Genomic DNA, 72,089 nt, shown 5'->3' on the forward strand with positions numbered 1-72,089 from the left:
GCGAAGGAAAGGAAGAAGAAAGGAAAAAAAAAAAACCCAAAACAACTGATGCAAGGGTAACTCACCATCTACCACAAGTAGACTGATGCTCAGCCAGTCTCCGAGCAATAGCTACCTTCCCCCAAAATAACCCTCCCTTCAACTTCTATTGCTGAGCATGACGTCATATGGTATGGAATATCCCTTTGGTCAGTTGGGGTCAGCTGTCCTGGCTGTGTTCCCTCCTAGTTTCTTGCCCATCCCCAACCTACTTGCTGCAGGGGGTAGAATGGGAAAAAGACAAAGCCTTCACGTTGTGCAAGCACTGCTCAGCAATAGTCGAAACACTGGTGTATTATCAATGCTGTTTTAGCCACAAATCTAAAACACAGCACTATACAGGCTGCTATAAAGAAAATTAACTCCATACCAGCCAGACCCAATACACCTCACAGAGGCTACCCCTGCAGTACCACCCCCACCCGCTATCAAAACCTTTCCATATACACCCAATACAGTTACGTCAAGTTATGTCATAGGATGCCTTCTCAATATTGAGAATTGCATCTGAACTTTGAAGACTTGCCATACCACAGGAGTATTGCTACAAGACTTTGTCATATTAAACTTTTTTAAAGTAATCTTTAAAAATTACTACAAAACACAGTATAATTTGGTAGGTCTTCCTTTGGCATCAGCAAAAGTTATCTAAAATAATACTCAGCATAGTAAAGGTAGTAGGGACAACTATTATCCAAAAGGGAATTTTGAGCAAGTAGGACTCCACTTATATTTAAATAGTAGTTTTTTATAACTGAAAAACAAAGAAATGATTCCTTGTGTTGGAAGATCATCTGGATAATCTTTCACAAATCAGTTACAGAAATGTTAGGAAAGACTTTGTGCATATCTGCTTTCACCAGAATTTTGCAGATAGTCTGGGCCAGATTCTCTGCTAAGAATAGAGAGAACAGCTCCTTTTACAAAAATGAAGCCATACACATTTTCTCAGCTAAGTGGTCTTTTGAGTTGTCTGAGAAAATAATCAACTTGAACTAAAATAGATCTTTGTAGCAGTTGTTGCAATCTGAACACCAAAGCAGACTGTGCTGTAAACATTGTTAGGCTTTCCAGTCTAATTAATTGAGTATTGTCTACTTATATTAGACTTTGAACATCTTTGTTTTCTGAAGCCACCATTTTCAAAAACTTGGGGCCTGCCTTTAAGCTATTAATGTGATAACTTGATTCCTAAACACATGATCTCATTTTTCAAATGAGACTAGTTCCTTTGGTCTTTTCTTCTTTACATGAAAGAATATCTGCAAGAGTATGTAGTATGCACAGTATCCTGGCATGGTGCTAAAGATGCCTTGTCACTGCAGTGTTTTTACATCAAAATGGCACATCTGCATGTGTTATTCAATGTTAAAAGCACATGGCTTTTTTTTTTTTTTTTGAGTAGTGAATACAAGTCTTGTGAACTTTCTCAGTGCTACTCTGCACTTCGGGTATGAGACCTACAGAAGACCAATATTATACAGTTGAGGGCCCAAGGCTGGACATTGGACAGAGTATTTATAATTTCAGTATTGTTACTGTCATGACCAGTGTCTTATATTATTTGCAGCATAGATGTAATTAAGAAGGAACTTAATATTAACTTATACAGAAGCACTGTGAATTAGATTTATTTTTGTCTTCAAAGCAATTAAAAAATAAATTGGATATCTTCATTGCCAAATTGTGATGACATACCTTATTCTCTAAATTTAATTAGTAGTAAATAGCTAATGACATTTTAGTGCTGTTCTTTGTTATGCAGTAACTGAAAAGAAGGAAGGAGGGGGAGGGAAAGAAAGTAGATACATCACATCCACAAAACTCATAAAAATGCTTCTTTCTGTAAGATTTCTGAAAGTGAAGTGATTTTATTACAAATCACTTTTGTGACTGTGCTGGTTTTGGCTGGGATAGAGTTAATTTTCTTTATAGTAGCTAGTATGGGGCTATGTTTTGCATTTGTGCTGAAAACAGTGTTGATAATACAGAGATGTTTTGGTTACTGCTGAGCAGTGCTTACACAGAGCCAAGGCCTTTTCTGCTTCTCACACCACCCCACCAGTGAGTAGGCTGGGGGTGCAGAAGAAGTTGGGAGGAGACACAGCCAGGACAGCTGACCCCAACTAACCAAAGGGATATTCCATACCGTATGACATCATGCTCAGTATATAAAGCTGGTGGAAGAAGAAGGAAGGGGGGACGTTGGGAGTTATGGTGTTTTGTCTTCCCAAGTCACCATTACACATGATGGAGCCCTGCTTTCCTGGAGATGGCTGAACACCTGCTTGCCAGTGGGAAGTAGTGAATGAATTCCTTGTTTTGCTTTTCTTGCGTGTGCGGCTTTTGCTTTACCTATTAAACTGTCTTTATCTCAGCCCATGAGTTTTCCCACTTTTACCCTTCTGATTCTCTCCCCCATCCCACTGTGAGGGAGGTGAGTGAGCGGCTGCGTGGTGCTCAGTTGCTGGCTGGGGTTAAACCACGACAGTGACATGACCCTTTCACCCAATAATAAAATCCAAGTACAAATTGTGACACTTATTTGGTACAGTTTTGTATTGGGTTTCCATGGCAAGGTTTTGGTAGTGGGGGGGTGGGCTGCAGGCGTGGCCTCTGTGAGAAGAGACCTGACCCCATGCCAGACACAGCCAGTTCCAAAACAGGTCCACCGCTGACCAAAGCTGAGGCAATCAGCGACGGTGGTTGCGCCTCTGTGATAACATACTTAAGAAAGGGGAAAAAGAACTACACAACAGCAGCTGGGAAAGAAGAGTGAGAATATGTGAGTGAAAGAACTATGCAGACACCAAGGTCAGTGAAGAAGGAGGGGGAGGTGGTGCTCCAGGCGCCAGAGCAGAGATTCCCTGTAGCCCATGGAGAAGCCCATGGTGAGGCAGGCTGTCCCCCTGCAGCCCATGGAGGACCACGGTGGAGCAGATATCCATACTGCAGCCCATGGAGGACCTCATACCAGCGCAGGTGGATATGCCCTGAAGGAAGCTGCAGCCTGTGGAGAGCCCATGCAGGAAGAGACTCCTGGCAGGAGCTGTGGCCTGTGGAGAGGAGCCCACACAGGAGCAGGTTCTTTGGAAGGAACTACAGCTTGTGGGGGACCCATGATGGAGCAGTCTGTTCCTGATAGACTGTATTCCATGGAAAAGGACCCATGTTGGAGCAGTTTGTGAAGGACTTTATACCGTGGGAGGGACCCTATGCTGGAGCAGGGGAAAAGTGTGAGGATGCATTGGGTTTGCGTGGCAAGGTTTTGGTAGCAGGGGGTGGCTTCTGTGAGAAGCTGCTAGAAGCTTCCCCTATGCCCCATGGAGCCAATGCCAGCCGGCTCCAAGACGGATCCGCCGCTGGCCAAGGCCAAGACAATCAGCGACAGGGGTAGTGCCTCTGTGATAACATATTTAAGAAGGGAAAAAAAGTTGCTGCAGCACAGAAAGTGCAGCTGGAGAGAGGAGTGAGAACATGTAAGAGAAACAACTCTGCAGATACCAAGGTCAGTGAAGAAGGAGGGGGAGGAGGTGCTCTAGGCCCTGGAGCAGAGATTCTGCTGTAGCCTGTGGTGAAGACCATGGTGAGGCAGGCTGTCCCCCTGCAGCCCACGGAGGTCCACAGTGGAGCAGATATCCACCTGCAGCCCATGGAGTCTGTGACCCCATGGGAAGCCCGCACTGGAGCAGGCTCCTGGCAGGACCTGGGACCCGTGGAGAGAGAAGCCCACGTTGGAGCAGGTTTTCTGGCAGGACTTGTGACCCCGTGGAAGGGACCCATGCTGGAGCAGTCTGTTCCTGAAGGACTTTATACTGCGGAAAGGACCCACATTGGAGAAGTTCATGGAGGACTGCCTCCTGTGGGAGGGACTAAATGCTGGAGCAGGGGAAGAGCGTGAGGAGTGCTTACTCTGAAGAGGATGGAGCAGCAGACGTGTGATGAACTGACCATTACCCCCATTCCCCGTCCCCCTGTGCTGCTAGGGGGGGTAGGTAGAGAATTCGGGAGTGAAGCTGTGCCCGGGAAGAAGGGAAGGGTGGGGGAAAGGTGTTTTAAGATTTGGTTTTATTTCTCATTACCCTACTCTGGTTTGATTGGCAATAAATTAAGTTAATTTTCCCCAAGTCAAGTCTGTTTTGCCTGTGACGGTAATTGCTGAGTGATCTCTCCCTGTCCTTATCTCAAACCATGAGCCTTTTGTTATATTTTCTCTCCCCTATCCAGTTGAGGAGGGGGAGTGATAGAGCAGCTTTGGTGGGCACCTGGCATCCAGCCAGGGTCAACCCACCACAGAGGAGGAAGAATGTCAAAGTGTTGTGAACTGACCGCAACCCCCATTCTCCATCCCGTTGTGCTGTTCAGTGGTAGAGGTAGATTTGGGAATGAAGAAGTGAAGGGTAGGGGGTGGGGGGAAGGTATTTTTTATTTTGTCTTTGTTTCCCACCATCCTACTCTGTTATTAATTGGCAATAAATTAAATGAATCCTCCTCCTCAAGTCAAGTCTGTTCTGCTGGTGATGGTAATTAGTAAGTGATCTTCCTGTCTTTATCTCGACCCACAAGCTTTTTCCTCTTATTTTCTTGCCCTGTCCTGCTGAGGAGGGGGAGTGATAGAGCAGCTGGATGAGCACCTGGCAGCCAGCCAAGGTTAACCCACCACAAGTTTATTACATCTGTTTATCAGGACTATTCATGTAAAATGGTTTTATGCTCATCTAGGCATGAGTTAGTTTTTCCTAACTATTGTTGGGTTACTTTTTGCCATTAATCTAGCTTCTCTACATTGTTGTTATGAATGTGATGAGTAAAGAAAAAAGCTCATAATGGTACATACAGCATGAAAGACAATACCCAAATACAGAATCTTTTCTTGCTCCTAACAGGCTGATGAAACTCCCCTTGATGTTAAAGGAGTGATTTCCACAGACAGTGGTGGGCACTTGTGGCAGTACATCCCGCCCCCCCCCCCCCCCCATCCTGCCAGCAGGAAACAAAACTTCTCCAGGAAGGGAGAAGGGGAAGGAAACCCTGGAGGCTGCAGGTTGAAATTTGAACTGGCCAATTGAGACGCGCCAGGTACACCGAGGTGACCCTCCTAGCCAATAGAATTAAATGACCACAGGTCATCTTCGACAGGGGTATAAACGGGGTCCCGCCGGAGGACATGTTGGCAGTCCTCCTCAGAGCAGCGGGTCTGCAGTCGGGGACTCCCCCTCGGGCCGGGGCACCGCCCGAGGTAACTCCTCGAGGGAGAGAGCCCTCAGCTTTTAGGTGAGTGATATGCGTGTTTTGAGACACCACTTTAAATCTTGGGGATTCTTAAGTCGGCCATGTAGTATTAATTCTCTTTACATCATTGAGCCTGTGGTTTCATAAAATGTTACCAGACTTCTAACTAACTTTTGCTGAAGAATAAATCTGAGTTTTAACACCTGTTGGATTTGGTTAGTCGTGCATCCGTAACAGCACTGGGTAACATCCTGTGTGCATCTTTGCCTTAAGGCAGCTTTTGTGTATAATCCTGTCTTGGCTAATAATGGATTTTTCCAGAAAAGTTACTGGCTAGTGTAGGTGGATCGAATTATAAAACTTCTAGGTAACATGACCCTGTTTTCCTGGATTAGATTACATTTGGCAGTCCCTGAGCATATGTTCACCAGTTACTGTGTCTACTCCTTAATAATAAAGAGTAGCATGGGTAGTAATTTTTAAAATATACAGAAGATGATTTCTTATTCTTGGTGCTTTAATTATTGATATTTGACACTGAGGACTGCGGAGGATATTAGTAATTTCAGAAATATTGTAATTGAGAATAGTTATGTAATTTGCAAATGGAATGATAAACCAAATTAAACCAAGAAATTTACACTTTGGAATATGTTTTTTTCTGTTAAATCCAAATCTTGTTAACTGTGCTCTGGTAATTGGTGAAACCTTGAGCTGACACCTTTACTTGGTAGAAGAAACATTTGTATATAATCTAAATATATTATTTGACCCTACCTCACAAGAGCTGTATTAAACATTTTAGACAGGTTCCCTGAATTGGAATCTTGGAGTCCAGATACCCTTATATACACTGCATTACAAGCATCTGAATTTTTTCCCATTCTTCACTAGTAGTTATTTTGAATAGTTAAGCTTTCTGTGTTTTTTTTCTTGTGAAAATACATTAACATATTCAGATAGTATCGAACCTATGGGTTCCTCAGACTATCTCCCCATTTTCCCTCTTGTTGAGACAATGCTAAGTAAATATTACGGGACATGCAGTCTAATGTAGAGGAAAACCCCTCCACCCTCATTACAGAGATTTCTTATGGCTTGACACAGCCCCACAGCCCCAGTGAGGTTTGGTCCTGTATGTGATATGTTACTTACCTCATGAGATAGAGTTAGTATGTGGAGAGCTATGCCCCAGCACGCATGCACGTGCACACACACACACACAAAAGAGTGAGAACAAATTAGAGAAGTGCTCATGGATCCATGACTACCTGCCCTGTGTATTCAGATGCATTATGCAGAAGTGTATTGAAGACTGCTGTAGTACTATTTGTGTACTGCCTCTGAAATCTGGAAAGGAGTTCCAGCAGAGATTCTTGTTTTGAAGCAGATGTAATTAAGCTCTGTGTCAAGACAAATATTTGGATGAAAGAAGCCTGTAATAGTACACCCTGACTGGGTGCAGCAAGAATAGTCCTTTCTATTTAGTAATGTGTCTAGCATATAGAGTAGACTACATATCTTTCTCATATCTATTTTCATTTACCAGTGCTTTGGTCTAATAAGCTTTCTAGTTACATGTTTCCTTAGGGGTCAGTCCTAACTCCCATGTTACATTTATTCTTTTGACTCATTTCTATGATAATTTTAGGATATTAAATGAGCTGCTTCCACTGCCTGTTCTATGAAAACTTACCTGTGGCTTAGTAATGTACTATTCATTAAGGAAAGGAAATCTATTCCTTACCACAGTTTCTTAACATAGCATGGGGATTAATCTTCCCTCCTACTTGCATTCTGGGGCCTTAGCTAAGATTAACAAAATTAATAAAATGCTAAATGTAACTGACTTTAAGGGAGGAACTTACTCATGTTTGCTTTGAAGTATTGATTTTCTTACACTGGAAGGTCATTTGAATGTCTTCTAAGAATTACTGAAATGTTTATTGATTTGGGGGGTTTTAAATTATTTTTTATTATACCTACTCCTTCTGCTTTCTCTTTTGCCTTCTGTTCTATTAAGAGATAACAGACTCTCCATGGCTCTGTTATATAAATAAATATGGGGCACAGAGACAGACAAGAATACAAATATTGAGGAAGATGGTGACATTTAGGAGTATACCATGATTTTTTTTTTTAAAAAGTGACAACTGTATTTAAAAAAAGATAAATACATGTGGAGAAGTTGGCAGGAAATGAAAAGCATGCTTAATTCTTTCATAATCATCTGTGGGAAGTCAGAAAGCCCTCCTTGCTTTGTACATTTAGAAGAAAATTGGACAAACCCTTGTAAATGGACTGGAGGGAGAAATTCTGCTGCTGCAGGGAGATGGACTGTATGACATAATAGATTTTAGAGATGGAAAATACCTATGATTTTGACTCTTAGCTTTATGGAATCACAGCTGACAAGCTATTAAAGTGAGATAAAAGCATCAAGGTTACCAGAGAAAACATTCTAATGCATCTCTCTAGTACACAAGTGCAAGGTGGTCATTTAGCTCAAACCTGCTGGTTTATAGGAACCAAATTTCCACTCACAAATATTTCCTATGTGGTTCTACTGGCATTTGTTTTCATCATTTTAAGTTTTTGCCCATATGTTTGTCATTGTTTAACCCCAACCAGCAACTAAGCACCACACAGCCGCTCGCTCACTTCCCCCAACACACCCAGTGGGATGGGGGAGAAAATCAGGAAAAGAAGTAAAACTCATGGGTTGAGATAAGAACGGTTTAATAGAACAGAAAAGAAGAAACTAATAATGATAATGATAACACTAATAAAATGACAGCAGTAATAATAAAAGGATTGGAATATACAAATGATGCACAGTGCAATTGCTCACCACCCGCCGATCAACACCCAGTTAGTCCCCGAGCGGCGATCCCCCACCCCCACTCCCCCCAGTTTATACACTAGATGTGGCGTCACATGGTATGGAATACCCCATTGGCCACTTTGGGTCAGCCACCCTGGCTCTGTCCCATCCCAACTTCTTGTGCCCCTCCAGCCTTCTTGCTGGCTGGGCATGAGAAGCTGAAAAATCCTTGACTTTAGACTAAACACTACTGAGCAACAACTGAAAACATCAGTGTAATCAACATTCTTCTCATACTGAACTCAAAATATAGCACTGTACCAGCTACTAGGAAGACAATTAACTCTATCCCAGCTGAAACCAGGACAATGTTTAAGTAGGTTTAGAGGTTACAAAACATGACAAGATTTGAGCACTTCAGAAAAATGATACACCATTTCCTCTACCAGAGCCAAAATGCTCCATTCTCCTTTGGCTTTAGTGGCAGATAGAATCATAGAATCATTTAGGTTGGAAAAGACCTTCAATATCATCGAGTCCAACCATCATCCATGCCCACTAAACCATGTTCTGGAGTACCCCGTCTACGCGCTTTTTGAATACCTCCAGGGATGGTGACTCAACCACTTCCCTGGGCAGCCTATTCCAATGCTTGGCAACCCTCTCAGTAAAGAAATTTTTCCTAATATCTAACCTAAATCTCCCTTGCAGCAACTTGAGGCCATTTCCTCTCATCCTATCTCCAGCCACCTGACAGAAGAGACCAGCACCCACCTCACTACAACCCCCCTTCAGGTAGTTGTAGAGAGCGATAAGGTCTCCCCTCAGCCTCCTCTTCTCTAGACTAAACAGCCCCAGCTCCCTCAGCCGCTCCTGATAAGACTTGTGCTCCAGGCCCCTCACCAGCTTTGTTGCCCTTCTCTGGACATGTTCCAGCACCTCAATGTCTTTCTTGTAGTGAGGGGCCCAAAACTGAACACAGTACTCAAGGTGCGGCCTCACCAGTGCCGAATACAGGGGAACAATCACCTCCCTGCTCCTGCTGGCCACACTGTTTCTGATGCAGGCCAGGATGCTGTTGGCCTTCCTGGCCACCTGGGCACACTGCTGGCTCATATTCAGCCGGCTGTCAACCAGCACCCCCAGGTCTTTCTCTGCCGGGCAGCTTTCCAGCCACTCTTCTCCAAGCCTGTAGCGCTGCATGGGGTTGCTGTGACTGAAGTGCAGGACCCGGCACTTGGCCTTGTTGAACTTCATATGATTGGCCTCAGCCCATCAATCCAGCCTGTCCGGATCCCTCTGTAGAGCCTCCCTACCCTCAAGGAGATCGACCCTGCCTCCCAACTTGGTGTCATCTACAAACTTGCTGAGGGTGCACTCAATCCCCTCATCCAAATCATCAATAAAGATATTAAACAGAACAGGGCCCAACACCGAGCCCTGGGGAACACCACTTGTGACCCTCCGCCAACTGGATTTCACCCCATTCACCACTACCCTCTGGGCTCGTCCATCCAGCCAGTTTTTTTACCCAGTGAAGAGTACACTTGTCCAAGCCATGAGACGCCAGCTTCTCAAGGAGTATGCCATGAGAGACAGTGGCAAAGGCCTTGCTGAAGTCAAGGAAGATAACATCCACAGCCTTTCCCTCATCCACTAGGCAGGTCACCTGGTCATAGAAGGAGATCAGGTTGGTCAAGCAGGACCTGCCTTTCATAAACCCATGCTGACTGGGCCCAATCCCCCTCTTATCCTGGACTTGCCATGTGAGTGCTCTCAGGATGAAATGTTCCATAATCTTCCCCGGTACCGAGGTCAGGCTGACAGGCCTGTAGTTCCCCGGATCCTCCCTCCGACCCTTCTTATAAATGGGAGTCACATTGGCAAGCCTCCAGTCCTCTGGGACCTCCCCTGTTGACCAGGATCGCTGATAGATGATGGAGAGTGGCTTGGCAAGGACCTCCGCCAGTTCCCTCAGTACTCTTGGATGGATCCCATCGGGTCCCGTAGATTTGTAAGTGTCCAGATGGCGTAGTAGGTTACTAACTATTTCCTCCTGGATTAAGGGGGGTATATTCTGCTCTTCATCCTCACCTTCCAGCTCAGGGGGCGGAGTACCCTGAGGATAACTGGTCTCCCTATTAAAGACCGAGGCAAAGAAGGCATTAAGTACCTCGGCCTTTTCCTCATCTCTGGTGGCAACGTTCCCTTCTGTATCCATTAAAGGATAGATATTCTCCTTGGGATTCTTTTTACTGTTAACATATTTGTAAAAACATTTTTTGTTGTCCCTTACGATAGTGGCCAGATTTAGTTCTAGCTGAGTTTTTGCCTTTCTAATTTTCTCTCTGTATGATCTAACAAGATCCCTGTACTCCTCCTGAGTTGCCTGCCCTTTCTTCCAGAGATGATAAACTCTTTTTTTCCTTGACTCCTAGCAAAAGCTCCCTGTTCAGCCAGGCTGGTCGTCTTCCTCGGCGGTTCGACTTGCGGCACATGGGAATAGCCTGGTCCTGAGCCATTAAGATTTCCTTCTTAAAGAATGTCCATCCCTCCTGGACCCCTTTGCCCTTCAGGACCATCTCCCAAGGGACTCTCTCAACCAGTGTCCTGAAGAGGCCAAAGTTAGCCCTCCAGAAGTCCATAGTGGTGGTTTTGCTGGCCACTTTCCTTGCCTCACCAAGAATTGAGAATTCTATTATTTCATGGTCGCTAAGCCCAGGATGGCCTCCAACCATCACACCTCCCACCAGTCCTTCCCTGTTCGTAAACAATAGATCTAGCAAGGCTCCTCCCCTGGTTGGCTCACCTACCAGCTGTGTCAGGAAGTTATCTTCAACACACTCCAGGAACCTCCTAGATTGTTTACTCACTGCTGTGTTGTATTTCCAGCAGACATCTGGAAAGTTGAAGTCCCCCACGAGGACAAGGGCACACGATTCTGAGACTACTGCCAGCCGCTTGTAGAATGATTCATCTGCCTCTTCAACCTGGTTGGATGGTCTATAACAGACTCCCAGCACAATGTCTGCCTTATTGGCCTTCCCTCTCATCCTCACCCATAAGCACTCCACCTTGTCATCAGAATTGTGTAGCTCTGTACAGTCAAAACATTCCCTAACATAAAGAGCCACCCCACCACCTCTTCTACCTTGCCTGTCCCTTCTGAAGAGCTTGTAGCCATCCATTGCAACACTCCAGTCATGGGAGTTGTCCCACCATGTTTCCGTGATGGTGACTAAGTCATATCTGTCCTGCTGCACGATGGCTTCCAGCTCCTCCTGTTTATTGCCCATGCTGCGTGCATTGGCATAGATGCATTTGAGCTGGGTTATCAAATCCACCCCTAACATCGGCATGCTGCCCCCAGGCTCATCTCTGGTGCACCTAGTTTTATCCCTTACCCCCTTCAAACCTAGTTTAAAGCCCTCTCTATGAGCCCCGCCATCTCACGAGCAAGGATTCTTTTACCCCTTTGAGATACCTGGATACCATCTGTCACCAGCAGGCCCAGTGCCGTGTAAACCTCCCCATGATCAAAAAATCCAAAATTCCACCAATGGCACCAGCCTCTGAGCCACGTATTAACCAGGTGTGTTTTCCTGTTCCTTTCAGTGTATTTCCCTGCCACTGAAGGGATTGAGGAAAACACTACCTGTGCTCCTGATCCTTCCACTAATCGCCCCAGTGCCCTCAAGTCCCTTTTGATTGCCTTTGGATTTCTCTCTGCAATCTCATCACTGCCAACCTGCACAACCAGCAATGGGTAATAATCAGAGGTCTGAACCAGACCAGGGAGTTTCCTGGTAATGTCTTTTACACAGGCCCCAGGGAGGCAGCAGACTTCCCTGTGGGATGGGTCAGGTCTGCATATTGGGCCCTCTGTCCCCCACAGAAGGGAGTCACCTACAACAATTACCCTCCTTTTTCTTTTTTCAGAGGCTGTGAGAATGCATAGGGGTGCCCGACTGAGCCTAGGCACCTCCCTGGATAGGGCTTCATCTACACCCTGATCCTCAAGTTCCAGAGCCCCACACCTGTTGCGTAGGGGCAACTGGGAAGGTGAGGGAGACCGGGAGCGGATTCGCCTGCCTCCCCAAGCAGGGACCTGTATCCATTCCCCTCCATCTCTTAGGTCCCCTCCTGCCTGGTGGCAAGAGGGCAGGGGAACCTCCGCTTCTTGCGGAGCCTCCATCTGCTGCCCCTGCCTCAGGGATGGTAGGGTGTGGGCCCACCAATCTATCTCCCTCTCACACTCCCTGATACTCCTCAACCTTTCCACTTCCTCCTTCAGCTCTACCACCAGGCTGAGCAGATCATCCACCTGGTCACACCTCACACAAGAGGTGTCCCCGCTGACGTCCATCATTTCTGATAGACTCAGGCACTCCCTGCAGCCAGAGACCTGGACAGCTGCATGTTTACATAGGGGTTCTGTCTGCGTTGCCACATTTTTCCTAACAATGGCTTTCACCCGAGTGGCAACCATACCTGGGTCTCCCTCTGGGCAGATGCCCACCGCTTGAGTAGCCTTCTCAAGCTGGGAAGAGGGGGGGCTGCGCCCTACCAGCACGCCCTGCCTGCGCAAACTGCCACACCACACCCTGGTCGCCGCGCTCCTCAGGGCCGTTTAAATCTCCCGCGGTTGCCCCTGGCAACGCCCACGCCGCGTCAGCCTCTCTCGCGAGAGCCGTCGGCTCTGGCCGGGTCCCTCCGCTCTTCCCTGGGGCTCCTGGGCCTCGGGAACCTCCCAGTCCGCCTCAATCTAGCGCTTAGCCGCCGATTTACCGCTGCCTCTGCTGGCCTCGCCGCTGACTGAATGATATTCTCTGAATGTATACTTCCCTATGTGAGAGCAATCCACACAGGGACTGATAGAAGAGAATCTCTGGAAATTTTTGTGCCTGTTTCAGACACATGCTTACAAACAGGATGGTTATGGAGGCAATTCAGTATGCAGCTGTAGGGCTCCGAAGCAAAAGAGCATTGCTTTAACCTTTTTCAAGGCATGTGATTTCCTGAAGGGCGTTGTCTCCCTGCTGTCTTCTTGAAGATCGGACTACCTCCATTTACTTGTATTTGCTTATCAATCACAATGTAACACTGCACAGATTTTGTTGGGGACTGTCCTTGAATAAGACCCCAAGAAATAATAGAGGATGGTTGAAGGAACCAGTGTGGGTGCTGTTTGTCAGATGTTGCCCTCCCATAGCCTACCCTGCAGAAAACTAGTGATTAATGGCTTGTTCTTAGGTCATCTTAATCCTGTTTTCCTATGAGGAAATTCAGTTCCTGCAGTTTGGAGTGGGCCTGAGTACTATCATCTTAAACAGTTCAGCGACACGGGCCTTGATGTATGAACACAATGCAGTTGAACAGACAGTAGTAACGTTTCATCACATTGGTAAGCCTAGTTAATGCAAACAAACCCAGGGTTGATTTACAGGGGCAGGAAGCATTAGACATTGTTAAGATTATTCCTGCCTGATAAAAGAGTTTCTGCATATAAATCCTCCTTCCCACCATCATCCCTCCTCGCTTCCCCTGCCCGGGCTGGGGTGTTGCATCACACCACCCCTAACCCACCAATGGATGGCCATGGCTGGCTGCAGCGAGTGCCACAGAGCCCGGTGCGGCCTGTCAGGGATTGGAGTTGCCAGCGGGCATGTCCCAATGGTGGGCTGGGCTGAGCAGCCTGGGGAGCCCTACGGGGCCAGCACCAACAAAACGTTTTCACTGCAGACAAATGGGAAGTGTCTGCACAGACTTTCCTGTGTTTAATTTTATTACTCTAAAAATGGGGGGGCTGTTGTTTCTTTCATGTTTCATTTCAAACAATTTTAATTATACATTTTTGCTATATCAGAGGCTTTGGAACACAGTGATTCAACCTATTGTGTCTGAGGCAAAACCAGAGTAACCTTCTGGAAACACAAATATATTCCAGTGCTGTAAATATAGCTGACATGCTGAAGAATTTTAAACAGTAAGAAAGGTCCTTGACACCATACATGAAGTACTACAGAGCAAAAGATGAGAAAAACATTGCTTCCCCCCAATAGCTTTTTCAGGTGTTTGTTTTTATTTGAAGGGAGTAAGACTAAAATATATTTTTCCAGGCTACTAAATTTGCATAGATCATAAAAATAAACTTGATTCTGATTGTCTATGTATCAATTTTTAGCTTAATACTTTTATGTATCCAAAGTCTGGTTTTGACCCTGACTGAAAGAGTAGTTTATGTTTTATCCCTTAGACCGTGTTGTATGAAATGTATGAAATTCTACAGTTGCCTAATCATAATGGCACCTTAAAAGGATATGGGAAATAATTTTCCTATATGCTACTGAGAATTTTTAAGGAAACCCATTCTTCCAATGTACCTCAGCTAACACAACTTCAAATACTTCTCTGCTGTTAAGAACCCTGAGAAATTAAGCTGCTGGTTACATGCTTACTTTATGTTGGTGCAGCATAGAGAGATAGTTCTGGTGCAAAATTAGAAATCACACTGGTAAGACAAAACAAGCAGACAGGCTAGAAATATTTTGTCACAATGCCATTATTATATCCATTGTAGAAAAGCTAGAGCAAGAACAAAGAAAGTGTAAAGAAAAAACAAGTCACAGGGCTGCAATTTAGTGTCTAATGCAATGCCTCTTATAAATTTGAAACAGTTGCACAACATGACTTCCTTCAGATAGCAAAATAGTTGTTTATTTTGGTGTATGTTCTAAAGAGATGGCTGATTCAAGAATATTACCACATATTTTTCTGCAGTAGTTAATGAATTAAAAGGGTAGTTGTTAACTAGCTGTCGTGGTTTGACCCCAGCCGGTAACTAAGCACCACGCAGCCGCTCACTCACTCCCCACCACCCAGTGGGATGGGGGACACAATTGGAAAAAAAAAAAAGTAAAATTCATGGCTTGAGATAAGAACAGTTTAATAGGACAGAAAGGAAGAAACTAGTAATGATGATAACAACAATAAAAAAATGACAATAATAATAATAAAAGGATTGGAATATACAAAACAAGTGATGCACAATGCAGTTGCTCACCACCCGCCTACCAATGCCCAGTTAGTTCCTGAGCAGTGATCCCTCCCAGGCCAACTCCCCCCAGTTTATATACTGGGCATGACATCACATGGTATGGAATACCCCATTGGCCACATTGGGTCAGGTGCCCTGGCTGTGTCCCCTCCCAACTTCTTGTGCCCCTCCAGCCTTCTTGCTGGCTGGGCATGAGAAGCTGAAAAATCCTTGACTTTAGTCTAAACATTACTTAGCAACAACTGAAAACATCTGTGTGTTATCAACATTCTTCTCATACTGAACCCATAACATAACATTATACCAGCTACTAAGAAGAAAATTAACTCTATCCCAGTCGAAACCAGGACACTAGCCCATAAACATGATGATAAATTACCTCTGTGAAGGAGTGTTTGAGGGGAGCCTGAAAACATTTGAATGAACTGCCCTTCTCCATTTATTTTATTTTTATTTAAGTCATACTTACCATGTATACATTTTACACTGATATTTTGAATAAACCAAAATTCTAAGTCGGCCCTAGGTGGGTAGATATATTTACATTTTAACAGAAGACTTAATTAGAAAAGCAAGTAAATCACAATATATTTTTTAAAAGTAGTACTCTTTCTAAATATCTGTGTTTTGATTCCTCTTAGCTTTACTATATGGTTACAATTTCAACTGTAATCCCTCTCTTTCCACAGAGAAAAAGGTAAGGGAAATAATACATATTTATATCTCTCTCTGCTAAACAAAAAACTTACAACACATATGTGCATGTGTTTTTGTCGTGGTTTAACCCTAGCCAGCAACTAAGCACCACGCAGCCGCTCACTCACTCCCCCAACACACCCAGTGGGATGGGGGAGAAAATCGGGAAAAGAAGTAAAACTCGTGGGTTGAGATAAGAACGGTTTAATGGAAAAGAAAAGAAGAAACTAATAATGATAATGATAACACTAATGAAATGACAACAGCAATAATAAAAGCATTGGAATGTACAAGTAATGCACAGTGCAATTGCTCACCACCTGCCGATCGACACCCAGCTAGTCCCCGAGCGGCGATCCCCCCCACCCCCACTCCCCCCAGTTTATATACTGGGCATGATGTCACATGGTATGGAATACCCCATTGGCCACTTTGGGTCAGCTGCCCTGGCTGTGTCCTGTGCCAACTTCTTGTGCCCCTCCAGCTTTCTCGCTGGCTGGGCTTGAGAAGCTGAAAAATCCTTGACTTTGGACTAAAGATTACTTAGCAACAACTGAAAACATCAGTGTTATCAACATTCTTCTCATACTGAACTCAAAACATAGCACTGTACCAGCTACTAGGAAGACAGTTAACTCTATCCCAGATGAAACCAGGACAGTATCCACCCCTTATTCTAGACCATTGACATCATGCTCAGTTCCCATACCTTTAGTTACATCCTGGTCTATCATCATCACCTTTCCGTCCCTCTGAGACATATAAACAATTAAATATATATATATATGTATATATGTATACACACACAGAGATATCATTCCTTTAGTTCATGGGTCATGTTCATAAAATGTTCATCGAGTTCATTTAGTTCCCGACTCTGGGCTCCATGTGTCATACCAGTCTTTCTGGGCAGGAGGGATGGTGCAAAGTCCTCTCAGTCAGTAGAGCAGGATTGGGCTTCAGTGCAGTGTGACAAGCAGGTGACATTGGACGCAGCAGGAGGATGGTGTGCACCGTTGGATTGTTGCATGCTGGAGTCAGTTCTTGCCACACTTTCTCCACTGCGACAATCTAGGGAAAACGACACATCGCCAGGGACTCGCCCTGGGGAGAAAACGGACCAACACAGATACTGTGGATCAAACGGTTTCTCCGTTTATTAACTGCACAACACTCGGTTATATATATTTCTAATATCTACTCACACATAAGCCATTTGTTGATTGGTTAACATGTGCCGTTCACGCGCTTAAACAATAGTCTAATTGGATAAAGTCTTCTGATCACGCGAATAGTTCCTCCACCTGCATGCTGTCTTGCACCCTGTCTTCGGTCACATTGCCCTCCTGTTATCAGTCACGTATGCCCGACCTTGTTCTACTTTTTGTGCTTACTTCAACAAACTTATAACAAAGAACAGTAGTGTCTTGTGCTAGCAAAGAGAGAATAACAGTTGTGCCTTACGCAGTTTCCCTCGTTCTCCCACAATTCTCCCACAATTCCCCCTCCCTAAGCTCATCTAAACAGTTTTGCTTGCAATAGGTGAGTACAATACATAAGCGTGCATAGTTTGTTTAACTATTCTATCTAACATACTTTTCCAAAGCGCCAAAGCACAGGGAATGATCATACAGACAATGGCCAAAACACACAGACCTCCAATGATGGAGAAACCCCATTTTTTCAACCAGCCAAACCAATCCTCAAGAATACCTGAAATCCCTACCACTTTACGGCATCTTGGAGTTGTCGAATAATCTCGGCTTGTTGCCTGATGGTTTTCAGCGTCTCGGTGTTGTTTGTAAAGTCTAAACAACAAAATTCTGGAAAAAGGGTGTTGTTTTGTTTGCATCCTACCTCAAATTGAGCCAGTAGAAAATCTATGGGTGGAAGTAATGCTTGTAATTGATTTGTTGTCGTTTCCTGAAGCGCTGTTAATGCGTCGATGGCACGAGCAGTGGCATTTCCTTGTTTTAAAACCAAACAGGCTAAAGCTTGAATATTCATTCTGTTTCTCCAAGGTCCTACTGGAGTAACCGATGAGAGTGTCAAGTATAAAAAATCAGTGGGTAAATGGACGTTGGGGTCACAAGAGCTGTCCAATTTCTTTTTTCTCGACGTGTCACGTTGATTAATTGTGCTTCTGTAGGTGCCCAGGCTCTCAATCGTCCTATGGACCAGAGTCCTCCTCGCAGTTTTTGGGGGTATCACTTTGTAGGCTGTTAATCCTTATTGGTTCCTTGTACATCTGGTCGGATCCGTTTGGCCGGTACGCATCTGGGTCCTGAGTCTGTTTGGACACAGGCGTATCCTCGCCCCCATTGTAAAATGGGTACCGGCCCTTGCCATTCCATCGTGATTGGATCTCGATACCTTACTGGTGCTCCCAGCGTACGGTCAGATAGCAATGCGGTAGAAAAATGTCGCTGTGCCGCGGTGTGATGCTGAGATGGATCTGAGTCGCCTCGTGGCATATGATTTATTACCACACAGGCCTTGGCTAACAGTTCATTTTGATAGCTTACGGGTACCTTCTCCCCCTCCCTAAGATGGTCTAACTGCGTCTTTAGGGTTTGATGGGCTCGTTCAACGATTGCTTGTCCTGTAGAATTGTAGGGTATTCCGGTTATATGTGAGATGCCCCACTTATTTAAAAATTCGCGAACTCGAGAACTAACATAATTGGGGCCATTATCGGTTTTTATTTCTTGTGGAACCCCTAATATACTGATGGCGTGACAAAAATGTTGTATGGTGGCGGTGGCGTTACTTTTAGTTTCGGCAGTAGGGCAGATATAGCTGCTGCATGTATCTATAGTAACATGTAAATACTTCCGGGGTTTGAAAGGTTCATAGACTGTGATGTCTGTTTGCCAAATTTGATTCGGTCGTAGACCGCGGGGGTTAATTCCCCATGTCCAAGAGTTAGTTTGACGACAGTGTGGGCAAGAAGCGACCACTGCTCGAGCATCAGACAGGGGTAGTCGGAATTGTCTTGCTAGTGCTTTAGCTCCCTGATGAAAAAATTCATGAGAAAGTTTGGCTTGTTGTAAAATGGGAACACCTACTGTCTGAATGAGGGTTCCTGCTGCTTTGTCTGCATGAGCATTTCCCCCCGTTAAAGCGCCCGGTATTTGTGTATGACTGTTAACATGTGCAAAAAATACAAGTTCTTGTCTTTTCTCTAATATTGATAACAGCTCTCGAGCTGGTTCAGTCCCTCCCGGTAAACTTTGTTTACATCGTTGTGTTAAGTTATACACATATTCGCTATCTGTTACAATATTTAGAGGGATGGTAGGCCAAGTCGTTAAAGCAGTTAACACAGCATGTAATTCTAAAGTTTGAACAGATCCTTGGCTTTTCCAAGCTCTGGTATGCCATTGATTGTCCAAAAACCAGGCTATAGCTGCCTGTTGAGTCGTTCCAGAGGCATCTGTAAACACAGTGAGGCCTTGGAGGGGTTTCTCTGAAATGGGTGTTTGTGGTTTGAAGGTTGATGATAATAGACTCTTAATGAGAGGGTCACCCCTAGCCGGGATAATTTGCCCCATAAAATCTGCTAAGGCTGCTTGTAAACACATATCAAACATTAGTAATTGTTCAAAATTACGGGGACTAACAGATGTTCAAATAAATTTAGGATCTTTTCCTGATAACTGCTGCGTTCGTCGTCGTCCTCGAGAGATTGCATCTGCCAATGCTACTAAAAATTGTGGTGCGGCTTGTTTGGGATAACTGGTATACAGCCATAACAAAGGACATACCCGTGAATCAATGAATTGATATATTAGTCTGTTTGCTCCTTCTCGTTGCATAGTTATATGCAATTCTAATGGGATTTCTGGGGTATAACGGTTGAGACTCCTGTGAGCTGGTTTAGTAGTTATCTGTTGTAACACAGCCTTTTGTGTGTCTGTCAATGTGCGAGGAGCTGCGACATCTGGGGTTCCTGCTAAATCTGCTAACAAGGGTTGTAACTCCTTGTGTGTTATGGGAATGAATTGTCTTAACCACTGTAGGTTACCAACCAACACCTGTAGGTCGTGTAAGGTCGACACTTGGTGTTCAATTTGTAGTTTTTGAGGCTGGACTGCCTGTTTCTGAATGAGTGTTCCCAAATATTTCACTGGAACAGTTATTTGTACTTTTTCAGGTGCTATTTCCAGACCATGTTCTTTAAGAGTTTGAACTAAGTGTTTTAAAGTTGTGTTAATGTCTCCCTCCCCGCATAGCAAAATATCATCCATATAATGACAGAGAACCCAATTTTGATGTGTATCCCGAAACCGACGCAACGCGCGAGAAACAAACCACTGACACAGAGTTGGGGAATTTTTCATCCCCTGTGGTAACACCGTCCAATGGTAACGTTGCACTGGTTCTTGATTGTTGATCGTCGGGATCGTCATCGCGAATTTGGGTTGATCGTCCGGAGTGGAATAGAAAAGAAACAGTCTTTTATATCAATCACTACAACAGGCCAGTTTTGGGGTAACATGGATGGCCAAGGTAAACCTGGTTGTAAAGGTCCCATGTCCTCAAGAACGGCATTGACCGCTCTGAGATCATGTAGAAGATGCCAGGCACCTGACTTCTTTTGGATGACAAACACAGGGCAATTCCACGGACTGGTGGTTGGGACTAAATGTCCCTTTTCTACTTCACGCTGTACTAATAGCTGTAGCTGAGACAGTTTTTCTTGGGGAAGGGGCCACTGGTCAACCCACACCGGTTGTTGAGTTTTCCACTTCATGGCTAGGGCCGGTGGGCATTGGCCAGCGGCCCCTATAAAAATGTGGATCTGTGTGCAACTGTGAGTCGGAAACTATGCGCAGCGACAAGCCTTGCATAGCGTCTCTCCCTAACAGGGGTAAAGGAAGTCCTTTTAAGATAAAAGTTTTGATAACAGTCAATTGGTTCTCTCCTTTTATTTGAATTTGAATTGGCAAAAGGCTTTTTTGGGTACCTCGACTTCCTCCAACCCCTGTTACTGAGATGCTGGTCTCTTCCAGAGGCCATGACACTGGCCAAACTTCTTGTGGGATTACTGTAACATCGGCCCCAGAGTCTAAAAGGGCTCTGATTTGACATATGGTCTGTCCCCATCGCTCACACACTGGTTGCATTGTACATTCAATAGTAGGTCGCCTTGACATATCTAACACCAAATGGGCCATAGGGGTATCTTCAGGAATATACATTGGTATTTCAGTGAGGGGAACTATAGTGGCTTGTATAGCATCGTTTGTTTCAGTGCACATTCCCGGAATAATATCGACTCCCCATTTGTGAGCCCCATCACCCACTAAAATTCCACCCGTACTCTTTCCCGATCCTCCTCTCTTCAAGGTTACCGTTGTTGGTTGCTCTACCCACACTCCTGTGGTAGTCTTTAAAGCCCATCGGTGGTCACCTTCCAGGGCAGGGGCTCGTCCTTTTGCTGTCCAATCGTCGGTGATTCTCGGCATTCTACGGGATATACTTGACAGGACGGATTGTTCTCCGGCAGCCCCGCCCACCCCGTGCTGGGACCGCCCCTGTAGTTTCCCTAATGTTCCCCAGCCCGTGTCATGCGACATTGCTTTGCAAGATGCCCTAACTTCCCACAGCGGAAACAACTCCCTTTTTGGTCTGAATTTGGTGTCCTGCCCAGATTGGCTCTAGACACTGAAGGACACTGGCTTCTAACGTGACCGCTTCCCCCACAACCAAAGCAAGAAATGTTTTTCCTCGGGTTGTTATTTGTGCAATTGTGAAGTACAGCTGTAACTGCTGCAACCACAGGTGCTGCTGCGGTTTGAGCTTCTGCTTCTAACACTTGTTTAATCATATCTGCTACTGAAGCTTTTGCTGGCAATTGCGATAAAATTTGCCTTGTCTGGTCATTTGCTTGTGTACGAGCTAATTCTTTCGCAAGAACTGGCTTAACCTCATCCGGTATGTCTGCTACCTCCACCACCTTTTGCAAACGCTCTAAGAAATCCTGATATGGTTCATTAAGTCTCTGAATAACCTTTGTATATGGGACTCTTCTTTTCAAACTTACTGACCTTCATAAATGCATTTCTAGCACACTTTGAAGAAGCCGCTATCACCCGACCTCGCAAACCGGCCTGATTTTGAGGGGATGCATGATCTCCGGTCCCCGTTAACTGCGCCATAGAGACCCCTACTAAATCGTGTCCTGGAGTAAGAGCGTCCAAAACAACCGCTTCTGCTTCCTCTTTAAACGCCTGCTCCCAGAGGCACATCAAAGGTGCCGTAAGTGCTGCACGCGCCAGCTGTCTCGAATCAAAGGGCAGTAACGGCTGAGCATAAATCACATCTAACAGAGCTCACGTCCTTGGGCCTTGCAGTCCATCATCTCTACAGCTCGTTTGCCATTCCTTCACTAATTTGTAATCTAGTGGTTGCCATCTAGGTCCATCTTGAGTGATTAACAACGGACACGCTAATACTCCCCCTTCATCTGAAGGTTTGAAATCCACACCCTCTAGAACACAATTTTTTGCTATTAACTTCCAATCCGTAAACACCGGAGGCTGTGCCGCACGACCTACAACACTTTGAGCATGCTGTACTGTCTGTTCAATAGTCGCCGCTAAATTTTTAAATTTCGTCAAAACCTCCGTTACCTCAGTGTCATGGTTTAACCCCAGCCAGAAACTAAACACCACGCAGCCGCTCACTCACTCCCCCCCACCCAGTGGGATGGGGGAGAAAAATCGGGAAAAGAAGCAAAACCCGTGGGTTGAGATAAGAACGGTTTAATAGAACAGAAAAGAAGAAACTAATAATGATAATGATAACACTAGTAAAATGACAACAGCAATAATGAAAGGATTGGAATGTACAAATGATGCGCAGTGCAATTGCTCACCACCCGCCGACCGACACCCAGCCAGTCCCCGAGCGGCGAATCCCTGCCCCCCCACTTCCCCGTTCCTATACTAGATGGGACGTCACATGGTATGGAATACACCGTTGGCCGGTTTGGGTCAGGTGCCCTGGCTGTGTTTTGTGCCAACTTCTTGTGCCCCTCCAGCTTTCTCACTGGGTGGGCATGAGAAGCTGAAAAATCCTTGACATTAGTCTAAACACTACTGAGCAACAACTGAAAACATCAGTGTTATCAACATTCTTCGCTCTGAACTCAAAACATAGCACTGTACCAGCTACTAGGAAGACAGTTAACTCTATCCCAGCTGAAACCAGGACACTCAGTGATCTGATTCTGTTTTGCATTCGGTGGACTCTCCTCATCCGAGTCCGGCAATGGAACTGCTTCTGCTTGCAATTTCTTTCTAATGCAACGGTCTTTTTCATCCGAATGTACCTCCATCATAGACACCGGGGGTGCACTAGGACCCGTGGTCGTACTACTCGCTGGCGGGACATACTTAGAGGGCTCCTCTGACTCATGTGAAAACAATCCTGGCGGGGGAAGGGGTGGATACCCAAAAAAAGAATCCTCTAATTGCCCGCGAGAGACTGGAAACGCCAAGGCGTCCGGAGCATCCCCCGCTCCTTCCACTCTCTCTACTTCTTTTCCCAACATCTCCTCGCCTCCGACTCCTGTAGCGTCTTTACTCTCTTTATCAGCCTGTACCTCTAACAAATCAACCACCTCTCTACTCGCCTCTCCGCGCAACACCGCTGTAGCCGCCATCCAAACCGCCTTTGCCTCTCTCCCCTTCCTCAATACAGTCAACACTGAACCAAGAGCTGCGAGCTTATCCGCAGCTCCTTTCTTTCCACTCAAACACTCCTCCACCAACTCCTCGCGCGCAGCCTGCAGCCGCAATGCGTCAAATATCTCTCCCGGCTTTACTATGAAGCCCCGTTGTATCATCCACTGGATGAGACTCGTGACTGGAGCCGTATGCACTCCACAGTCCACCTCCCTGCCTACCGCCTTTAGTACCTTAATAATTATTCCGATGGATGACATCGTCACCGGCAGGATCGCCCCGAGGGCCATCTTCCAATTGCCTGGCCAGGCAAAACACTCGCACACTCCACGCCCGCGTCTGCGTCGGGGTCACCACTTGCCGCACTTTCTCCGCTGCGACAATCTAGGGAAAACGACGCATCGCCAGGGACTCGCCCTGGGGAGAAAACGGACAAACACAGATACTGTGGATCAAACGGTTTCTCCGTTTATTAACTGTGCAACACTCGGTTATATATGTTTCTAGTATCTACTCACACATAAGCCATTTGTTGATTGGTTAACATGTGCCATTCACGCGCCTAAACAATAGTCTAATTGGATAAAGTCTTCTGATCACGCGAATAGTTCCTCCACCTGCATGCTGTCTTGCACCCTGTCTTCGGTCACGTTGCCCTCCTGTTATCAGTCATGTACGCCCAACCTTCTTCTACTTTTTGTGCTTACTTCAACAAACTTATAACAAAGAACAGTAGTGTCTTGTGCTAGCAAACAGAGAATAACAGTTGTGCCTTATGCAGTTTCCCTCGTTCTCCCACAAGTTCTCCCACAGTTCTGGTTCCATCACTACTGCGCTTTGCTCAGTTTTATCACAGTTCATTCTTGCTTGATCTAAGTGATTCTTACTGTAGTACTATGGATATAGCACATAACAATTATAGTAATGATAACATGCAGTAACAGGGTTATATAGCAACTAATATCATACAGTTTAATTCTGGCTATTCTCAGCTAAAATCAAATCCCCTTGAGGCACACATCGGACTTCCCCATCCTTTCGCATCACCCACCAAGTGCACCCAGGCCCTTGAGCAAAAGCAATCCCACGAATGGGTTTGCCTTTGCCTGAGGCAGGAGTAACCCAGACTGTCTTCCCTAACATATTCTTCATGTGCACTACAGGGACTTTATCCTCTTCTACAGTACGTAAAAATTCTGACTGGGCAGGGCCACCCCGATTGGCAGATCCTGTAGTGTTGACTAACCAGGTGGCTTTTGCTAAATGTGTATCCCAATGTTTGGAAGTTCCACCCCCCATTGCTCTCAATGTAGTCTTTAACAGTCCATTGTATCGCTCAATTCTCCCAGAGGCTGGTGCATGATAGGGGATATGATACACCCACTCAATGCCATGCTCTTTGGCCCAGGTGTCTATGAGGTTATTTTGCAAATGAGTCCCGTTGTCTGACTCAATTCTTTCTGGGGTGCCATGTCGCCACAAGACCTGCTTTTCAAGGCCCAGGATAGTGTTCCGGGTGGTGGCATGGGGTACAGAATATGTTTCTAGCTGTCCAGTGGTTGTTTCCACCATTGTAAGCACATGGCACTTGCCTTGGTGAGTTTGTGGGAGTGTGATATAGTCAATCTGCCAGGCTTCCCCCTGTTTATATTTCAGCCATCGCCCTCCATACCACAGGGGCTTTAACCGCTTGGCTTGCTTAATTGCAGCACATGTTTCACATTCATGGATAACCTGCACGATAGTGTCCATGGTCAAGTCCACCCCTCGGTCACGAGCCCATCTATATGTTGCATCTCTTCCCTGATGGCCTGAAGCATCATGGGCCCACTGAGCCATAAATAGCTCACCCTTATGTTGCCAGTCCAGGTCCACCTGAGCCACTTCAATCTTGGCAGCCTGATCCACCTGTTGGTTATTTTGATGTTCTTCAGTGGCCCGACTCTTGGGTACATGAGCATCTACGTGACGTACTTTTTCAACCAGATTCTCTAGTCGGGACGCGATATCTTGCCACAGTGCAGCAGCCCAGATGAGTTTACCTCTGCGCTGCCAGTTGCTCTGCTTCCATTGCTGTAGCCACCCCCACAGGGCATTTGCCACCATCCATGAGTCAGTATAGAGATAGAGCACTGGCCACTTCTCTCTTTCAGCAATGTCTAACGCTAGCTGGATGGCTTTCACCTCTGCAAACTGACTCGATTCACCTTCTTCTTCAGCAGTTTCTGCAGCTTGTCGTATAGGACTCCATACAGCAGCCTTCCACCTCCGATGCCTTCCCACAATGCAACAGGATCCGTCAGTGAACAGGGCATATTGCCTCTCATTTTCTGGCAGTTTATTATACAGCGGGGCCTCTTCAGCACGTGCCACCTCCTCCTCTGGCGACATTCCAAAATCTTTTCCTTCTGGCCAGTCCGTGATCACTTCCAAAATTCCTGGGCGACTGGGGTTTCCTATGCGAGCCTGTTGTGTGATCAGTGCAATCCACTTACCCCATGTGGCATCAGTTGCATGATGTGTAGAGGAGACCCTCCCTTTGAACATCCAGCCCAGCACTGGCAGTCGGGGTGCTAAGAGGAGCTGTGTTTCAGTACCAACCACTTCTGAGGCAGCTTGAACTCCTTCATATGCTGCCAATATCTCTTTTTCAGTTGGAGTATAGCGAGCCTCGGATCCTCGATATACTTGACTCCAAAACCCCAGGGGTCGGCCTCGGGTCTCCCCAGGTGCTTTCTGCCAGAGGCTCCAGGTAGGGCCATTCTCCCCAGCTGCAGTGTAGAGCACATTTTTAACATCTTGTCCTGTCCGGACTGGTCCAAGGGCTACTGCATGAACAATCTCCCGTTTAATTTGTTCAAAGGCTTGTTGTCGCTCAGGGCCCCATTTAAAAATCATTCTTCTTCCGGGTCACTTGGTAGAGAGGGCTTACAATCAGACTGTAATTTGGAATATGCATTCTCCAAAACCCCACGACACCTAAGAAGGCCTGTGTTTCCTTTTTATTAGTTGGTGGAGACATAGCTGCTATTTTGTTAATCACGTCCATTGGGATCTGACGACGTCCATCTTGCCATTTTATTCCTAAGAACTGGATCTCCTGTGTAGGTCCCTTGACCTTCCTTTCTTTTATGGCAAAACCGGCTTTCAGAAGGATTTGGATTATTTTCTTCCCTTTCTCAAAGACTTCTTCTGCCGTGTTGCCCCATACGATGATGTCATCAGTGTATTGCAGGTGTTCCGGAGCTTCAGCCTTTTCCAGTGCAGTCTGGATTAGTCCATGGCAAATGGTGGGTCTGTGTTTCCACCCCTGGGGCAATCGATTCCAAGTGTACTGGACACCCCTCCAAGTAAAGGGAAATTGTGGACAACACTCTGCTGCCAGAGGGATTGAGAAAAACGCATTAGCAATGTCAATTGTGGCATACCACTTGGCTGCCTTTGACTCTAGTTTGTATTGAAGTTCTAGCATATCTGGAACGGCAGCAGTCAGCAGTGTCGTAACTTCATTCAGGCCATGATAGTCTACTGTTAGTCTCCACTCCCCATTAGACTTTCGCACTGGCCATATGGGACTATTAAAGGGTGAGCGAGTTTTGCTGATCACTCCTTGGGTCTCCAGTTGGTGAATCAACTTGTGGCTGTGTGACGGTCTGACAAATTCAATGTCTCAAACATCCGTTAAAGAGCTTTGCTGGAGAAAACGGCATCTGTAAAAATGCTGGAGTTTTGTGAACACGACAATGTGGCCAGAGGAGAGGGCCCCACGGAGGGTGGGAACGCACTTCTCCAAAGCCCCAATTCCTTATCTTAAGTGACCGGGAGAAGGAACAGAATTTATGCCTTCCTGGAGGAAGAAGGCCCCACAGAAGTTGTGACTGCACTTCTATCTTAAGCGGTCATGCCAGCAGGAAAAGAGGCAACCCCACAATGAACCCCCCCTGCAAAGCTCACTGACTGATTCCAGTGAACCCCAGGTGTGGGAACTGCGCATGTTGAGATCATCAACTAACACACTATAAAAGAAGAGAGAACGAGTCCTCAGTGCGCGCCCTCCGGAACTGGATCTCTACGCTGGCTGGACCAATGCTGGACCCAGGACTGGTGAAACCCTTCTCTTCTCTCTTTCTTTCTTTCTTTCTTTCTCTCTTTCTTTCTTTCTTTCTTTCTTTCTCTCTCTCTCTCTCTCTCTCTCATTCTCTCTCTCCCTCTTTTCCTTCTCTCTTTTCCACAGTCCCTACACCTCATCCTTTTAAACATAAACTGTTGACCAAGTCTGAGACTAGGAGTGGATCTAGCCGCCCCTGAGCTCCTCTTTGAGAAGGAGTCCAGAAAGCAAGGGGGTCTGCTCTGAACCTCGTGACTCAACGGGAGGGCTCTCCTTCTGACACAGTTTCATGTTCCTTTTTCCATTTCATTTTTCTATACTTCCCTCCTCTTCTCAAACAGCGGCTTAATGACATGTTGCAAGGTTCATATTGATAAGTTCACGTGTACTTGGGCAAGGTTAGCTAGGTTGAATAAATGTTGATTGTTGTTTGAACTCCCCTGGTGTCATTTCACCTTAATTCTGACAAAGGAAATCCATGAACCTGAGTCGCTCCAACTTTGGGACGCGACAGGCTGAGAATCAGAGAATCTCTGTTGGTGCGATATTGCTGCCGGTGCACCATCGTGGTAGCAATTGGGACTCATTGCTCTTCAACCCTCAGCAACCCCTCAATCGAAGGGTCCTGAGAGAGACCAGGCAGGGTAGACTGCGGGAGCATAATAATGGACTCAACGACAGATCAATATGATCATAGTTGAAGACCCTTTACTAGAGCATCAGACATCATTTTATACATTGGTTACATCTGTACATGCGTTTAGCTATTTTACTATTGGTTACACACATTATTCACACGTTGTCCACGCGCCTAGTTACACTTAATGATTGGTTATATCAACACTGTACACGCGCATAAACATAGGACATAATTGGTTACACTAACTAAAACATGCGAAACTTGTCTCAGTCTAATTGGTCAAGATAAACTGCCGAATTGCGGTTCTTTGTGCCAAGTTCCCTTTATCGTGGAATGTGCACCTGTGTTCTTCTAATTGGCATCTTTCTTTTTTTGTCTTCTTGTTTATTCTGTTCAAGGCCTTCTAAAGGCGTCTGGAATTCTCTTGCGACCGTTAGCTAAATATGTGTCCACAGTAGACAGCTGTTCAGTGCCCTCCGTCTCCAAGGCAGCTATACCAAAAGCCCATCGATACCCCTTTGGGTCCTTAAAATACCCTCTCCTGAGGTAGTCTATGCCAAGGATACACGGAGCCTCTGGACCAGTCACAAGGGGGTGTTTCTGCCATTCATTCCCAGTTAGTCTTACTTCAGCTTCCAATACAGTTAACTCTTGGGATCCCCCTGTCACACCAGAAATACAAATGGGTTCTGCCCCTTCATAACTTGATGGCATTAGAGTACACTGTGCGCCGGTGTCTACTAGAGCCTTGTACTCCTGTGGGTCTAACGTGCCAGGCCATCGAATCCACACAGTCCAATAGACCCGGTTATCCCTTTCCTCCACCTGGCTGGAGGCAGGGCCCCTCTAATTCTGGTCAGAGTATCCAGTATTCACTTCTTGTAACATTGGCTCAGAAGTCCCTTCAAGAGGATCAGAAATAAGATCAGCCCTTCTACTCTGTTTGGAAACTGGAGCAGCATTTTTCCCGGGAGAATCCCCTTTTGTGGTGGTTTTTCCTCGCAGCTCACGTGCCCGTGCATTTAGGACCGAGGTAGGTTTTCCATCCCATTTCCTCATGTCCTCTCCGTGATCACATAGGTAAAACCACAGGGCACCTTGCGGTGTGTACCTTCTATATTCTCTCTCTTGGGCAGAGGAACACTCACTCCTAATAGCTGAGACATTGGTCCTTACAGGTGGGCAACAGGACATCTCCTCTTTGAATTGCTGGAAATCCTCGGACAGCTTCTCCACAGCCGAAATGCAGGCTTGTAGGGAGGAGGAGAGATTTTCTTCGTATTGACGGAGTTGGCGAGCCACTTCATCCACTGTCGGTGCCTCTTCGTCTTTCCAGGTCATTATCGCCATTGAGTTGGCATAGGACAATGGTGCGCTCCGTACAAACTTCCGCCACATGGGTCGTGTGCATTGGACTTCGTCTGGATCTTTGGGTAATTGTGGGTTGTCCGGGTCATGATGAATTGTCTCTAGCACGGCTAATTCCCTCAGATATTGGATACCTCTTTCCATGGTGGTCCACTTGCTTGATTGACATATAACATCTTCCTTAAAGGGGTACCTTTCCTTCACACTTGACAGGAGTCGCCTCCAGAGGCTGATGGCTTGTGTCCCTTTTCCAATTGCCTTGACAATGCCACCTTCCCTGGCAAGCGATCCCAGCTGCTTGGCTTCCCTACCTTCTAATTCCAAGCTATTAGCCCCATTGTCCCAGCATCGGAGGAGCCAGGTGATAATATGCTCACCTATACGGCGGCCAAAATCTTTTCGCATATCCAGCAGCTCACTCAAGGATAGGGAACGGGTTATTACCTCTGGTTCTGCCTCTTCCTCCTGTTCCCATGATGACCCTGGTTCACCTTCATCCTTCGCTAAGCGAACTGATTTTTTTGTATATTTCTTTTTATGTACAGGGGCAACCGATACTGGTGCAGGTTGGTCCGCTGGTTCAGTTGCAGTACCGCTCGCCGGGTCTTGGATAACCGCAGTGTCTCTTGCCAAGGATTGGGTAGCTGCTGTGCTCGTTGCTGGGGCTGGAGGGGCTGCAGTGCCTGTCGCTGAGGTTTGGGTAGCCACAGTGCTCGTCGCCGGGGCTGCAGGGGCCGCAGTGCCCCTTGCTGAGGTTTGAGTGACCGCAGTGCTCATCGTTTTGTTGTTAGGTCCAGAGACCTTCTCTTCCCCTTGAGGGTACTGAGTGGTGTCGAACAGGGCTCGATAGGCATGGGCCAGGCCCCAGCACGTTGCAGTGATTTGTATCTCTCTGGAGCTGCCGGCGTGACAGCATACCTTTTCCAAATATTTTACTAGTTCTTCTGGATTCTGCACTTGTTCAGGGGTGAATTTCCAAAACATTGGAGGTGCCCACTGTTCTAGGTACTTGCCCATACTACCCCACACACCCTGCCACTCATAATTATCCAGCCTTGGGGCAGATCTCTGGGTGATTTTCTTAAATAGTTGTTTAACCTTAAATGAGAGCTGAACCACATTCAGAAGCATGCTAATTCCTAGCAGTAGGGCTAGGACCGTGCTGGTCCCAACATCCCAAGAGTATTCAAACTTTTCAAAATTCTCAAACACCATTGTAACTGGACTGAAGGAGAAAGGAGAGGGGAAGAAAGGTACCCCACCCATAGACTGGTTTTCCAAGGAGGAAAGGTAAATGGTGTAATTATTAATAGTTTCCCACAGATGGCTCCCGAAGTATAAAGGTGACAATGCTGAGTGCAAGTACCGGATTAATCCCACATCCGACGACTTTATCATACCATAAACCAGTGTTATACAATACATCAAAGCGAAAACCTTAATCCACCTCCCACGGATGATAAGCAGCAGAAGAGGGACTGCATACAGCAAGCGAGGTGATACATAACAGAACTTTAAAAACCAAAGCAACAACTCTAAGAACACATAAATCAACATAATGACCAGCAACTATTAGACCGATACAATGAATGCTTATAACAAATTTGTTTTAACAAGCTCTGGTCAGGTTTGTCGTTATCTCAACCCTTCGTGCCCCATGTTGGGCACCAAAAAGGACTGTCGTGGTTTAACCCCAGCCAGCAACTAAACACCACGCAGCCGCTCACTCACCCCCCCCCCGTGGGAGAATCGTGGGAGAACTTGTGGGAGAACGAGGGAAACTGCATAAGGCACAACTGTTATTCTCTGTTAGCACAAGACACTACTGTTCTTTGTTATAAGTTTACTGAAGTAAGCACAAAAAGTAGAACAAGGTCGGGCGTACGTGACTGATAACAGGAGGGCAACGTGACCGAAGACAGAGTGTAAGACAGCATGCAGGTGGAGGAAACTTCACGTGATCAGAAGATTTTATCCAATTAGACTACTGTTTAGGCGCGTGAACGGCACATGTTAACCAATCAACAAATGGCTTATGTGTGAGTAGATACTAGAAACATATATAACCGAGTGTTGCACAGTTAATAAACGGAGAAACCGTTTGATCCACAGAGTCTGTGTTGGTCCGTTTTCTCCCCAGGGCGAGTCCCTGGCGATGCGTCATTTTCCCTAGATTGTCGCAGCGGAGAAAGTGTGGCAAGTGGTGACCCCGACGCAGACGCGGGCGCGGAGTGTGCGAGTGTTTTGCCTGGCCAGGCAATTGGAAGATGGCCCTCGGGGCGATCCTGCCGGTGACGATGTCATCCATCGGAATAATTATTAAGGTACTAAAGGCGGTAGGCAGGGAGGTGGACTGTGGAGTGCATACGGCTCCAGTCACGAGTCTCATCCAGTGGATGATACAACGGGGCTTCATAGTAAAGCCGGGAGAGATATTTGACGCATTGCGGCTGCAGGCTGCGCGCGAGGAGTTGGTGGAGGAGTGTTTGAGTGGAAAGAAAGGAGCTGCGGATAAGCTCGCAGCTCTTGGTTCAGTGTTGACTGTATTGAGGAAGGGGAGAGAGGCAAAGGCGGTTTGGATGGCGGCTACAGCGGTGTTGCGCGGAGAGGCGAGTAGAGAGGTGGTTGATTTGTTAGAGGTACAGGCTGATAAAGAGAGTAAAGACGCTACAGGAGTCGGAGGCGAGGAGATGTTGGGAAAAGAAGTAGAGAGAGTGGAAGGAGCGGGGGATGCTCCGGACGCCTTGGCGTTTCCAGTCTCTCGCGGGCAATTAGAGGATTCTTTTTTTGGGTATCCACCCCTTCCCCCGCCAGGATTGTTTTCACATGAGTCAGAGGAGCCCTCTAAGTATGTCCCGCCAGCGAGTAGTACGACCACGGGTCCTAGTGCACCCCCGGTGTCTATGATGGAGGTACATTCGGATGAAAAAGACCGTTGCATTAGAAAGAAATTGCAAGCAGAAGCAGTTCCATTGCCGGACTCGGATGAGGAGAGTCCACCGAATGCAAAACAGAATCAGATCACTGAGGTAACGGAGGTTTTGACGAAATTTAAAAATTTAGTGGTGACTATTGAACAGACAGTACAGCATGCTCAAAGCGTTGTAGGTCGTGCGGCACAGCCTCCGGTGTTTACGGATTGGAAGTTAATAGCAAAAAATTGTGTTCTAGAGGGTGTGGATTTCAAACCTTCAGATGAAGGGGGAGTATTAGCGTGTCCGTTGTTAATCACTCAAGATGGACCTAGATGGCAACCACTAGATTACAAATTAGTGAAGGAATGGCAAACGAGCTGTAGAGATGATGGATTGAATGGCCCAAGGACGTGAGCTCTGTTAGATGTGATTTATGCTCAGCCGTTACTGCCCTTTGATTCGAGACAGCTGGCGCGTGCAGCACTTACGGCACCTTTGATGTGCCTCTGGGAGCAGGCGTTTAAAGAGGAAGCAGAAGCGGTTGTTTTGGACGCTCTTACTCCAGGACACGATTTAGTAGGGGTCTCTATGGCGCAGTTAACGGGGACCGGAGATCATGCATCCCCTCAAAATCAGGCCGGTTTGCGAGGTCGGGTGATAGCGGCTTCTTCAAAGTGTGCTAGAAATGCATTTATGAAGGTCAGTAAGTTTGAAAAGAAGAGTCCCATATACAAAGGTTATTCAGAGACTTAATGAACCATATCAGGATTTCTTAGAGCGTTTGCAAAAGGTGGTGGAGGTAGCAGACATACCGGATGAGGTTAAGCCAGTTCTTGCGAAAGAATTAGCTCGTACACAAGCAAATGACCAGACAAGGCAAATTTTATCGCAATTGCCAGCAAAAGCTTCAGTAGCAGATATGATTAAACAAGTGTTAGAAGCAGAAGCTCAAACCGCAGCAGCACCTGTGGTTGCAGCAGTTACAGCTGTACTTCACAATTGCACAAATAACAACCCGAGGAAAAACATTTCTTGCTTTGGTTGTGGGGGAAGCGGTCACGTTAGAAGCCAGTGTCCTTCAGTGTCTAGAGCCAATCTGGGCAGGACACCAAATTCAGACCAAAAAGGGAGTTGTTTCCGCTGTGGGAAGTTAGGGCATCTTGCAAAGCAATGTCGCATGACACGGGCTGGGGAACATTAGGGAAACTACAGGGGCGGTCCCAGCACGGGGTGGGCGGGGCTGCCGGAGAACAATCCGTCCTGTCAAGTATATCCCGTAGAATGCCGAGAATCACCGACGATTGGACAGCAAAAGGACGAGCCCCTGCCCTGGAAGGTGACCACCGATGGGCTTTAAAGACTACCACAGGAGTGTGGGTAGAGCAACCAACAACGGTAACCTTGAAGAGAGGAGGATCGGGAAAGAGTACGGGTGGAATTTTAGTGGGTGATGGGGCTCACAAATGGGGAGTCGATATTATTCCGGGAATGTGCACTGAAACAAACGATGCTATACAAGCCACTATAGTTCCCCTCACTGAAATACCAATGTATATTCCTGAAGATACCCCTATGGCCCATTTGGTGTTAGATATGTCAAGGCGACCTACTATTGAATGTACAATGCAACCAGTGTGTGAGCGATGGGGACAGACCATATGTCAAATCAGAGCCCTTTTAGACTCTGGGGCCGATGTTACAGTAATCCCACAAGAAGTTTGGCCAGTGTCATGGCCTCTGGAAGAGACCAGCATCTCAGTAACAGGGGTTGGAGGAAGTCGAGGTACCCAAAAAAGCCTTTTGCCAATTCAAATTCAAATAAAAGGAGAGAACCAATTGACTGTTATCAAAACTTTTATCTTAAAAGGACTTCCTTTACCCCTGTTAGGGAGAGACGCTATGCAAGGCTTGTCGCTGCGCATAGTTTCCGACTCACAGTTGCACACAGATCCACATTTTTATAGGGGCCGCTGGCCAATGCCCACCGGCCCTAGCCATGAAGTGGAAAACTCAACAACCGGTGTGGGTTGACCAGTGGCCCCTTCCCCAAGAAAAACTGTCTCAGCTACAGCTATTAGTACAGCGTGAAGTAGAAAAGGGACATTTAGTCCCAACCACCAGTCCGTGGAATTGCCCTGTGTTTGTCATCCAAAAGAAGTCAGGTGCCTGGCATCTTCTACATGATCTCAGAGCGGTCAATGCCGTTCTTGAGGACATGGGACCTTTACAACCAGGTTTACCTTGGCCATCCATGTTACCCCAAAACTGGCCTGTTGTAGTGATTGATATAAAAGACTGTTTCTTTTCTATTCCACTCCGGACGATCAACCCAAATTCGCGATGACGATCCCGACGATCAACAATCAAGAACCAGTGCAACGTTACCATTGGACGGTGTTACCACAGGGGATGAAAAATTCCCCAACTCTGTGTCAGTGGTTTGTTTCTCGCGCGTTGCGTCGGTTTCGGGATACACATCAAAATTGGGTTCTCTGTCATTATATGGATGATATTTTGCTATGCGGGGAGGGAGACATTAACACAACTTTAAAACACTTAGTTCAAACTCTTAAAGAACATGGTCTGGAAATAGCACCTGAAAAAGTACAAATAACTGTTCCAGTGAAATATTTGGGAACACTCATTCAGAAACAGGCAGTCCAGCCTCAAAAACTACAAATTGAACACCAAGTGTCGACCTTACACGACCTACAGGTGTTGGTTGGTAACCTACAGTGGTTAAGACAATTCATTCCCATAACACACAAGGAGTTACAACCCTTGTTAGCAGATTTAGCAGGAACCCCAGATGTCGCAGCTCCTCGCACATTGACAGACACACAAAAGGCTGTGTTACAACAGATAACTACTAAACCAGCTCACAGGAGTCTCAACCGTTATACCCCAGAAATCCCATTAGAATTGCATATAACTATGCAACGAGAAGGAGCAAACAGACTAATATATCAATTCATTGATTCACGGGTATGTCCTTTGTTATGGCTGTATACCAGTTATCCCAAACAAGCCGCACCACAATTTTTAGTAGCATTGGCAGATGCAATCTCTCGAGGACGACGACGAACGCAGCAGTTATCAGGAAAAGATCCTAAATTTATTTCAACATCTGTTAGTCCCCGTAATTTTGAACAATTACTAATGTTTGATATGTGTTTACAAGCAGCCTTAGCAGATTTTATGGGGCAAATTATCCCGGCTAGGGGTGACCCTCTCATTAAGAGTCTATTATCATCAACCTTCAAACCACAAACACCCATTTCAGAGAAACCCCTCCAAGGCCTCACTGTGTTTACAGATGCCTCTGGAACGACTCAACAGGCAGCTATAGCCTGGTTTTTGGACAATCAATGGCATACCAGAGCTTGGAAAAGCCAAGGATCTGTTCAAACTTTAGAATTACATGCTGTGTTAACTGCTTTAACGACTTGGCCTACCATCCCTCTAAATATTGTAACAGATAGCGAATATGTGTATAACTTAACACAACGATGTAAACAAAGTTTACCGGGAGGGACTGAACCAGCTCGAGAGCTGTTATCAATATTAGAGAAAAGACAAGAACTTGTATTTTTTGCACATGTTAACAGTCATACACAAATACCGGGCGCTTTAACGGGGGGAAATGCTCATGCAGACAAAGCAGCAGGAACCCTCATTCAGACAGTAGGTGTTCCCATTTTACAAGCCAAACTTTCTCATGAATTTTTTCATCAGGGAGCTAAAGCACTAGCAAGACAATTCCGACTACCCCTGTCTGATGCTCGAGCAGTGGTCGCTTCTTGCCCACACTGTCGTCAAACTAACTCTTGGACATGGGGAATTAACCCCCGCGGTCTACGACCGAATCAAATTTGGCAAACAGACATCACAGTCTATGAACCTTTCAAACCCCGGAAGTATTTACATGTTACTATAGATACTTGCAGCAGCTATATCTGCCCTACTGCCGAAACTAAAAGTAACGCCACCGCCACCATACAACATTTTTGTCACGCCATCAGTATATTAGGGGTTCCACAAGAAATAAAAACCGATAATGGCCCCAATTATGTTAGTTCTCGAGTTCGCGAATTTTTAAATAAGTGGGGCATCTCACATATAACCGGAATACCCTACAATTCTACAGGACAAGCAATCGTTGAACGAGCCCATCAAACCCTAAAGACGCAGTTAGACCATCTTAGGGAGGGGGAGAAGGTACCCGTAAGCTATCAAAATGAACTGTTAGCCAAGGCCTGTGTGGTAATAAATCATATGCCACGAGGCGACTCAGATCCATCTCAGCATCACACCGCGGCACAGCGACATTTTTCTACCGCATTGCTATCTGACCGTACGCTGGGAGCACCAGTAAGGTATCGAGATCCAATCACGATGGAATGGCAAGGGCCGGTACCCATTTTACAATGGGGGCGAGGATACGCCTGTGTCCAAACAGACTCAGGACCCAGATGCGTACCGGCCAAACGGATCCGACCAGATGTACAAGGAACCAATAAGGATTAACAGCCTACAAAGTGATACCCCCAAAAACTGCGAGGAGGACTCTGGTCCATAGGACGATTGAGAGCCTGGGCACCTACAGAAGCACAATTAATCAACGTGACACGTCGAGAAAAAAGAACTGTACAGGTAACGAAATTGGACAGCTCTTGTGACCCCAACGTCCATTTACCCACTGATTTTTTATACTTGACACTCTCATCGGTTACTCCAGTAGGACCTTGGAGAAACAGAATGAATATTCAAGCTTTAGCCTGTTTGGTTTTAAAACAAGGAAATGCCACTGCTCGTGCCATCGACGCATTAACAGCGCTTCAGGAAACGACAACAAATCAATTACAAGCATTACTTCCACCCATAGATTTTCTACTGGCTCAATTTGAGGTAGGATGCAAACAAAACAACACCCTTTTTCCAGAATTTTGTTGTTTAGACTTTACAAACAACACCGAGACGCTGAAAACCATCAGGCAACAAGCCGAGATTATTCGACAACTCCAAGATGCCGTAAAGTGGTAGGGATTTCAGGTATTCTTGAGGATTGGTTTGGCTGGTTGAAAAAATGGGGTTTCTCCATCATTGGAGGTCTGTGTGTTTTGGCCATTGTCTGTATGATCATTCCCTGTGCTTTGGCGCTTTGGAAAAGTATGTTAGATAGAATAGTTAAACAAACTATGCACGCTTATGTATTGTACTCACCTATTGCAAGCAAAACTGTTTAGATGAGCTTAGGGAGGGGGAATTGTGGGAGAACTTGTGGGAGAACGAGGGAAACTGCATAAAGCACAACTGTTATTCTCTGTTTGCTATCACAAGACACTACTGTTCTTTGTTATAAGTTTGTTGAAGTAAGCACAAAAAGTAGAACAAGGTCGGGCGTACGTGACTGATAACAGGAGGGCAATGTGACCGAAGACAGGGTGCAAGACAGCATGCAGGTGGAGGAACTATTCGCGTGATCAGAAGACTTTATCAAATTAGACTATTGTTTAAGCACGTGAACGGCACATGTTAACCAATCAACAAATGGCTTATGTGTGAGTAGATACTAGAAACATATATAACCAAGTGTTGCGCAGTTAATAAACGGAGAAACCGTTTGATCCACAGTATCTGTGTTGGTCCGTTTTCTCCCCAGGGCAAGTCCCTGGCGATGTGTCGTTTTCCCTAGATTGTTGCAGCGGAGAAAGTGCGGCACCCCCCCACCCAGTGGGATGGGGGAGAAAATCAGGAAAAGAAGCAAAACCCGTGGGTTGAGATAAGAACGGTTTAATGGAACAGAAAAGAAGAAACTAATAATGATAATGATAACACTAATGAAATGACAACAGCAATAATAAAAGCATTGGAATGTACAATTAATGCGCAGTGCAATTGCTCACCACCCGCCGACCGACACCCAACCAGTCCCCAAGCGGCGATTCCCCCGCCCCCACTTCCCAGTTCCTATACTAGATGGGACATCACATGGTATGGAATACCCCGTTGGCCACTTTGGGTCAGGTGCCCTGGCTGTGTCCTGTGCCAACTTCTTGTGCCCCTCCAGCTTTCTCGCTGGCTGGGCATGATAAGCTGAAAAATCCTTGACTTTAGTCTAAACACTACTGGGCAACAACTGAAAACATCAGTGTTATCAACATTCTTCTAATACCTAGCTCAAAAACATTGCACTGTAGCAGCTACTAGGAAGACAATTAACTCTATGCCAGCTGAAACCAGGACAGTTTTTGTGTGTTTGGATATGCAATTTCAAATAAATAGAAGCATCATTATATTAGTCAATGTAAAGCAGGTTCTTAGTCACCTACTTATTTAAAAACTGTAACTGGTGCTCAGTTTATGCTGACCGGCTGGCAAACAAAAGCGATTATGTGCAATAAAAGCAAAATTAAGAGATGAGTGTTGCCATTTTACAGGAGGACATGGGAAATACATGTTCTACATGTTGCGTCACATGGAGGACAGGGAGGTGATTTGAGACAGCCAGCGTGGCTTCATCAAGGGCAAGTCTTGCCTGACCAACCTAGTGGCCTTCTATGATAGAGTGACTAAATCAGTGGACAAGAGAAAAGCTATGGATGTCATCTGTCTGGACTTCTGTAAGGCCTTTGACACAGTCCCCCACAACATCCTTCTCTCTAAATTGGAGAGATATGGATTTGATGGATGGACTGTTAGATGGATAAGGAATTGGTTGGATGGTCACATCCAGAGAGTAGTAGTCAACATCTCAATGCCCAGATGAAGTTCGGTGATGAGTGGTGAACCTCAGGGGTCCATATTGGGACCAGTACTGTTTAATATCTTTATCAGTGACATAGTGGGATCGAGTGCACCCTCAGCAAATTTGCAGATGACACTAAGCTTAGTGGTGTGGTTGACACACCTGAGGGACAGGATGCCATCTGGAGGGACCTGGACAAGCTTGAGAAGTGAGCCCATGTGAACCTCATGCAGTTCAACAAGGCCAAGTGCCAAGTCCTGCACCTGGGAAAAGCTGGACGTGAGCTGGCAATGTGCGCTCGCAACCCAGAAAGCCAACCATATCCTGGGCTGCATCAAAAGAAGCATGGCCAACAGATCAAGGGAGGTGATTGTCCCCCTCTACTCCACTCTTGTGAGATCCCACCTGGAGTACTACATCCAGCTCTGGGGTCCTCAGCACAGTAAAGACATGGACCTGTTGGAGCAGGTCCAGAGGAGGGCCACAAAAACAGTCAGAGGGCTGGAACACCTCTCCTATGAAGAAAGGCTGAGAGAGTTGGGGTTGTTCAGCCTGGAGAAGAGAAGGCTCTGGGGACACCTTACTGTAGCCTTTCAGTACTTAAAGGGGGCTTATAAGAAAGATGGGGGCAAACTTTTAGCATGGCCTGTAGCAAGAGGACAAGGGGTAATGGTTTTAAACTAAAAGAGGGTAGATTTAGACTAGATATAAGGAAGAAATTGTTTTGTGATGAGGGTGGTGAAACACTGTAACAGGTTGCCCAGAGAGGTGGTAGATGCCCCATCTCTGGGAACATTCAAGGTCAGGTTGGAAGGGGCTCTGAGCAACCTGATCTAGTTGAAGATGTCCCTGCTCATTGCAGGGGGGGTTGGACTAGATGACCTTTAAAGGTCCCTTCCAACCCAAACTATTCTATGAAATACCATTTCCTTCTGTTAGCTGTATCTTGATTGCACACAGTCTCAGTCACACAGGCACACATTTTCTCTTACACCCACACACATTTACACATGCACTCTTGTTCGTTCTTGTTTGCTCTCTTTCCTATAGGTTTTAACTTGAGGTCACTGAAACCAGAAAAGAGGAAGAATATAGACCACAACTTTTGAAAAGAAATGAGAATAAAGTTCTCATTCTGTGGGGAAGAAAAACAAATGAAATAAAAAGAACAAGACAAATACCCTACCCCAGTTCTTGTTCTCACTGTGATAATTGTTTTTCTCCTATCGGCAGGTGTCCTAGTAGTAAATGTTATGTGGAGGAACAAGACTTACGTGGGAACACTGCTGGACTGCACCAAGCATGATTGGGCCCCTCCCAGGTAGGCAATCATTCTGGGTCTGTTTTTTCTCTACTGTATTTTCACTCCCCAATCTCTGTCAAGAGACTAAACAGAAATTAATAAAAAAACCCTGGATATAATTGAAAACATGTACCAGTGAATGAATAATTCTCTGTTCCACACTGAAAAGTGGGGACATTAGGGTGAAAGTTTTTATTTGAGAGGGAAGGGGAAATATGTGGGGAATTAATTCAAAGGGGAATTAATTTAAAAATACATTTTTATAATTTTGGAAACTTTTTCTCTTTGTTGTTCTAGTTAGACTTTTCCATTTTTGTCTTTTTTAAAAGACATTCCCTTTGAGACTGCAATGTTCTCATTTGGAAGAAGGACAACCTTCCTTTAACATGGCTGAAGGTTATGTTACGGGAAGCGGTGTTGTTTTGGCATTTATTCAATTCATGGCTCCTGCTGATGACATCTGCTCTTGTTTATATAGGTTTTGTGAATCACCAACAAGTGACCTGGAAATGTGAGGAGGCCAGGGCAGAGGAAAGCGGGCAAGGTCCACTGCAGCTGTACCTGGAAATGATGCGAATTTTACAGAGTCTAGAGGACTTCAGAATAAGAATAGAGGTGGTGCCAATGGAAAGGGAAGGAGGGGCAGCCTTAATGCAAGTGGGTGCAGGACATCACCAAACTGTTCTGTGGATGATGTCAAAGCCAGCCCCTCATCCACAAACAAGAGGAAAAATAAGCCTCCAATGGAGCTAGAATTGAACTCCAGTTCAGAGGACAATAAATCTGGAAAATGTGCTCGTACTAACTCTAGAAACACTCCCACCACCCCACAGGGGAAACTCGAGGCTACTTTTTTGGACCAAGGTTGCTCTTCTCCAGTGCTGACTGATTGTCCTCACCCCAACTGCAACAAAAAGTACAAGCACATTAATGGACTCCGATACCACCAGGCTCATGCACATTTAGATCCAGAAAACAAACTGGAGTTTGAGCCTGACAGTGAAGACAAAATTTCAGACTGCGAGGAAGCACTGAGTAATGTGGCACTTGAATGCAGTGAGCCAAGCACAAATTTGTCAATCTTTGATCCACTAAAAGCACCAATGTTTCCTTTCTCCATCACTACCCCAGGGACCCCCAAAGGAAAAAGGGAGATGACCAGCAATGGCCCCAGTTCAGGTATCAGTTCCAAAACTGGCAAGAATGCTGGCAAAAAGAAGGGTCTGAACAGTGAATTGGCCAGCCTTCCGGTAATTTCTAATATGGCATCCACACTGGACAATATTTTGCTAGCAGATGGCAATTTGCAAACTGAAATGCCCAAATTGGAGGCTGAAGGGTTGACAGACAAGAAAATTTTGGGTCATAAAGACAAAGGCAAAAAAGCTAATCATTGCAAAGTGGATAAAAAACTTTCCAAACTGAAAATGGCCAGGCCCATTGCCCCAGCGCCAGCACCAACTCCTCCCAAATTAATAGCTATACCTACTGCAGCCTTTACAACCACCACTACAGGGACAATACCAGGACTTCCCTCTCTAACAACTACTGTTGTTCAGGCTACACCAAAACCTATTCAACTAAAGCCCACAATTATGGGAGAGCCAAGCACTGTAAACCCAGCTCTCACATCACTCAAAGACAAAAAGAAAAAGAAGAGAAAGCTAAAAGACAAAGAAAGCAATGAGACTGGAAGCCCTAAGATGGTTTCTAAGCTGGGAAAGCTGGAGGATTCCAAAGGGTCTGGGAAAGATTTATCTGGACATTTTTTAAAGGACCATATCAATAAAAATGAAGTGTTAACTAATGGACTGTCAGAGTCTCAAGAGAGCAGGATGGCAAGTATTAAGGCTGAAGCTGATAAGGTTTACAGGTTCACAGACAGTGCACCCAGCCCTTCTATAGGAAGTGCCTCCAGGATGGAATGCAGCACTTTGGTGAATGGACATTCTTCAGTCGCGCTGCTGCATGTGTTGACACAAAGTGGTGTAGATACTGCAGCCACTAAAACCAACAGCCCTGCTTACTCGGATATTTCTGATTCAGCTGATGACGGTGGCTCTGACAGCAGGTCAGAGGGAATGAATTCAAAGGCCATCTCTCCTTTGGATATTATATCTAATAAGGACAGTGTTGTAAAAGCACATTCTTCAACCATAACACAGTCGGCTCAAGCAAAAGAGTCCCATTCTCCTTATTGCCATGGCTATGGACTTTATTATTCTCCAAGTTATGTGCACTCTGGATGGGTCAGTGCCCCAGCAGCTGAGAACAGCAGTACCCAACAGGGACTGAAGATCAAAAAAGAGGCTGAGGAAGAGGCTGAAAAGAAAGAGAAGACAGAACTGTCAGATTCCAAGAAAAGTGAAACCAATTCCACTAATTTGCAGCCACAACATCAGTCAGTAATAACGCAAAGACACCCTGAACTTGCCCAGTCACTTTTTTATGGACAGTATGCTTATGGACTCTATATGGACCAAAAGTCCTTAATGGCCTCTAACCCTGCTTACAGACAGCAGTATGAAAAATACTATGAGGACCAAAGATTAGCAGAACAGAAAATGGCACAAACTGGGAGAGACCGTGAAGGGAAAAATGAACCCCCCTTGAAGGAAACTGGCAACGGTGATAATAAGCAGAAAAATAACCCATCTGCTACTATTTCAAAGGCCCCTTCAACTACAGAGTCAAGCAAAAATAACACTAAAATAGGGTCATCAGTCGCTAACAAAGGCGAGGAGATGAGCAAATCACAGATCCTTTCCAATCACCAGCAGCAGCTTCAGTCTGACAGTTTCAAAGCCAAACAAATGGAAAACCACCAGTTCATAAAGGAAGTTGTGGAGATGAAATCTGTTATGGACTCCATGAAGCAAACAGGAGTAGATCCGACCACAAGATTTAAACAGGTGAGATCATGTGATGGGTTAACCCTGGCTGGACGCCAGGTGCCCACCAAAGCCGTTCTATCACTCCCCCTCCTCAGCTGGACAGGGGAGAGGAAATATAACAAAGAGATTGTGGGTCAAGATAAGGACAGGAGAGATCACTCACCAATTACCGTCACAGGCAAAACAGACTCAGCTTGGGGAAAATTAACTCAATTTATTACCAATCAACCAGAGTAGGGCAATGAGAAATAAAACCAAATCTCAGAACACCTTCCCTCCACCCCTCCCTTCTTCCCGGGCACAACTTCACTCCCAGATTCTCTACCAACCCCCCAGCGGCACAGGGGGACGGGGAAATGGGGTTTACGGTCAGTTCATCACACGTTATTTTCTGCCGCTTCATCCTCCTCAGGGGGAGGACTCATCACACTCTTCCCCTGCTCCAGCGTGGGGTCCCTCCCATGGGAGACAGTCCTCCACGAACTTCTCCAACGTGGGTCCTTCCCACAGGCTGCAGTTCTTCACGAACTGCTCCAGCATGGGTCCTTTCCACGGTGTGCAGTCCTTCAGGCACAGACTGCTCCAGCGTGGGCCCCCCACGGGGTCACAAGTCCTGCCAGAAAACCTGCTCCGTGGGGTCCTCTCTCCACAGATCCGCAGGTCCTGCCAGGAGCCTGCTCCAGCGCGGGGTTCCCACGGGGTTCCCATGGGGTCACAGCCTCCTTCGGGAACCCACCTGCTCCGGCGTGGGGTCCTCCACGGGCTGCAGGTGGATATCTGCTCCACCGTGGACCTCCATGGACTGCAGGGGGACAGCCTGCCTCACCATGGTCTTCCCCACGGGCTGCAGGGGAATCTCTGCTCTGGTGCCTGGAGCATCTCCTCCCCCTCCTTCTTCACCGACCTTGGTGTCCGCAGGGTTGTTTCTCTTACATGTTCTCACTCCTCTCTCTGGCTGCCGTTTTCCGTCTGTCCCAACTTTTTTCCTTCTTAAAAATGTTATCACAGAGGCGTTACCACTATCGCTGATTGGCTCGGCCTTGGCCGGCGGCGGGTCCGTCTTAGAGCCGGCTGGTATGGGCTCTCTCGAACACAGGGGAAGCTTCCAGCAGCTTCTTACAGAAGCCACCCCTGTAACCCCCCCCGCTACCAAAACCTTGCCACACAAAGCCAATACAGATCACAGGAAATAGAACAAATGTGCCTTGACTTACAATTAAATCATGTGAGATTATTGTCTCTGATTTTGTTATGTTCTTTTACCTTTGCAGCCAATCAATCTCTGCCATGCTTTTTTCTTGCTGGATAGTATTGTAGTCTGTGAATAGACCAATAGGCCTTTCAGTTGAGCTGTTCGAAAAGAAAAAAAACTAGCAAGGTGGTGACAGAATCCAGGCTTAAAATATGAATGGACTATTTTAAATTGCATGCAAGAATAAAATAGAATTAGATTTTGTGGACACATATTTAGCTAACGGTCGCAAGAGCATTCCAGATGCCTTTAGAAGACCTTGAACAGAATAAACAAGAAGACAAAAAAAGAAAGATGCCAATTAGAAGAACACAGGTGCACATTCCAAGATAAAGGGAACTTGGCACAAAGAACCGCAATTCGGCAGTTTATCTTGACCAATTAGACTGAGACAAGTTTCGCGTGTTTTAGTTAATATAACCAATTGTGTCCTATGTTTATGCGCGTGTACAGTGTTAGTATAACCAATTATATCTTATGTTTATGCGCGTGTACAGCGTTGATATAACCATTCATATTTTATGTTTGTGCGCGTGTACAGTGACTTTGCAGAATATGTGACTATAAGTATGTGTGTGTTTTAGCAATAAAGGGTCGTCTGCTGTCTGCTCTCAAGATTACAGGCGTCCGTCTACTTCAATCTCCTCTAAGTTTTCTCTTCTAGATGTGAATTCCAAGCAATTTGCTAAGTTCAGAAATCAGAAATTTCAAGCAAAATAAGCAGCTTTCATTGTGAGAGGACAAAGTAGATTTGAAACACAGTTTGGAGTGTTTTGGTTTTCTGTGTATTAAATGATAGTCGGCATTTACTAAAGATGGGTGAACTGATTCTTTGAAGAGTTGGCTTGAAGCTCAGCTCTTTATCTTAACTCAAAGTGACCTTTTTGAAATAGTTAAGTTCTCCTTCCCTCTTCAACCAACCCCAAACCCTGACAGACCTATTGTCATGGTTTAACCCCAGCTGGCACACCTATACAATGGATGAAATCATCTCTCCATTGAAGTCCATGATAGTTTTGCCACTGACTTCAATAGAACCAAAATTTCATCTAGTGGCTCATGCTGACCTTACTAGATGTCAGATTATTTCCTTCATTCGAGGCAGTTACTGTCTCTATGCTCTGAACCAGAGCCTCAGTGTTGAATGCTTTCATGTTCTGGTGTGAATGTATATCTGTTAGAGACAATGTTTACAGTTAGCTCTTGCATATCTTGTATTTAAAAGAAAAGTTTCCTGTTATTGTTCAGTACTGATTTGATGTAGTCTTGCAAAGAACTCACCTATTTACTTCTAGAACATACTTATAAACAGCTCTACATAATATATTATGTAAAAATGTATTTGTGATATCCTGTACATGTTCTTTAAACCTTGTGGTCCTGATTCTGTAAATACTTATGTGTGTGTAATTTTACAAACTTAAAATAAGAGTGACTGTCAGCTGAAGGAGTCTGCCTAAATGTCTGACTTCCACTGATTCATGAGTGTTTGTAATATCAGAAGCAGCATAAGCATCTTTCCAGCTAGATCAGCTTTTCAGGTTCATTGTTCCAGGTAATCTAAGTGCTCTGACATATCATTAGGAAGCTTTAATTTTGTGGTTGACAGATATTTTTTCGTCTCTAGTGGTGTCATGGTTTAACCACAGCCAGCAACTAAGCACCACGCAGCTGCTCACTCACTCCCCTACACACCCAGTGGGATGGGGGAGAAAATCGGGAAAAGAAGTAAAACTCGTGGGTTGAGATAAGAACGGTTTAATAGAACAGAAAAGAAGCAGCTAATAATGATAATGATAACACTAATAAAATGACAACAGTAATAATAAAAGGATTGGAATGTACAAATGATGCACAGTGCAATTGCTCACCACCCACCGATCGACACCCAGCTAGTCCCTGAGCGGCGATCCCCCGCCCCCACTCCCCCCAATTCCTATACTAGATGTGACATCACATGGTATGGAATACCCCGTTGGCCAGTTTGGGTCAGGTGCCCTGGCTGCGTCCTGTGCCAACTCTTTGTGCCCCTCCAGCCTTCTTGCTGGCTGGGCATGAGAAGCTGAAAAATCCTTGACTTTAGACTAAACACTACTTAGCAACAACTGAGAACATCAGTGTTATCAACATTCTTCACATACTGAACTCAAAACATAGCACTGTAGCAGCTACTAGGAAGACAATTAACTCTATCCCAGCTGAAACTAGGACAAGTGGGAAAATCTCTCTGTGGGTTTTAATTAAAATGCTTTATTTATAGTAAGGTCTCAGAAATTTGATACAATGCTTACGTACTTCATGATTAAGCTAGTTAAAGGCATGAAGGAGGATATAAGATGAAGCAATTGAATTAAATATTGATAATAGTATCTTATTCTTTCATGGGAACATTGGTTTGGCTTGGAGCTCAAGGCACTGTGTAGCAAGCAAACCTCTCCACTATGTAATGCAGGTATGTTATTAAAACAGCTACTAAAAATACATTAACTGAAATTGGAAACATCAATAATAATCTTATTTCAACACTGAGGTTGAGAAAAAAATTTTTTCTGCTCCATATTAGGACCCAGATTCACGAACATGGCATCATTATGTCTGTCAGCCCAAATACCTTGATCAGCAAAAATCAGAACTTGATCATGAGAAAAAGTTAAAAGAAGACAGCCCTAGAAAAACACCTAACAGGGAAAGTTCCCTGCCTAACCTTCCTGTCTCATTAGCAAGCATTAAAGAGGAGCCTAAAGAGGTCGAGCATTCTGATTCTCAATCAGTGGATGAGAGCAAGATAAAAAATGATGATCAAAAGACTCCTGTAAATTGGAAGGACTCTCAGGGTGCTAGAGTGGCAGTTTCCTCACCAATGAGTCAGCATCAGTCATATATCCAGTACTTGCATGCTTACCCTTATCCACAGATGTACGATCCCAACCATCCAGCCTATCGTGCAGTCTCTCCTGTCCTAATGCACAGCTATCCTGGTATGTATTCTGAAACTTGCCTTGCACACTAGTAAAGATTTACACGCTCAAAGTGCAGTAAAGCCTGCATTTTAATATTTCTGTTAGCAGCTTTGTTTTGCTTGTGCTTGTGCTAGGAAAAGTTCTGTAGATGAAATTCATTTAATACAGGATGTTCCTTTTATGAACTGTCAGAGTTCCCAGCTACAGTTTCCTCAACCCTTGACAGTCTGCTATTGCTGTTAGACTGACAGATAGTTTATTGCCTAGAAAAATATTCTAAGCACTTAGTGTCACAAGCATTATAACTATTATTCCTTTCACTTAAGGAGAACCCGTAAATGTATGAAATGGCTATGAGCTCAGCCCTCTATAGCCTTCATTCACTACAGCAAATTAGGTGAAAAAAATAAATACAATTTGATAACCACATGATCCTTTTCTGATGTTGCCCTCTGTCCTGGCATCCCCTCCTCCTACCTTGACATAACCAAACTGTAAAAACAGTAACTTGATGTGGCATTTATTGTTTACCTGCAGGGACCTATCTCACTCCAGGATTTCATTATCCTGTTTATGGGAAGATGTCAGGGAGAGAAGAGGCAGAGAAAGTCAATACCATTCCAAGCATCAATGTGAAATCAACCACTGAGTCCAAAGCACTGGATTTGCTCCAGCAGCATGCCAACCAATATCTCAGCAAGTCCCCCATTGTAAGGCTTCATCTGTTGTTACTGAAGAGAGGTACATTTGGGGAGAGGTAGAGAACATAATTTTAAGCAGCACACACAGCCTGGCATCAAACTATGAATGCATGATGCTTCTTTATACTGCTGCCTAAAATAAAAGTAATTTGAAGTCAGAATGCTTTTCTGGCATAAATTGGAAGTGACACATAAACAGAGTTCTGTGTTCAGTCTTAACTTAAGTGAATGGATTCACATAAAAACCTATATTCAGAAATACCCATTGGTGCAGAGTTTTTTGCACTTACACAGGAAGCTCTCTTTGTAAACACATAATGAAATAAAAAGTTGGGCTGTGGGATTTGGTAATATCCCCTCAGTATATTTGCCATGAAGCCATCCATATCTTACAAAAAGCAGATTACCTCTGTTTCTGAAAAGCATTTGTTTCTGAAGATTTCCATGGAAATTTCAGAAATTTCCATGTTGGAATGAACACAATTGTTCTACTTTCAGATAGGTTGGTTCTAGTTTTAATTGTGAGCAAGTCACTGACTAGATTATGTTTTTAAAAGAATTTTTTTCTTACTGCTCAAGCAGGTTTGATCCCCAGAGTGCATTAAAGAAGGCTGAGAACTAATTTACATCAGGTCTTAAGAGCTCAGATAGGTTGTTCAGGCATTTGCAAGTCAGCCAGGCTTAAGAGAACCCAAAACTAGTAGTCAGCATGATGGCTTCATGCTGCAGTGTGTCACCTCAAAATCTCTGTGCCTTGAAAATCTTCCATTAACCAGATACACCAGCTTTAGGCTAAGATCAAGTGCAAATCTCCAGTAGAGAGATTTCTTCATCAGAAGAAATCAGCTTCATTATTTGAATTTGAAAGGTCATTGCAGGGTAATATTAGTAAGTAGATTTTTTTTTTTTGTGATTTCCTCCCTTTTAAAATTCTCACATCAGTTTTCTTTCACCTTTTTATCGTCAGCCTGTGGAAAAATCCGCAGCTGAGCATGAATGGGAAGCAGAGAGGGAACAAGACTGTCATTCTCCTTTTAGCCAGAGGCACCTCCATACACACCATCACACATGTTGGAATGGGTTACCCACTTATACCTGGTTGATATGACCCATTCCAAGGTAAGCTGAAGGTTTCCAGTGGTGGGATTAGCAGTGCCTTGTGAAGTTGTTACCTTGACATTGCAAGTCATATGTACATGAAATGTTTCGAATAGAGATCCCCTGTTAAATCCAAGTGCTTTATATTTAGGAAGAAGGCTTGAAAATTCACAGCAAGGACTGACATCAAATAAATATCTTCAGGCCTGAGAAATACCAAGTTTTGTTTCCAAAACTGGTTGTCAGAGCATTATTAAAGATTTACCAGTTAGGCCATTGTTCACATGAATGTTTTGAATCCTACTGCAAACTGACATTAACTGCCTGAAAGGTGGCAAAAAAACAAACCAGACAACCCCCTTTTTATATAATTAGGGTTGTGTAAGCAATGAAAGAAGTGTAGAAAAGACAAAAGCTTTTTATACTGAACTTATTTTATGTACAAGGCATTGTAGTCACAAGGGTTTGAGTTCATTACAGTTGGAGCATCTGAAAGAGAATTCTTTGTATTTTGGCAAATGCAGTGCACAAAATTGCAGTCAGGGAAAAAGCAGCACAGTAAGACATGATTCATTCTCCCTAGGTTTTATACTAGTCTTTGTTTTTCTCTAACCCTGTATTCTAGATGAATTAAAAGATTTGCTCCCATACAGCAAAGTACATGCTATCACATTTGGTAGCTAAAATGACATAAATTCATTATGTTCACTCAGTCCCTTCATGGTTATTTTTCCTGTGTAAAAGCCTTGAAATTTCTCAGTTTGATTCAGTGATTCCACATGACTTATGGGATGCATTATGCTTGTTCAGTAGGAAAACTGTAGAAATTATAAGTTTTTATCAAAGTATTGCATTCTGAGCAACTAACATGTTGTTTCTGTAATTCACTGTGACTTTTGATTCTTGTTGTTTCCTGGTACTTATTATTTCTACTGAGCTTCCTATTCAGAAAATTATACAAACCATTTAGCATCATGCAGTGCAATACTTGGAAAGGAATACAGTAAGTTGGAATGCTGTATATTCTTGTAAAATACCTATCAAGGAGAAGTCAGTGTACTATATGATGGCATATTGGTCATGCTGGGCAGACTGTCTTAATGCTGTTGCCTGAAACGTACTGTTTGTGTAGTATTAAAAGCCATTTTCTCATAGTAGGGGGGGTTTATTTGCATTAGAGATTCTTCCTACCATTTCTCTGAACACAAAAATCCATCAAAACCAGAAGTACATCCACATTCTTTTGTTTCTTCTTTCCTTCAGGACTGACCTCTGCTGCCCTTGTTGCCACTCAGCAGGTGGCTGCTCAGGCGTTTGCCTCTGGTATGTTTCCTGCACAAAGAAGGTAAATATCCAGTAAATCTTGAACTATACATCTTAATACAGAGAGGAGAAAGGAAATCATAGATTTTATAGCCTGAAGGTATATATTTCCTTGTAAGACACAGTTTTTAAGGCAGGGAAAGAGGTTGGCTGGACTTTGCGTTAATTATAGTTTTATCCTCTTTAAGATGACATTTTTGTACTTGAATTGTGTCCTTTAATTGTAATACAAATCATTAAGAGGGAACAAATAGTCTGTCTTCTGAGATTTCCTATAGGGTATGTTTTAGGTTTTGTTATTATTAAGGTAAAATAAGTGGTTATGAAATATAATTAAGATCCAAATTATTTTTAAAAGTAGTTTAAACTTCACATTCGGTTAGCTCTATCTACTACCAGGTAAATGTATGCTTTTATCTAATCTGCAAATCTTTCTGGTTTGCTGATTTTATTTCCAGAAGGGTTTGCTAGGGAGGTTCCATTATTTTTAAGTTACATGCAAATCCCATGCATTTGCCTCTTAATTATTTACTAGGTTTTCAATTGGAATTACTCTTCAACTTCCAACAGGAAAGAGACTCTTCTTTATAATAATCACCCCATTTTAAGTGAAAAACACAAAACACCCTTAACAGTAGAGTGTCTTTCATCACTTCCATGATAAGTCTCATAGTGTTTAATGTATTAGATAGAACTATAAAGTTCCATGGTTATTGGTGTCTTTCTGAAAGCTGACTCTGAAAACACGTCACCATTATAATACTCTTAGATTGAATTATTTGAATGAAAAAGTTCTCTAGCTCTGAAGTATCATCTGATGCATGATAGAGTTTCAGAACTCAGAAGATAAATCCCGACATGTTATTTGTTAGCATTGTTAGCATAGTTATTTGTTAGCTTGGCAAGGGAGGGAAGAGGACATGACTTGCTGTCTTTTCCACTTGGGATTCAGAGTACTGTGCAGATTTCATTTCACAGTGTATCTTCGAATGTTAGGAAAAAAGGACACCCCATACTAAGATATTCTTCTTTCTCTTTTCAGAGAATGATGAATTTGGAAATGTACATTGTCATGTAACTGGATCACATGAGGAAGTGCTTTATTACACACATCACTTCCATGCTGTTAATTTGAAATGCCTTAATGGCAGGTAAAACCCAGTCATTTCATTTTTGTAAATTGCAGATTTTATCACAGAATAACAACTGTTGCTGTAATTAGACTTATATTTATATATATATGTGCATATATATATAAAAAATATACATATTCTTTACTTTTTTGTTTTAGTAACCAGGCTCACACACAGAGTCTGCTGCTAAGTTGCAAACCACACAGAAAAGGAGAAATGTATTTGTCATGTTTAGAAAGTGTCAACCATGAAAGGCTATTTCTTCTTTCCCTTTGTCGTGGTTTAACCCCAGCCAGCAACTAAGCACCACGCAGCCGCTCACTCCCCCACCACACCCAGTGGGATGGGGGAGAAAATCGGGAAAAGAAGTAAAACTCGTGGGTTGAGATAAGAACGGTTTAATAGAACAGAAAAGAAGAAACTAATAATGATAATGATAACACTAATAAAATGACAACAGCAATAATAAAAGGATTGGAATGTACAAATGATGCACAGTGCAATTGCTCACCACCCACCGATCGACACCCAGCTAGTCCCCGAGGGGCGATCCCCCGCCCCCACTCCCCCCAGTTCCTATATTAGATGTAACATCACATGGTATGGAATACCCCGTTGGCCAGTTTGGGTCAGGTGCCCTGGCTGTGTCCTGTGCCAACTTCTTGTGCCCCTCCAGCTTTCTCGCTGGCTGGGCATCAGAAGCTGAAAAATCCTTGACTTTAAACACTACTGAGCAACAGCTGAAGACATCAGTGTTATCAACATTCTTCGCATACTGAACTCAAAACCTAGCACTGTACCAGCTACTAGGAAGACAGTTAACTCTATCCCAGATGAAACCAGGACAGTATCCACCCCTTATTCTATACCATTGACGTCATGCTCAGTTCCCATACCTTTAGTTACATCCTGGTCTATCATCATCACCTTTTCCGTCCCTTTGAGACATATAAACAATGATATATATATGTGTATATATATACACACACACAGATATCATTCCTTTAGTTCATGGGTCATGTTCATAAAATGTTCGTCGAGTTCATTTAGTTCCCGACTCTGGGCTCCATCTGTCATACCAGTCTTTCTGGGCAGGAGGGATGGTGCAAAGTCCTCTCAGTCGGCAGAGCAGGATTGGGCTTCAGTGCGCTATGGCGAGTGGGTGACATTGGACGCAGCAGGAGGATGGTGTGCACCGTTGGATTGTTGCATGCTGGAGTCAGTTCTGGTTCCATCACTACTGCGCTTTGCTCAGTTTTATCACAGTTCATTCTTGCTTGATCTAAGTGATTCTTACTGTAGTACTATGGATATAGCACATAACAATTATAGTAATGATAACATGCAGTAACAGGGTTATATAGCAACTAATATCATACAGTTTAATTCTGGCTATTCTCAGCTAAAATCAAATCCCCTTGAGGCACACATCGGACTTCCCCATCCTTTCGCATCACCCACCAAGTGCACCCAGGCCCTTGAGCAAAAGCAATCCCACGAATGGGTTTGCCTTTGCCTGAGGCAGGAGTAACCCAGACTGTCTTCCCTAACATATTCTTCATGTGCACTACAGGGACTTTATCCTCTTCTACAGTACGTAAAAATTCTGACTGGGCAGGGCCACCCGATTGGCAGATCCTGTAGTGTTGACTAACCAGGTGGCTTTTGCTAAATGTGTATCCCAATGTTTGGAAGTTCCACCCCCCATTGCTCTCAGTGTAGTCTTTAACAGTCCATTGTATCGCTCAATTCTCCCAGAGGCTGGTGCATGATAGGGGATATGATACACCCACTCAATGCCATGCTCTTTGGCCCAGGTGTCTATGAGGTTGTTTTGCAAATGAGTCCCGTTGTCTGACTCAATTCTTTCTGGGGTGCCATGTCGCCACAAGACCTGCTCTTCAAGGCCCAGGATAGTGTTCCGGGTGGTGGCATGGGGTACAGAATATGTTTCTAGCCATCCGGTGGTTGCTTCCACCATTGTAAGCACATGGCACTTGCCTTGGTGAGTTTGTGGGAGTGTGATATAGTCAATCTGCCAGGCTTCCCCCTGTTTATATTTCAGCCATCGCCCTCCATACCACAGGGGCTTTAACCGCTTGGCTTGCTTAATTGCAGCACATGTTTCACATTCATGGATAACCTGCGCGATAGTGTCCATGGTCAAGTCCACCCCTCGATCACAAGCCCATCTATATGTTGCATCTCTTCCCTGATGGCCCGAGGTATCATGGGCCCACTGAGCCATAAATAGCTCACCCTTATGTTGCCAGTCCAGATCCACCTGAGCCACTTCAATCTTGGCAGCCTGATCCACCTGTTGGTTATTTTGATGTTCTTCAGTGGCCCGACTCTTGGGTATGTGAGAATCTACGTGATGTACTTTTACAACCAGATTCTCTAGCTGGGATGCAATATCTTGCCACAGTGCAGCAGCCCAGATGAGTTTACCTCTGCGCTGCCAGTTGCTCTGCTTCCATTGCTGTAGCCACCCCCACAGGGCATTTGCCACCATCCATGAATCAGTATAGAGATAGAGCACTGGCCACTTCTCTCTTTCAGCAATATGTCTAACGCTAGCTGGATGGCTTTCACCTCTGCAAACTGACTCGATTCACCACCTTCTTCAGCAGTTTCTGCGACTTGTCGTGTAGGATTCCATACAGCAGCCTTCCACCTCCGATGTTTTCCCACAATGCGACAGGATCCGTCAGTGAACAGGCATATTGCCTCTCATTTTCTGGCAGTTTATTATACAGCGGGGCCTCTTCAGCACGTGCCACCTCCTCCTCTGGCGACATTCCAAAATCTTTTCCTTCTGGCCAGTCCATGATCACTTCCAAAATTCCTGGGTGACTGGGGTTTCCTATGCGAGCCTGTTGTGTGATCAGTGCAATCCACTTACTCCACGTGGCATCAGTTGCATGATGTGTAGAGGAGACCCTCCCTTTGAACATCCAGCCCAGCACTGGCAGTCGGGGTGCTAAGAGGAGCTGTGTTTCAGTACCAACCACTTCTGAGGCAGCTCGAACTCCTTCATATGCTGCCAATATCTCTTTTTCAGTTGGAGTATAGCGAGCCTCGTATCCTCGATAATCCCGACTCCAAAACCCCAGGGGTCGGCCTCGGGTCTCCCCAGGTGCTTTCTGCCAGAGGCTCCAGGTAGGGCCATTCTCCCCAGCTGCAGTATAGAGCACATTTTTAACATCTTGTCCTGCCCGGACTGGTCCAAGGGCTACTGCGTGAACAATCTCCCGTTTAATTTGTTCAAAGGCTTGTTGTTGCTCAGGGCCCCGTTTAAAATCATTCTTCTTCCGGGTAACTTGGTAGAGAGGGCTTACAATCAGACTGTAATTTGGAATATGCATTCTCCAAAACCCCACGACACCTAAGAAGGCCTGTGTTTCCTTTTTATTAGTTGGTGGAGACATAGCTGCTATTTTGTTAATCACGTCCATTGGGATCTGACGACGTCCATCTTGCCATTTTATTCCTAAGAACTGGATCTCCTGTGCAGGTCCCTTGACCTTCCTTTCTTTTATGGCAAAACCAGCTTTCAGAAGGATTTGGATTATTTTCTTCCCTTTCTCAAAGACTTCTTCTGCCGTGTTGCCCCATACGATGATATCATCAATGTATTGCAGGTGTTCCAGAGCTTCACTTTTTTCCAGTGCAGTCTGGATTAGTCCATGGCAAATGGTGGGGCTGTGTTTCCACCCCTGGGGCAATCGATTCCAAGTGTACTGGACACCCCTCCAAGTAAAGGCAAATTGTGGACGGCACTCTGCTGCCAGAGGGCTTGAGAAAAACGCATTAGCAATGTCAATTGTGGCATATCACTTGGCTGCCTTTGACTCTAGTTCATATTGAAGTTCTAGCATATCTGGAACGGCAGCAGTCAGCAGTGTCGTAACTTCATTCAGGCCATGATAGTCTACTGTTAGTCTCCACTCCCCATTAGACTTTCGCACTGGCCATATGGGACTATTAAAGGGTGAGCGAGTTTTGCTGATCACTCCTTGGCTCTCCAGTTGGCGAATCAACTTGTGGATGGGAATCAGAGAGTCTCGGTTGGTGCGATATTGGCACCGGTGCACCGTCGTAGTAGCAATTGGCACTTGTTGTTCTTCAACCCTCAGCAACCCCACAATCGAAGGGTCTTGAGAGAGACCAGGCAGGGTAGACAGCTGTTCCGTGCCCTCCGTCTCCAAGGCAGCTATACCAAAAGCCCATCGATACCCCTTTGGGTCCTTAAAATACCCTCTCCTGAGATAGTCTATGCCAAGGATACACGGAGCCTCTGGACCAGTCACAAGGGGGTGTTTCTGCCATTCATTCCCAGTTAGTCTTACTTCAGCTTCCAATAAAGTTAGCTGCTGGGATCCCTCTGTCACACCAGAAATAGAGATGGGTTCTGCCCCTTTATAACTTGATGGCATTAGAGTGCACTGTGCGCCGGTGTCTACTAGAGCCTTGCGCTCCTGTGGGTCTAACGTGCCAGGCCATCGAATCCACACAGTCCAATAGACCCGGTTATCCCTTTCCTCCACCTGGCTGGAGGCAGGGCCCCTCTAATTCTGGTCAGAGTATCCAGTATTCACTTCTCGTAAAATTGGCTCAGAAGTCCCTTCAAGAGGATCAGAAATAAGATCAGCCCTTCTACTCTGTTTGGAAACCGGAGCAGCATTCTTCCTTGTAGAATCCCCTTTTGTGGTGTTTTTTCCTCGCAGCTCACGTACCCGTGCATTTAGGACCGAGGTAGGTTTTCCATCCCATTTCCTCATGTCCTCTCCATGATCACATAGGTAAAACCACAGGACACCTCGCGGTGTGTACCTTCTATATTCTTTCTCTTGGGCAGAGGAAAACTCACTCCTAATAGCTGAGACATTGGTCCTTACAGGTGGGGAGTAGGACATCTCCTCTTTGATTTGCTGGACATCCTCGGACAGCTTCTCCACAGCCGAAATGCAGGCTTGTAGGGAGGAGGAGAGATTTTCTTCATATTGACGGAGTTGGCGAGCCACTTCATCCACCGTCAGTGCCTCTTTGTCTTTCCAGGTCATTATCGCCATTGAGTTGGCATAGGACAATGGTGCGCTCCGTACAAACTTCCGCCACATGGGTCGTGTGCATTGGACTTCGTCTGGATCTTTGGATAATTGTGGGTTGTCCGGGTCATAATGAATCATCTCTAGCATGGCTAATTCCCTCAGATGTTGGATACCTCTTTCCATGGTTGTCCACTTGCCTGGTTGACATATAACATCTTCCTTGAAGGGGTATCTTTCCTTCACACTTGACAGGAGTCGCCTCCAGAGGCTGATGGCTTGTGTCCCTTTTCCAATTGCCTTGACAATGCCACCTTCCCTGGCAAGCAATCCCAGCTGCTTGGCTTCCCTACCTTCTAATTCCAGGCTATTAGCCCCATTGTCCCAGCATCGGAGGAGCCAGGTGATAATATGCTCACCTATACAGCAGCCGAAATCTTTTTGCATATCCAGCAGCTCACTCAAGGATAGGGATAGGGTGATCACCTATGGTTCTGCCTCTTCCTCCTGTTCCCGTGATGACCCTGGCTCATCTCCCTCCTTCACTAAGCGAACTGATTTTTTTTGTATATTTCTTCTTCTGTACGGGGGCAACTGATACTGGTGCAGGTTGGTCCGCTGGTTCACTTGCAGTACCGCTCGCCGGGTTTTGGATACCACAGTGTCTGTCGCCGGGGTTTGGGTAGCCACAGTGCTCATCGCCGGGGCTGGATGGGTCACGGTGCCTGTCACCAAGGTCTGGGTGGCCACAATGCTCGTCGCCAGGGCTGGAGGGGCCGTGGTGCATGTTGCCGAGGTTTGGGTGGCTGCAGTGCTCATCGTTTTGTTGTTAGGTCCAGAGACCTTCTCTTCCCCTTGAGGGTGCTGAGTGGTGTCGAACAGGGCTCGATAGGCATGGGCCAGGCCCCAGCACGTTGCAGTGATTTGTATCTCTCTGGAGTTGCCAGGGCGACAGCATACCTTTTCCAAATATTTTACTAGTTCTTCCGGATTCTGCACTTGTTCAGGGGTGAATTTCCAAAACATTGGAGGTGCCCACTGTTCTAGGTACTTGCCCATACTACCCCACACACCCTGCCACTCATAATTATCCAGCCTCGGGGCAGATCTCTGGGTGATCTTCTTAAATAGTTGTTTAACCTTAAACAAGAGTTGAACCACATTCAGGAACATGCTAATTCCTAGCAGTAGGGCTAGGACCGTGCTGGTCTCAACATCCCAAGAGTATTCAAATTTTTCAAAATTCTCAAACACCATTGTAACTGGACTGAAGGAGAAAGGAGAGGGGAAGAAAGGTATCCCACCCATAGACTGGTTTTCCAAGAAGGAAAGGTAAATGGTGTAATTATTAATAGTTTCCCACAGATGGCTCCCACAGTATAAAGGTGACAATGCTGAGTGCAAATACCAGATTAATCCCACAACTGATGACTTTATCATACCATAAACCAGTGTTATACAATACATCAAGGCAAAAACCTTAATCCACCTCCCACGGATGATAAGCAGCAGCACAGGGACTATATACAGCAAGTGCGGTGATACATAACAGAACTCTAAAAATGAGAGCAACAACTCTAAGAACACATAAATCAACATAATGACCAGCGACTACTAGACCAATATAATGAATGCTTATAACAAATTTATTTTAACAAGCTCTGGTCAGATTTGTCGTTATCTCAACCCTTCGTGCCCCACGTTGGGCGCCAAAACAGACTGTCGTGGTTTAACCCCAGCCAGCAACTAAGCACCACACAGCTGCTCACTCGCTCCCACACACACCCAGTGGGATGGGGGAGAAAATCGGGACAAGAAGCAAAACCCGTGGGTTGAGATAAGAACGGTTTAATAGAACAGAAAAGAAGAAACTAATAATGATAACGATAACACTAATAAAATGACAACAGCAATAATGAAAGGATTGGAATGTACAGATGATGCACAATGCAATTGCTCACCACCCGCCAAACGACGCCCAGTTAGTCCCCGAGCGGCGATTCCCCGCCCCCACTCCCCCCAGTTTATATACTAGATGGGACGTCACATGGTATGGAATACCCCGTTGGCCACTTTGGGTCAGCTGCCCTGGCTGTGTCCTGTGCCAACTTCTTGTGCCCCTCCAGCTTTCTAGCTGGCTGGGCATGAGAAGCTGAAAAATCCTTGACTTTAGACTAAACACTACTGAGCAACAACTGAAAACATCAGTGTTATCAACATTCTTCTCATACTGAACTCAAAACATAGCACTGTACCAGCTACTAGGAAGACAGTTAACTCTATCCCAGCTGAAACCAGGACACCTTTCTGTTCTTCTTTTTTTTTTTTTCTCTTGCTTTCTAATTATAAATAAATAATGTTATGTAGCAGTGTGCCTGAACCTTGCATATCCTTCTGGTATTTCCCACAAGCTCTCAGAAAAGCTAACTGTGATGACACTTTGGTACAATGTAGATGTCTATTTGGTGGCTCCTATTAAGATGCATCAGTGTAAAATGTTACTATATTCACTGTTTCATTTTACTTGTATATTGTGAAAGATATAAATTTGGAAGCCATGGGGTTGCCAGTACCACAAAAACTGTGTTGTACATAATATATGAATTTAAAATGGGGTAATAATAAGCATCCATGAATAATGAAATGCCTTTTTTTATAATCTTGAATGGTAAATAACCCAACAGCCTGCATACCCAAAGACATCTGTGATTGCTCTCTTACTTGAATAGTCCTGCAGGGTTTTTTTTTTAATGTTCACAATTATACAGTTTTAGAAGAGTGACTTTTAACTGCCTGGTTACTTGTTTTATGCTATAATCTAGTTTATTTTATGTAAAATGTATATTGAATGCTTTCATATTTATACCTGCCTTAAATAATTTGGCAATCAGAATAAAGTAAAAAGATGTTTTTGTACTTTCTTGGGATCTGTTTCAACTTGCTTTTCTGTGGCCAATTTGAGAGATGTATCATAGGTGTAGATAGCAGAGCCTGAACGTACCACACAGCTACTAGTCCATATCCTCAGAAGAGCTCCCTGGGACTCAGTTAATAGTGTGCACCTGCAGCAATCCCATGCCTTCCCTACTGGGCCTGCAATACTGTCCTCTCCTGGGTGGTGATGTGGGACCCAAGCCAGAAAATAGAAGTGGAGCTCTTTCTATTGACTTCAGTAGGCTTGAAAAAGGCCCCTAATAACATTGTGTGATAATAGTGGTTCTTAAATCTCTAATGATTTTGTAGAGAAGCTGTGTATACCATAAATTTTTGGTGGGTTGACCTTGGCTGGCTGCCAGGTGCCCACCAAGCTGTTCTATCACTCCCCATCCTCGGCTGGACAGGGGAGAGAAAAATATGACAAAGGGCTTGTGGGTTGAGATAAGGACAGGGAGATCACTCAGCAATTACCATCAAGAGCAAAACTGACTCATCTTAGGGAAATTATTTTAGTTTATTGCCAATCAAATCAGAGTAGGATAATGAGAAATAAGAAGAGAAGAGAAGAGAAGAGAAGAGAAGAGAATATTTTCAGTTGGAAGGGACCTACAATGATTATCTAGTCCAACTGCCTCACCACCTCAGGGCTGACCAAAAGTTAAAGTATGTTATTAAGGGCATTGTCGAAATGCCTCTAAAACACTGACAGGCATGGGGCATCGACCACCTCTCTAGGAAGCCTATTCCAGTGTTTGACCACCCTCTCAGTAAAGAAATGCTTCCTAATGTCCAGTCTAAGCCTCCCCTGGCACAGCTTTGAACCATTCCCACGCATCCTATCACTGGGAGAAGAGATCAGCACCTCCCTCTCCACTTCCCCTCCTCAGGAAGCTGTAGAGAACAATGAGGTTGTCCCTCAGCCTCTTTTTCTCCAAGCTAGACAAACCCGAAGTCCTTAGCCACTCCTCATAGGACATTCCTTCCAGCCCTTTCACCAGCTTTGTTGCCCTGCTCTGGACACATCCTCTTCTGACTGGCTGGTTATACTGTCTTAAATGCACCCCAGGATGCGGTTTGCCCAACTGGAATCTGATTTATTAAAAGTTTCCAATGTTGAATAAATTATTTTGTTCAAACTGCTTACACTTCTGAATATGTCTTTCTTCACATATAGAATCATTTAGGTTGGAAAAGACCCTTAAGATCATCGAGTCCAACCATTAAGCTAACACTGTGTCGTGGTTTAACCACAGCCAGCAACTAAGCACCACACAGCTGCTCACTCACTTCCCCCTCCACCCAGTGGGATGAGGGAGAAAATCAGGAAAAAAAGTAAAACTCGGGGGTTGAGATAAGAACAATTTAATGGAACAGAAAAGAAGAAACTAATAATGATAATGATAACACTAATAAAATGACAACTGTAATAATAAAAGGATTGGAACATACAAATGATGCACAATGCAATTGCTCACCACCCGCCAAACGACGCCCAGTTAGTCCCCGAGCGGCGATTCCCCCTGCCCCCACTCCCCCCAGTTTATATACTAGATGGGACGTCACATGGTATGGAATACCCCGTTGGCCACTTTGGGTCAGCTGCCCTGGCTGCGTCCTGTGCCAACTCCTTGTGCCCCTCCAGCCTTCTTGCTGGCTGGGCATGAGAAGCTGAAAAATCCTTGACTTTAGACTAAACACTACTTAGCAACAACTGAAAACATCAGTGTTATCAACATTCTTCTCATACCTAGCTCAAAAACATAGCACTGTACCAGCTACTAGGAAGACAATTAACTCTATCCCAGATGAAACCAGGGCACACTGCCAAGTCTACCACTAAACCATGTCCCTAAGCACAACATCTACACATCTCTTAAATACCTCCAGGGATGGTGACTCAACCAATTCCCTGGGCAGCCTGTTCCAATGCTTGACAACCCTTTTGGTAAAAATATTTTTCCTAATATCCTATCTAAACCTCCCCTGGTGCAACTTGAGGCCATTTCCTGTCATCCTATCACTTTTTCCTTCGGAAAAGAGACCAAAACCTACCTCACTACAACCTCCTTTCAGGTAGTTGTAGAGCACGATAATGTCTCCCCTCAGCCTCCTCTTCTCCAGGCTAAACAACCCCAGTTCCCTCAGATGCTCCTCATAAGACTTGTTCTTTAGACCCTTCACCAGCTTCCTTGCTCTTTGGACATGCTCCAGCACCTCAAAGTCTTTCCTGTAGTGAGGGGCCCAAAAATGAACACAGTATTTGAGGTGCGGCCTCACCAGTGCTGAGTACAGGGGGACAATCACTTCCCTAGTCCTGCTGGCCGCACCATTTCTGATACAGGCCAGGATGCCATTGGCCTTCTTGGCCACCTGGGCACACTGCCAGCTAATATTCAGCCAGCTGTCGACCAACACCCATGGGTCTTTTTCTGCCGGGCAGCTTTCCAGCCACTCTTCCCCAAGCCTGTAGCACTGCATGGGATTGTTGTGACCCAAGTGCAGGACCTGGCACTTGGCCTTGTTGAACCTCATACAATTGGCCTTGGCCCATCGATCCAGCCTGTCCAGATCCGTATGTAGAGCCTTCCAGTAGACCCATCCAGGCCATGAGCAGCCAGTTTCTCCAAGAGAATGCTGTGGGAAACGGTGTCAAATGCTTTACTAAAGCCCAGGTAAACAACATCCACAGCCTTTCCCTCATCCACTAAGCAGGTCACCTTGTCATAAACGATCAGGTTAGTCAAGCAGGACCTGCCTTTCATAAACCCATGCTGACTGGGCCTGATCACCTGCTTGTCCTGTACGTGCCGTGTGATGGCACTCAAGATGATCTGCTCCATAACCTTCCACCGAGGTCAGACTGACAGGCCTGTAGTTCCCCGGATCCTCCTTCCAGCCGTTCTTGTAGATGGGCATCACATTTGCTAACCTCCAGTCAACTGGGACCTCCCGGTTAGCCAGGACTGTTGATAAATGATGGAAAGTGGCTTGGTAAGCACTTCCACCAGCTCCCTCTGTACCCTTGTGTGGATCCCATCCGGCCCCATAGACTTGTGTGTGTCTAAGTGGTGTAGCAGGTCACTAATCCCCTTGGATTATGGGGGCTTCATTCTGCTCCCCATCCCTGTCTTCCAGCTCAGGGGGCTGGGTACCTGGTGACATTTTTGGCGTAGTCAGCAGGATTCCCTCAGTGTTGCTAAAGCGATCACTGGGACCAGGTCCTTGCTCTGGCCCCTCTCTGAGAGGAGTCATATGCAAAGGGAGATAGTCCTCAGAGGACTAATAAAGGGATCTGATCCCTGTAATTGTGTGCTCATTATGGCCCCCCCGGGGGGTCCGACTGTAGACTGTACCCCTCTCCTGGAGAGATTAGAGGGCTATAATGCCCAGCCCTTTCCCCTTGGTATGATGTTGTTTTGTGCGGTTTTTAGGAGCTGCTCTGGTGGCAGCAAAACAGGACAAATGCGTGGCCCGACAAGCAGAAGGGAAGATGATAAAATCCCTTCAAGACTTGGTGAAAGCTTTGCAGGAGCAACTGGAAAATGAGATAAGGAGCCTCTCCGACCAACTCACCACTGAAGCGAGTGACTAACCAGACTATATACCACTTTGACTGAGGCTTTGGAGCGCGAAAGGGTATTAAGAGAGCAATTAGATGAAACCCGCTCCCAGATCAATGTAGAAGATGTGGATGCAGACTCTGACAGGGCAAAAGAATCAAAACCATACCCTTTTGAAGACCTAGGACAGATAAGGGAAATATTTTCTCTTGGGACATGGGAAACAATGATGCGACCTCTGATTAAGACCAAGACTGTGGATGGTGGTCAAGGAGGAGCCCAACAAGTTACCACCTGCATCGTCCCCTATTCCCCCACCGATTCGGCTAAAATTCAGGAAAAATATTCCCAAGGACCCCAAGAAACAGAAACCGAGTATGTGTGGAGAGTATCCCTTAGTGGGGGTGACTGCATCCTGCTAAGTGAGGACGAGGCAAGGGGCTATTGGGGTCCGGGGTTTTTTCTAACTTCAAATGACAATAGAGAGCCGTGGTCCCTGACCCAATCCAGGTTGATTAGATTCTATGGAAAGGGGAGACCCCTTCTCGATTAAAACACCTATGGTGGGTCACATTTTGGAGACTGTACAAAAAGCTGCATGTCTCCAGCTGATGCATGATCAATTCCTGGTTCCTCAACAGCCCTCCCCCATGCAATATGCAACAGACCCTGAAAGGTTTCGCCCTCTTATAAGGAGGCTGCCTGATGCCTTGAAATTGTATGCGGTGCAATTACAGGATCGCTTGAGAGCTCCTCGACCCTGAAGAAGGAAAGGCCCCCCAGAGATGACATGGGGAGAAGTAGCACAGGAATTGATCAATTATGGGAGATGGATGGGATTCACCACTCAGGGAGAGACAAAATACAAAGCAGACCTTAGGAGGGTGGAAGGGAATGGGGAAATAAAAGCTAAGCCCTCACCAACGAGGTCAACACGGCCTCCCGATAATAAAAGATATGCACTGTGGACAGAGGGTATCTCAAAGGAAATCCCCAGGGAGGTGATGGACAGGTTGCCCACTCCCAACCTGAAAGGTCTGGTGAAAGGCTGGGACAAAATCAAAGGGGCCCTATCTCCCTCAAAGTTTAAAGACCTTTCTCACCCATCTCAGGAACCCAGGGGCATGGCCCTGTCTGCTCCTCGGGAGGCTAAATTGATTGATTTGGATGTCCCCAAGTCAGGAAACCCCCTCCACTATCCCCAACAAGTGAGCCGGGGGATGGCCAGTGGGTCCATTTGAGAAGGGGACCTGTTAATTACCTTTCCCCTAGGCCCCTTTAAGACCCCAGTGTTACGGATGTATGCACACTCAAATCCAACAGGTTTTAAAGCTCAGATTTAGTCTTCAGTAGAAAAGTTAGTTAGAACTCCAGTAACAATAGTGAACTACAGGCTCAATGATGTAAGGGGAATTAGTACTACACAGCCGACTTAAGAATCCTTGAGATTTAAAAGTGATGACTCAAAATGCGCATATCACTCACCTAAAAGATGAGGGCTCTCTCCCTCGAGGAGTTACCTTGGGCAGTGCCCCGACCTAAGGGGGAGTCCCCGACTGCAGACCCGCTTCTCCAAGGAGGACTGCCAACATGTCCTCCAGCAGGACCCCATTTATACCCCTGTCGAATCTGACCTGTGGTCATTTAATGCCTATTGGCCAAGAAGGTCACCTCAGTGTACCTGGCATGTCTCAATTGGCCAGTTCAAATTTCAACCTGTGGCCTCTAGGGTTTAGGGTTTTTTTCCTTCCCCTTCTCCCTGCCTGGAGAAGTTTTGTTTCCTGCTGGCGGGATGGGGGGGGGAAGTGTACTGCCACACCCAGTCACATTTTTGGTAGATACTGGAGCCTAGATGTCAGCTCTCCAGACGGATGTTTTTGGAAAATCCAAACTGCAGACAACTGCTCGAGTTAAGTGCTGATTGCCAGGAGATGAGACTGTGAAATTATGGTTTAGCTACTCGCCCACACCCAAATCAATCCAATCACATAACAGGAGCCACTTTACTGACAGGGTGGTCCAAGAGTGGACATGCAATGAAGGAATACAGTGGATTTTCCACACCCCATACTACCCTGAAGCAAATGGGATAGTGGAGCATACTAATGGACTTCTAAAACAAACCCTAAAACCCCACAAACCGGGATGGCCACAACAAGTGCCAGATGCAGTCACGAAAGTAAGTAGCTGCTGGGGGGTGAATGGATGTCCTAGACTGACTGCATTTTGCCAAAGCCCCCCTCCCTACTTCCAGGAAGGGGGGATAAGAAAGATCCAATACACCTGCTCCACTATCCTGGACAAACTGTTCTCATAGATTTACCTACTGTACGGGAAGTACCTATGACATTGAAAAGCTCTTTGAACTTGTATGCGTGGATAGCAACCGATGCACATGGAAAAGATGACCAAATCCACATGTGATGGATAATACCCTCATTTTGATCTATGTATACTTTATATTTGTACTTCGCAGAACCAAAGAGAAACAGAGAAAGATGGCGAGGGAGCCGTGTTAGTACTAACTATATTATTTGTTATTTGTGTTAACAGTTTATTGTTACTTGTAATCTTTGTCTGTTATTATAGGGAAGGATGCTTTGGGGAGCCTTCCCCCTCATCCTGATCCTTTCCACTGGTGTTGGGATTGCGTGGCAAGGTTTTGGTAGCGGGGGGGTTACAGGAGTGGCTTCTGTGAGAAAATCATAAAATCACAGAATCATAGAATCATTTAGGTTGGAAAAGACCTTTAAGATCATCGAGTCCAACCATCAACCATGCCCACTAAACCATGTCCCGAAGTGCCTTGTCTATGCACTTTTTGAATACCTCCAGGGATGGTGACTCAACCACTTCCCTGGGCAGCCTGTTCCAATACCTGACAAAATGCCAGAAGCTCCCCCTATGTCCGACAGAGCTAATGCCAGCCGGCTCCAAGGTGGGGGAGTGATAGAACGGCTTTGGTGGGCACCTGGCATCCAGCCAGGGTCAACCCACCACAGGTAGCTATTGCTTAGGGACTGGCTGGGCATCAGTCTACTTGTGGGAGGTGGCAAGTGATTGTTTTTGCATCACTTCACTGTATTCCACCCCCTCCCCCCCCTTTCTTTCACTTATTAAACTCTCTTTATCTTGACACATGAGTTTTCTTGCTTTTGCTTTTCCTATTCTCTTCCTCATCCCGCTGGGGGACAGGAGTGAGTGAGCAACTGCGTGATGCTGGCCAGGGTTAACCCACCATGATACTGCATTTGGTAAAGTTTCATGTTCTCAAGCCAGTTGGTCTTACAACTCAGAACAGCCTCATGCATTTAAGGTATCCCATGGGTGTGCAAACATTTTTAACCCTGCTACCTCCTCACTATTGTAGCTAAGATATAAAGGAAGAATGCAATGTCCCAGCTTTGTCTTGCACTTCAGTCCTAGGGAGAGGCAAAGGTTAAGAATGAGGAAAATGAGGCAAACAGCCCTGTGTGGCCCAGAGAAAGACATGCTATTCTATGGGGGCCATGTTCCCTTACATAAATGGGAGAAAGGCATATGAATGAGATCATTTTTACTTCCTTTGCTCACATGCTAATTTGGACTTTCTTTCCTTTAGTTGAACAAGTCAGCCATGCAGCAAGGTTCAGCGCTGCACTGTGAAATATTTCCAACCCCCTGGTTGTGGTGGCGACAGACTTCTCAGGTCTGAAGTATGTGAAGGGTTTTTCCTTACTCCACAATAAGTACGTAATGGCCTGGTGTCTGCAGAGCCCACCTTTGTGGTGCTGTTTATTTAGGGGGTAGGTGGGGTGGGATGTTTAATCCTTGGATTACTTTGCTCTCAAATTCTTTTACAGTTTGCACACTGAATTATGTTCACTCCAAAGAACTGAATCCAGTTTCTTCTGTTCCCACAGTAATCGTCAATTCAAGCTAAAATGAAAGGGTCAAATTGAGAGGCAAAGTAAAGGGTGGTGCAAATTTCTCATTAGCAAATTAATGCAAATAAGTAAAATTCACTGTCATTGAAACAGTGAGCCCTGCTTTAAGTGAGAACAAATTCCATTAATTTCTATGGGAATAGTGTCTTTTTACTCTGCATTTGATCCATTGAGTCAAATCACCCTTATACCCTTGACATCACTGTGAATTTGAATTAATTATGGGAGGACTGCATCTCTGGCACTGTGTCACAACCCAGACTGGACAGACCAGGTGTGGCGGGCTGAACCTGGCTGGACGCCAGGTGCCCACCAGAGCCGTTCTATCACTCCCCCCTCCTTCTCAGCTGGACAGGGGAGAGAAAATATAACAAAGGGCTCGTGGGTCGAGATAAGGACAGGAGAGATCACTCACCAATTACCGTCAGAGGCAAAACCAGACTCAACTTAGGGAAAATTAACTCAATTTACCAATCAACCAGAGTAGGGTAATGAGAAATAAAACCAAATCTCAGAACACCTTCCCTCCACCCCTCCCTTCTTCCTGGGCACAGCTTCACTCCCAGATTCTCTACCAACCCCCCCAGCGGCACAGGGGGACAGGGAATGGGGTTTACGGTCAGTTCATTTCTGCTGCTTCATCTTCCTCGGGGGAGGACTCATCACACTCTTCCCCTGCTCCAGCATGGGGCCCTCCCATGGGAGACAGTCCTCCACGAACTTCTCCAATGTGGGTCCTTCCCATGGGCTGCAGTTCTTCATTAACTGCTCCAGCATGGGTCCCTTCCATGGCGTGCAGTCCTTCAGGAGCACACTGCTCCAGCGTGGGTCCCCCACGGGGTCACAAGTCCTGCCAGAAAAACCTGCTCCAACGTGGGCTCCTCTCTCCACAGATCCGCAGGTCCTGCCAGGAGCCTGCTCCAGCACGGGCTTCCCATGGGGTCACAGCCTCCTTCAGGCATCCACCTGCTCCGGCGTGGGGTCCTCCATGGGCTGCAGGTGGATATCTGCTCCACCGTGGACCTCCATGGGCTGCAGGGGGACAGCCTGCCTCACCGTGGTCTTCACCACGGGCTGCAGGGGAATCTCTGCTCTGGCGCCTGGAGCATCTCCTCTCCCTCCTTCTTCACTGACCTTGGTGTCTGCAGGGCTGTTTCTCTTACATGTTCTCACTCATCTCTCTGGCTGCCGTTTTCGTGTGTCCCAACTTTTTTCCCTTCTTGAAAATGTTATCACAGAGGCGTTACCACTATCGCTGATTGGCTCGGCCTTGGCTGGTGGCGGGTCCGTCTTAGAGCCGGCTGGTATGGGCTCTCTCGAACACAGGGGAAGCTTCCAGCAGCTTCTTACAGAAGCCACCCCTGTAACTCCCCCCCCCCGCTACCAAAACCTTGCCACACTGTCGTGGTTTAACCCCAGCCAGCAACTAAACACCACGCAGCCGCTCACTCACTCCCCCCCACCCAGTGGGATGGGGGAGAAAATCGGGAGAAGAAGCAAAACCCGTGGGTTGAGATAAGAACGGTTTAATAGAACAGAAAAGAAGAAACTAATAATGATAATGATAACACTAATAAAATGACAACAGCAATAATGAAAGGATTGGAATGTACAAATGATACGCAGTGCAATTGCTCACCACCCGCCGACCGACACCCAGCCAGTCCCCCGAGCGGCGAATCCCTGCCCCCCACTTCCCCGTTTCTGTACTGGATGGGACGTCACATGGTATGGAATACACCGTTGGCCAGTTTGGGTCAGGTGCCCTGGCTGTGTCCTGTGCCAACTTCTTGTGCCCCTCCAGCTTTCTCACTGGCTGGGCATGAGAAGCTGAAAAATCCTTGACATTAGTCTAAACACTACTGAGCAACAACTGAAAACATCAGTGTTATCAACATTCTTCGCATACTGAACTCAAAACATAGCACTGTACCAGCTACTAGGAAGACAGTTAACTCTATCCCAGCTGAAACCAGGACACACACAAACCCAATACACTACCTCTCCTCCCAAACACCTCAACACTCCCCCCTCCAGGTTTGTAATGCTGAGCGTGACATCATATGGTATGGAATATCCCTTTGTTCAGTTTGGCTCAGCTGTCCAGGTTGTGTCCCCTCCCAACTTTTTGCCCACCCCCAGCCTACTCACTGGGGTGGGGGAAGAGTTGGAAAAAGAGAAAGCTTTGATGCTGTGCAAGTGCTGCTCAGCACTAGCCAAACACTGGTGTGTTATCAACACTCTTTTAGTCACAAATCCAAAACACAGCACCATACAGGCTGTTATGAAGAAAATTAACTCCATCCCAGCCAGATCCAGTACAAGTATGCAGCAGGCAGGTACAGCCACATGTGATGATCCTGGACAGAAGACCATTGTCCGATGAGGAGTTAGTGATCCCCATAACAGGTAACATGAGTAGGCCCAAGCCTGTGCTGTGCTGCATTATGCTGCACACACAGCCTGGCCTTCAGGCTGTATTGTGCTGCACAGATTCCTTGGCTGTAGGATAAACTTAGCCAGCTCATTGTAACAGAGGAACCTGCAGGCAGGTCCCTCTTGGTATGGGTGATTACACCATCTGCGTGGCCTTGCTGTGGGATACTTGGAAAGTAATGGGCACATAGTGAACAATCCAGACTCGATAGAATTGATCAATTTGTGAGCCAAGGATGTTTTGTAGGCAGCAGACTTCAAGGACGCTTTGCTTGTGGACACATATTTAGCTAACGGTAGTAAGAGCATTCCAGACGCCTTTAGAAGGCCTTGAACAGAATAAACAAGAAGGCAAAAAAAGAAAGATGCCAATTAGAAGAACACAGGTGTGCATTCCACGATAAAGGGAACTTGGCAAAGAACCTCAATTCGGCAGCTTATCTTGACCAATTAGCCTGAGACAAGTTTCGCATGTTTTAGTTAATACAACCAATTATGCCTTATGTTTATGCACGTGTACAGTGTTGTTATAACCAATCACTAGGTGTAACTAGGCGCGTGGACAGCTCATGCTAACCAATCTCTAATTTGCTTATGCGTGAACAGTAACTAGAATGAACATATAAACTGAGCTATCTTGGCAATAAAGTGGCATCTGCTTGATCATATTGATTGTGCGCAGTGTCCGTGACTTCCGCGTCAACACCTTGCCTTTATCTAACAGTGCAGCAAGAAGTTCTCATGTGAATATCTTTTCTGTTTGACTGTAGAAATGATGAATAGAGCTGTTTCCTTGTGAGAAAATCCTATAATAGAACGAATGACCGAAATGAGAGAATCTCTTTTATGGACGGGGTCTGCCCAGCGTGCTGTGTGTGGTTCAGAGGCCCATTCGATGCTACACCACCCAGAGTTCCCACCATCTAAAGGGACATAAGATTATCTATACTATTCTCTCCTTATCATGTTAGCTATAATAAATAGCATTTTACATGATACCTTACAGAGTCTGAGTGTCTTTCTTACTGGGATCATAACAGACCAACACCTCCTGGAACAGAACACCACATATAGCTTTAAATGTAAGCTACTGGGTTTAAATTAATCATAAAAAATAACTTCTAAGTAATAAAAGTCCCCAAAGCAAAAATTTCATCTAATACTACTGATTGCCTTTGAATTAGTTCTTCTCTATAATGCCATGTTAGCACAGCAGCGCATTATTGAACAATATTTAAATCATTGTGAAGTAATGCATTCATTTACCATGCCTTTTAGATGAGACATATCTCTTATAGTATGTCACTTTTTAAAAAGTCTTTATTATTTAAAATAAAATCTTCTGTTTATCCCCCATTTTACATAATCATGATTTTTTTTTTTTTTTTGTGAAGACAATGTTGCAGTTGAACTGCAGGGTACAGAAGAAAAGTGTTTTAATCTAATAATTAATTCCTTTTTTTTAGTCATGCCTCTTGGTAAAATGTATACCTGGTATTTTGTTTTTGTATTGGTTGACAGTTTAGTAATTTGCTTTTTAAAGGAGTCTGCCTGGATTGAATTCATTATTTATGACAGTAATAAACTCAATATTCATAAAACTATATTTATTGTGCCAACATGGCTCTTGAATTTACCTCGTTGAATAACTAAAATTCATATTCCTTTGAAAAAGAATGCATCCTTTCTGTGACTTTATATGTTATCTATACAGTATAAAAGATGAAATTACCATGCCTATAAGTAAAAGCAGGGATATACTACAATGGAAATATATTAGTGATAACTCTGTTCCTACATTATCATGCTATTTTATAAAAACTATTTCATCTCTTGGCAAATATTCAAAGTAGGGTTTTGTTGTTTTGTAAGACCTCTTTTATGTTGTCACATTAAAAAATGCATGCAGGTGTCTAATTTATTGAGTTTATCAAACATTCATTTTACCTCATGGGTTTTGGTATATTGAAATTTATTGTTTTTAAGGTCTTTTGACAAGACATGCAGCGCCTCAACAGAAAGGTCTTAAGGTGTAAGTCAAAGCATCCTGGCCTTCATAAATAAACACTCTCACACAGCCCAACACGTACACAGACACCACACCCTCCCAAAGTATATATGTATTTTCTCCTTAAAGGGCAGGCTAGTGAAGGTACTGATATTACAGGTGCTCAGTGCTTCACCAGAGGACACA

General features: G+C 45.3%; 1 pseudogene; it reads left to right on the plus strand.

Annotated features, from left to right (window-relative positions):
• The first annotated feature begins 6,312 nt into the window (after positions 1-6,312).
• LOC128138143 (zinc finger protein 608-like) lies at positions 6,313-52,031 on the plus strand (annotated as a pseudogene).
• The last annotated feature ends 20,058 nt before the right edge of the window (positions 52,032-72,089 follow it).

This window comes from Harpia harpyja (genome assembly GCF_026419915.1).
Source record: "Harpia harpyja isolate bHarHar1 chromosome W unlocalized genomic scaffold, bHarHar1 primary haplotype SUPER_W_unloc_2, whole genome shotgun sequence".
Classification (NCBI taxonomy): Eukaryota; Metazoa; Chordata; class Aves; order Accipitriformes; family Accipitridae; genus Harpia; species Harpia harpyja.